Here is a 68192-nt window from a genome sequence, read left to right as displayed (position 1 = left end):
ATACTAAAGCAACGCTACTGGCCATTTTGCGGACCAAATGATCAGGGCTTTCCAGCCTACCTGTCACCAATCATTGAGAGATAAGAGCCAGCGAACAAGATAATTTCAATAACTAGCAAAAGGAGGAAAGATTACAGCTAACTCCTTGAAGAATTGAGTGGATAGCATCCTTTGTTGCATCTAAATCTTCCTTTGACATCTTCTCCAGGCAGAGGCCCAAAGCTGCAGTTACATCTGAAAACATTAAGGAGTCACAGGATGAAAAAAATTAAAAATAATAGCCCAAAAGATTGGAATAAAAGAACGTCAACTAATTACAACCGAAGAAAGAATAGAATAGCAAAAGTCCATGCTGAACAAGATTTTTTTTTCCATCCTTCTTAACGGCAGGAACATACTGATCCCCCCAGAGGCAAAAGCATTCCATAACCACATATATTAATGACAAGCAAGCAATTTTGACTGGCAAGTACAGATACTAAGACCAAGTATTTCATTGGACCTCTTCCCCACATAATGGATATCAAAAGAAGATATTGCACCCCGTTTCAAATGAGAAAACAATAAGAAAGGATACAAGCTTGTTGCTCAAGCCTAGATGATTGCACAAACTCTCGTTTGGACCACACTGAAACAAGACGCTGCATTGTCTCCACTAGGCGATGAGCATGATAAGCTTTTGTCAGCAAAGTATTATCAGGGGAACATTCAAGAATAGCAAAGTGAAGAATCCATCTCAGGCAACAGATAGGAAATACTTTCCAGAGCAAAAATTTGTCAACAAACATAGACCTGAAAAAGGAGGGAATTTAGTAAATTGTCACTGTTACCAGAGATGCTTCCACATTTATGTAATTTGTAAAGATACAGAATTGCCCTAAAGAATATACATTGTATCCTTGATATATATATATATATATATTTCATGTGACATGTCTTAAAGGAAGAATCAGAAAATAAATTCACAAAAACTTTTCCATGAAAGCATCTCACATTTTTGTTCCCACTAAGTTTACTAATACTGATTTAGCCATTTGAAACATCCCAATTCATTCTCATTGCAAACAAATTGACTATCACTATCTAGAAAAATCTTTAAAGGCTGGAGAAAAGGAGATGGATAAACCTAATCAAAGGTTGGTTCTCATAACTACGATGAAACAGGATCCACAAAATCCAGTAAGCTTCAATATCATTTGTATTTTGAGCTGCTAGTTGATGCAAGAGCTGCTCAGACAATCTTTCCACAGCATAAGAATCTTTAATCTCCTCTATCACTCTTGACCAAAATCTTAGACCAGGTTTTAACTCAAATGTCTTGTTAACAGACACATTAGCAGTTCCAGACAAAAAATTGCGAGCTTGACAGAGGACTCGGGGGATCAGTTCACTTAGCAGCACATCTGTGAAAAGTAAAGATTCACACCTGAGGCTTATTTTGGTGTAGCAGAGTATTATAAAGTCAGGAGGGGGAAATATCTAGCACTCCATATTTTGAAAAAATTTTACCAGCTGATCCTCTCCGACAAATTCGAGCAACTATTTCTCCAATAAAGACAATTGTATCATGTGTATAAATTTTATTGCAGCTGTCCACTCCATCAGGTAGATTCTTGTCCCATTCTTCTGCTCCAGAGAGGAGTTGGGTAGTAATACTCTTGAAAAACAAACTAAGATATCCAGGTAAGGAATACAGACAAGCAGAGGGACAAAGAGAATGAAAAGTAGCCACAGCTCATAATGATGCATGACCACAACTGATAGATCGAGAACATGAACAAAATCCAAGTTTAGTGGAGGAAAGCAAAACTACAGCAAAAAGATTCCTCTATGACCCATTTAGTTCTTAAGGCAAGAAGAGAAGAACTTGAGAACCAATTCAGTAAGCCAAATGGTAACCAACTACCAATAATAGACACCGTAAGCAACAATATGTGGTCAACTACTTATCTTTGGATCTATGGTGAGTAATCAGAGTAACTTGGCATACTGAACAGGCACTGAAGTTTTACTCACGGATGAAATTGTTTACTATTCCTCTAGTTACAAGGGCACAAATTAGATAAACTCATGAAAAACAGACAGTACCAATACTTAAAGTAATAAGGATACTGTGATGAAAGAGCACTACAGATTCCTGGTCGAGCCTTGTCAGGAATAGAAGTAACAAGTTGTGCCAACATGGAAATAGCCTGCTTGAGCTTGTCACCAGTAAGCTCCTCACTTTCGCATTGAAAATTAAATTCTTTAATCATTTGAAAAGCACCATCATTTTCAACCAAGCAAAGTACAAGTAATCTGCCATAAATGTCAAGGAGCAATAGGTTCAGCTACTATCTCCTCATACTGGCACATCCAGGAAAAACAAGAATTATAGCATGACAGAGATCTTTGTAACTCTCGTAGCATATGGTAGAGACACTCAGAGACAAGCAGCATAGCTACTTGAGTACATATACATGAATGTTTACATGTGAGTGAGTCGGCCTATGAATATATGCACGGGTCAAAACTACAAAATAATTAATGGTCTTCACATGAAATGTTCAAAAAGACTTTAGTAAAATTCCATAATTGGCACATGAACAATAACTTGAGTACATCTCTTGACTTTGTCCGCTTTTACTTTGAGTTAGGCAGTTATTGATTCTCCTAGTCTTCATACCTTTTCTCCCATGCCTTTCCATCTATTGGAAAGCTGTAGGAAGTTATCCTTTTCCCAAAGAGAGCAAATCAAACTACTTTCTTCCTAAATCAGATCTCATTAAAACTAGTCTAATAAATAGTAATATTTGTAACATCAATCTACTAATAGTTGGGGATGCATCTTTCTCACCAATTTTACTCATTATTATTTTTGTAAAGTGCTTCTAGACTTGTGTTTGTTTTTCTTCATTCTCTTCACTCATTTCTCTTGCTGATTTGGTGTATGAAGGAAACCAAAATTTGAACACAGGACATAATTGCAACAAAAGATGTCAACTTTTATTGGGAGAATGAAACAGCTAAAATTAGATAAGAAACAACATCTCAACATGTAGACAGAAAGCAACTCAAATGGCAACAACTGTGTACACTTATAGACTACAGGAATGGCCCATGTATCCATATATACCCAGAGTATTATTTTAAAACATTTGATAGGCCTTGTGGCCCCTTTATTCATGAAACATAAACAGTCTAATAATAAATGCCTTCTTAATTATGTCCAACAGCACCACTAAGAATGGAAAAAGGAAATCAGCTAATCCTTCACGAAGTGACATAGTCAACAAATTGCATAAGAATCATAAGAATAACCAAACAGACCACACAGAAGGAAAATTGAATTCCCACAAACCATTACCTTTCAGCATTTGAATAGACAGCACTAGTGTCATAACTAGTGCTTCCTCTGTTCTGCAGACAAGGAACTATAGCTTGAACAACCTCAGTCATACGGCCCTTGACAAAAAACACATCGTATACATTTTTCCTTGCGGAAATGGGAAAACAAACCAGCCAATCAGAAGCAACATCTACACATAAACACCAATTGTCATCAGAAGTCATGCACAACAGTCACCTGTTAAACAGAAAGTAAAGAAATATAACCCAAAAGCGGATATATTCTCCTTCTTTTCTGCTTGGTTCGCAAAAGCAAAACAAGTATCCAAGGTACCTTAGAAGCTTAAGTTCACACATATACACGTAACATAGCACTATATTCTTTCTTTTTACTTTCTTAGTTTCCATTTTCACTAGGGAACATTTACTGGTACTTCTGTTAGCACCGGCAACCTTTTCTCTTTTCTCCTTTTTTTTTTTTGTTTGGTTATATAGAAATCAACATTAATATTGTCTCGAACAATAAGAATGCACAATCATTGAGGCTCTTCATCCATTTGTTCTCTTAATTATAGTAAAAAAACTGGATTCCGGTAGAAACTCACAACGAAAAACAAAAAAACAAAAATCCACACTTAAGCACGCATTAGTAAACTAAACCCAAAAAAAAAAAAATCAAACTTTCATTGTTTTGTTTGTACCATATAGTAAAACTCGAGCAAGAGCTGGAAATGCAGCTCCTTTGTAAAAAACCTTCCACCATTCTTTTCTCTGATTTTCACTTAGTGCCTCCACGCTGCGCACCTATAGTTCGAAATTAAAAAGAACCATTAAGATCCACAATTCTGTTCTACAATTATTTTGCATGCATAATAACAGATAAATAACTAAATTTTTGAAGTACCTCATCCCTGTATTTTTCACTGATGCTACCTAATAAACAGTTTCAAAAAAAATAAATCAGCCAAAAAAAAAGTAGTAGCAGGTATTAGTGAAATGGATTAAGAAACACTAAATTCACCTATGAAAGACAGAGTCTCGAGGGGGAAGAGAAGGGCGGCGAGAGAATAGACGGCGGAGATGACTTGGTCGACGTGTTTGGAGCCGTTGATTGAGGCGACGACGTTTCCCACCTTCTCCAATACGGCTTTCTCCTCCACTTCTCCCATTATTATTCTTCTTCTTCTTCTTCTTCTTCGAGCTCTTCTGTTTCTGTTTCTCCAATACAAATGAACGGTTTACACTGGAGGGTCGGGTTTATCCAGATTCATCAACCCGCCCAGTTACTAGTTTCTGTAATTTATTATGAATACTTGTAAACCCCCTAATATTAGCCTCGGTAACACTTTTTACCCCAAAATATTTCTGGACAGAAATACCTTAAAATATTTCAACGAGTCAAACTCCAGTAGTACCATACCCGAGCCGGAACTCGATCACTATTAGTGCTACTTGACCTTGAGCTCAAGTATAAATTTCAGCTCGAACTTGACTCGACATAATGGAAATTAAGTTCGAATTCAACTCGTTTGAGCTTGAATAAACTGCAAGCCTTATTTAGCTCGAGATTGAGTAAGTTTTTATTTTCTTGTTTTAATTTTTTACATTTTAGATTTATCAAATTACCATTTTGTCATCCGTCACTTTTTTTCACTGAACATTACTTCATGTGAATTTATTAAAATACGAACCAATAATAGTCATTCCATAATTAAAATATATAATACATAAATAAAATAAATACACGATTATTCTTGTCAATTACCCAAGTATTTACTACTAATGCTCAAACTCTACTCGTTCACTCATTACATAAAACAAGTAGCTCGAGTTCGAGGTTGAACTCAATCAAATCGAATTCGAGCCAAACTTTTGACCAAGCCGTTCATAAGCTACTCGCAAGCAACTTGGCTCGCCAACGCTCCTATTTTAGACATTATTTTGATGTTTCCCTCCCCTTTTAGAGTAGATTTTGGACATATTTTATATGGATAAAACTTTTCTACACTACCACTAATAGTGTATTTAGCGTATATTAACTTTGGTTAGAACATGTTGCACTGGGATTGACATGTCTAGTTAGAACATTTTGCAAGAGTTTTTTTGGTAGCAGGGAGTAATGGGATTTAAGGATCAGAAAGGGAGTAATGGGATTTAAGAATCAGAAAGGCGAGAGAGAGATTTGAATTTATGATAACTTCAAAAGAATTCTTTGACACTATATAGGCTTGCCCTTTTTGTGGATAATGGATGGTATGGTGCTGGAAAATGGAGCTTGAACTGATAAATAAAAGGACGGAGATAAAACCATTTCTGAAGTTGCCCAACAATTTGATTCTTTAAAAACAAATGTTGGTTGAATTCTGTAACTCGCTCAGCTATAGTTTTCACTATAGCGAACCGAATGACTGATTCTTAGCAGTTGATGATGGCAAATTCATTTCCATACTGATTCATCATCCCAAAATTGATTGCATACAAGCCACCATTTCATAACTGAGAACTCTATGGGCATCACCACACAAACATTCTATAAATGAATCTACCAAATCAAAAAAAAAATGTTGCGATTCTGTCTCACTGAAACAGGAGGTTCTACACTCTTCAGTATTTGTTGCTATCCCTGATGAACAAAAAAGAGTTTCGAAGACTAATAGAGCTGACACAGATTCATGAGATGGAAGAAAATAACAAGGAAGAATTTGTTCCCCCAAAGCCAAAAGAATTTGACATGGCCGCTTTGATAATCATCTCCTTTGAAGCAGTAAGAGGCATGAAGTCATTACTGAAAACTGGATCTGGTTCTGTTAGATTAAGTGTCAATGGAGCAATCCCCTGCCATGATATTTCCACACGAGAAAAGGAACACAAATATCAGTTCACAATAACCAAAGGACCTCAATCTGTGCCCAAGAAAGTTTTTCCAGTAGACCAGACTTGACTCAAATGAAGGGAATTTCCCATGAAAGGCATCCCAAATTTTGCGAAATAACAAAAGTAACTAGGTTGAGAGATGCTATTAATTTGCAGCATTAGCCTGCCCCATATGAGAAGCTTTCACCTATAGAAAGAAATTCCAGCAATTTAATTATATGCGGTAGCACCAGACTTGCATCCGCATAATCACATTCTATTACTGATATTGTGAAAAAGTTCACCAATATGTGTCCCAGGATTTGGTGAGCTCGTGCTAAATGCTTTTTGTGATTAAAGGTAAGAGGGTAATTAAGGAACTGTTGATTATGGTTTGAAGGACATTGGAAATCTTGACTGAACTTCCCTTACATGGTGTATAGCCAAAACAGTGAATATTGCTTCCACAGCTCCAGCTGCCCCAAGAAGATGGCCCATAGCTCCCTGATTCATGTTATTCGAACATTACACATTTAGGATTTTGCAGGCACGGAAGATAAAACATTGTAACACATTAATCATAATACAAATTTTCTACGCAGTGATGGGCAAAAGGGTTGTTGGATCATACAAGCTACTACAAGATCAATTACGAACCATTTCAATTGCTTTATTTTCCAAGACAAAGTCAAGCCAGTGAGTTTTATTTCCCTTTTTGGGACAACTGAAAATAAAACAAATTTAACAGACTCTATCCCTTTTCTGATCGAAGTACCATACTTTTCTTTTTTTGTGCCAGAAGTACCTTCCCACCTTTCAACTCTCCCCAAATTTCTATCCCAGTCCCAATGAGGTGAGAGATTTAAGATAACCTATAACTAACCCCACCCTTACCAGGCTTTGCAATTTCTCCCTCCCTCTCTTTCTAAAATTTGATAAAAGAGAATTCTTATCAGTTTCAAAATGTGACAAGTGGCATCAAAACAAGCAGAAAATATAAGTTGCAGTTGCCACAAACCCCAACCACAAAGGATAGTCCAATATCAACAATTTGGTAGATTAAGGGCTGGAAAAGTGGTTCCTGGTGCTGGAAATGAAGTTAACAGTGGATTTAAGTTCCCTATTCTTAGTTTTGAGCTTGTGAATTTGAGAACGGATTCCTTGGTGTCAATGGAGGGGTAGAGTTATTGGTGCTGTTTGGTGTTCGCAAGACCTTGGCTGAGGTTGATAAGGGCTTTGGAAATCTCTATTTACGGTGCTTAATAATGATTGTTGTCACAACTTTACAGAATGGAACAAACGTCTGAGTGTGAGAAGTACGGGAAGATGAAACATAATGCGGGAAAAGGGTGATGCATCTGGCTCTACTCTATGGACACATCACACGAGATATCATATAAAAGTAGGTTTAACTTGTTATTCATGAATTTCAAAAGGTGAGTTTCATCACCCAAACAGTAATTCCTAGTTAATCGGAGAAAACAAAAAAACTAAATGCTTTTTGCTCCCCACCCTCCTTTCTGAGCTCTAACAATTTGAACAAGAAAACAAAAGCAAGGTAGTGAAATGGGTGCTAAAATGTCAGTCAAAAAAAAATGTAAGATCAACAAATATAATTACAGAAATAGTTGTTCAACAGGATGACAATCTCTAAATCCTGTAATTCAACGTGAAGAAGAAGATCCACATAAAGTTCCTGAAAATTTTGGAACTCTTATCATTTTGACAATGCAATCTCCAAATGACGCTGATATACTAAATGTCCGAGAAAACCCAATAGTATGATATGCATATTACCTTTGTAGAAGACAAGGCCAAAGAACCAGATGTTGCATGTGTTGAAAATACAGACTTTATCGCATTCGCTTCGACAGCGTCACCTAAGTATTAAAGTAACATATGAGTGGAAATATTCAAAAAAAAAATAGTGCAGAAAATACTCAATACTTTCATGACAATTAGTAAGTTCTTAGTGAATGGTTCTGCAATTGGACAATTTACCCAAAGGTGTAGATGTAGCATGGGCATTAATGTAATCCACTTGGTTAGGATGGAGACCAGACTGCCAGTGTCAGAAAAGCAAACTGTTAGAAACCTTTTCAACAATACAGCAACACAAAAATTGTTTAAAGTTTCCCAAGATTCTTAACATCTGAATGCATAAGAACCAAAAGAGTAGGACTTAAAAGGGAGGTCAAGTCCATGCACACAAGTTCTAGGGAGTTCTTCTTATCCTTCAACAAGCAGCTTATATAATTACCTCCCACATCTTCCCCACACTCTCTTACAACCCCAAAAAGAAATCTTACAAAAACCAAATGCTTTTCACTCCCCACCTAAACCCTGGCAGAAGAAAGAACAGAATTTTAGAAACTTGCTTGTGCACCACTAAAATAGTATAGATACGTGAGAGGATAACCCAAAAAGTAACAGGTGGCAAAGCTCCAAAGAGGAATCACCTGAAATCTCGTTATGTTATCTTGTTATGTTGTCAGACAAGATTATGTTTTGTTATGCTTCTTGAAAGTGACCAACTATATGAACAAAGAGTGTTAAAGTAATTGGAAAAATCTATAGATATTTGTCCACTAGTCATGCTTATAAAACCTACAAGAAAACACGAAATGGACAATGATGACCTGCTCTAAAGCACGTGTCATGGCTAAAATGGCACCCCTTCCATCAGCATGTGGTTGTGTAATGTGATATGCATCACCTGAAGAAAGAAATATGTGCAGTTACAAGCTGAACAGAAGAATGAATAGAAGGATCAAGGGATAAGAAAATGTATGATTGCAGTACTATCGTAACAGCCAATCCAAAGCCCAAACCTGACATCCCATAACCACGGAGTTCTGCATAGATTTTAGCTCCTCGCCTCTGTGCATGTTCTAGTTCCTTAAGAAATTAAAAGAAGTCACTGCAATCAATGAAAGATTTCAAGAAAAGCATATTTAAGAAGCACAAAAAGTTGTTTAACAACTGAATCATACTTAATACTCTCTACCCTACTTCTATTCCTCTTACACAAACAAAGCCAGACCTCTCTGCTGAGAAGCACTAAGGTTTTGAGTGGATCTTGTCAGACTAAAAGATTAAATTTATCGAATTTAATTAATGATAGAAATTCAGATTCTATAAGCTTACTGCATGTGCAGTTGTCTTTCAAAGAATCCATAAAAAGGACTTTTCCTGAGATTTGTACATACTTATGCGAAGTTATCCGTTAAAAATTCATAATAGCGCTTTTCATGAGCTTTGTACATCCAAAAGTTACCTTTCTTTTATCTATTAATTTCCTCCCATTCTCTCACCTACCAATCAAAAGTAAAAAAAGGAATTACTAACAGACACACGCAATCATTTTGCATCTAATGCATGTGCTGCCATTTTCTCGATTGACATTTATCCTCAGAGTCCACTAGTATGTGTGAACTAGTGAAAAATGTGACTCAATATACATATTGTCATCAAATAAGCCACTAATTGCATGTAAAACATTACATAGACCAACCAAGAAAACCTCAAGACCAAGTAGAAATTGGATGCTACAACTTATTTTCTTAATTGGGATAATGATCTTCACATCTTATATTTCTGCAAAGGGAAGTTTGATTACTATATCTGTGACTAAACTCACCTCCAACACCATGATACCAGAACCTTCAGCTATCCTGTATTTTAATAATTGAAAAAGTTAAGAGAAGCTGAAAGAACTTGTGTTATGCAATCCAATATACTCAGGATAACAGACAAGTAACTTACACAAATCCATCACGGCCACAATCAAATGGTCTTGAAGCTTCTTCAGGGACAGAATTGTACTTTGTGGTCAATGCCCTCGATCTGCAAACAAAAAAGTAAGTAGCATTAATGCTAGTATTTTCCATGGCTTCATGCAGACTTTTCTTTCCGGGAAGGTGATACTTTTGCATTCTGAAAAAATTGGAAAAGTATCTTTTGATAAGATTCTTCTCCAGATGTTTAGTAAATGACAGGGTATTGCCTTGTGAAATGGAAAAAAACCAATTACTGTTTATTTTCCTATGTTTCAGCAGACAAGTTATGCAATATAGAAGAAAGAAAAGAAAGGATCTAATAGATAAGCCAGCAATAAAAAGTTATAATTTTTCAAAGCTTAAGGAGCAATGAGTTTCAATGATTATGACTGCAAAAATGAAATAGATAAATAATACAAGTGCTTAACATCAATCGTTAGCACATTGGCCATGAAAATCAAGCTCAAAATGTTTAGACACCTCTACACATTTTATTTCTCGCTCACTTACCTAATGTCAAAAGACATACAATTCCACCCATAAGACATTAAAAAACACTCCCTGCCAAAAGCCAACATATTCTGCTCCTCTTCGTGAATTTGCGACAAATATCTAGGATGTCAATCATATGTTTACCAGACAACAGTACAAACTGTCTATTAAAAAGCAATACAAGCCGACAAAGCTGAAGCATCACTAGAAACAGCTTAGATGCGGGTGCTTTAACTATCGTTAATAGTGAAACAATTCAAGTCTAATCCAAATAGAACAGAAAATTAATGATAGATGCATCTGAGTGAAATAGGTTAGCTAATTTTTCACTTATTTATGATGAGCAAGCAAGAGCTCATTGCTATCTTGCCCCACATTTTTATGCATTCAGATATCCCTCAGCAAAATAAAGCAAAAGATGTAAGCCAGGACAATTATCCAAAATCAACAATTGCATTACCTACAAAATCCTGCTATTGACAATGCATCTATACTGGCTTCAGTACCCCCAGCAACCATGACATCAGCATCTCCAAATTGAATCATCCTAGCAGCGTCGCCTATAGAATGCGCTCCGGTAGCACAGGCTGTCACTGCAGCATGATTTGGCCCCTAAATTCAAAGTCAAGACTAGAATATACAACTATATCCATATTATTACAACTCTCTCTCTCTCTCTCTCTCTCTCTCTCTCTCTCTCTCTCTCTCTCTCTCTCTCTCTCTCTCTGCCTTCATTACATCCTCTTTATGTAAGAGTTAGGAATTGATCACATACCTGGAACCCATAAGTCATGCTCACATGCCCAGAAGCCATATTGATCAGTATCCGTGGGATGAAAAATGGACTGAGCCGGCGTAGGCGCTTCATTCAAAGGAGGAGATGTCATTTTAATGAAAAAATGTCACATTATGTGAGCAATGTCAGAGGTTATTTTCAAGTCTCTAGCTGAGACCAACAGAAATAGACTGAGTAATGACAAAATTCATTTCAGACTGCAGACAAATCAACCAACCTTCTCACAAATTATTCTCGATGCATCCAATATATCACAGATGCTCCCAGTTCCTGCCCCGATGGAGACGCCCTGATAATTTGCATCTTATATACTAAGTATACCTAATAAAAAGTTGAGAGCATAAACCTTTCTATCACAAAAAGAAGTCATTACAGTTTTTTCCTTCTCATTTTGTTCACTAGGCAACCAATTCGCAGCTTTAAGAGCCTCATCAGCAGCACATAGAGCATAGCCTATAAACCTTGCAATTGATCTATGGTCCTGAAAACAATGCCAGCTAAAACATTACCATATACATATTGTGGCTTAAGAAATACTCTTTATGTACATACTGCAAAAGCCGTGCCCTCCAACCAGAAACAATTGAGAGGGATGAAGTCTAATCCCAAAAATGGTCAAATTTCACCAAATTGACATCACAAATCTGGTAGCTATCATTTATCATAATAGTTTGTTTATTTTTAGATTTTCTTTTAACAAGGTTTATGTTCAGCTTTTTGGACTTCTAAGTAACTTAATTTACAGTTAAACTAAAAGGCCTTAAGATTTTATATGTTATCACAATTATGATAAAGTCAATCAATCAGTTCTCTTAACAGTAAACATGTACAATTTTGGCCATTTACTTACCTGGTAGGGGAACATTAACCAGCAAACACTATGATTATTTGCCAAAAAGTGGTCTTACGAGTCCATCATTGCTATGACATACTAAAAGCATTTCTATTTCCAGCATTGAAATCACACTCAAATTAGAATATGAGAAGAAACAAGTTACTCATCTGAAAAACAGATAAAGATATAAATAATTGAATTTGGCATTCCTTCACTTAGACAAACTATGTCCAGGATCCAAAGCCTGCAATAGATCAAATTTTGGTCTAAGCTAGTTCATATCCCCTTTCTCAAATTCATTTTAGTTGCCACTCAGACAAAAGCATTATAACCTAGAAAAGACCTAGTACCTTAGAATTTAGCCACAACGCCTCATTGAATTCACCCGCGTTGCTCCCACAAGGCACAATTGCAGCAACTTTGGATGCCAACTGATCAAATGTAAGCAACTGGATATCTTTATCAAATCCATCCATCTTCAAATCTTCAGGGGTTATTGCTCTCACTCCACACTGCCCTGCTGTTAGGCGCTTCCAAGTCGTCTCTACCCCACACCCCAAAGGTGTCACCAACCCTAGCCCTGCCACAATCCCACCATAAGAAGCAAAAATGCACTTCCTGGTTCCTCATGCATACACGATATATCAACTTCACAGCAAAATATAAGTCCTTTCTTCAAAATTCTAATCATATTAACCATACAAAATAAGGGCTCGAGTTCAATTCATCCCATACTTTGATCATTAACATCATTGAATTACCTCCCTCCACCTCACAGTTTTCATCAAAATTCAGATTTTTTCCTTCTTATTTTTTATTTTTTCTAATGAATTTGTATGCTTCATTTATGAAGTAATCTAGTAATTCACAAAACATAAACGATACTCTTGCTACTACTTTAAATAAACCACTCTAGGGAGAATGAATTTCACTACATTTCTAACCTCTTTTTCATTTCACATCTTTTTTTTTTAAATCAATTTTAGACACAAAAAAATGACAACTCCAATAATAACCCTTTAACATCTTCTTCTTCCTTCTCATTTCTTTTTGAAAAAAGAATGGAATTTTACATGAAAAACAACAAAGAAATTCAACTTTTTCTAGACCCTCAATTCTATCTTATCACCATATTCAAGAAAATAAGAACAAAATGAGTACCCGTGACTACAACTCTCCGAAGGGGCCTAGACGTGGGAGGCCCAAAGGCTGCAGAAGAGGAAAACAGTCTGCCGAGCAGCTGATTGTGATGTTGCCGTCTTATTTTACTGAAATAGTGGTGAATTCCATTGCCAAACCCCCACATTTTCATCCCAGAATTCGCTGTTTATCTCTTCCTCGTAAACCCATTCAGTAGCTGTCCTGGGTTTAACCTCTTTGGTCGAGATTAGTTTGCTGGACATAAGTACCCTTATGAATCGGACTTACTTTTTGCTTGTAAATTTCTGTTTTCTTTTCTTCCTCCATTCTCCCCATTTTGACTTATTAAATCTCATATTTGAGTTTGAATTTATTATTATTTGAGTTCAATTCAGTCAAATTTTGTTAAATTAAACTCATACAAATTTATGTGTATAAGTATGTATTCAAAATTTATGTTCAATTACTCGGATTTAAAATAAATTTAAAAAGATAATAAATATTGAAACTCAATTCAATTATTTGATTTAAGTATATATTTTTTTTGTCAAAAATTTGATCTAAGTACATAATTAATCGATTATCTATCAATTCAATTGGAATCAAATTTAACGTAATAAATTTTCTTTTATGACTTTTCGTACTTTTTGTTTATTATACTTAAATAATATTATATACATATATAATAGGATAAAAAATAATTGAATACATAAAATATAATTCGTCGAATATATACCACACAACAAGAAAAATCTTAATAAATTATTGTATGTGAAAAATTAGATGTGCATGATTAAAAGAGAAAATTTTACTTTTCAAAATTCTAATATTCAGCATAATAATGAATAAATTCCGGGATTTTACCTTCTTAGGCCACTTGGGTACTTTAGTAATTTCATCTTACGGAAAACTCCTTAATCCTCCTCCAATTCCCCCGGGAATCCCACTTTCTCCGGCCACCTTCTCTATCCTCTTTCTCTAATGGCGACGGCGGCAGTGGCAGAGCCCCGAAAAGTCCCGCGACCCGGTCGCGGCGGCGTAATCTCACACAACTTAACAGAAGAAGAAGCTCGGGTAAAAGCCATAGCCGAAATAGTATCCAACATGGTAGACCTTTCACGCAAGGGCGAAAATGTAGACTTAAACGCATTAAAATCCGCCGCTTGCCGGAAATACGGGCTTTCTAGGGCTCCGAAGCTCGTAGAAATGATCGCTGCTCTTCCGGAATCTGAGCGCGACTCTCTTCTCCCTAAACTCCGCGCTAAACCAGTTCGTACGGCGTCCGGAATTGCTGTCGTGGCGGTTATGTCGAAACCTCATCGGTGTCCTCATATTGCTACAACGGGGAATATATGTGTTTATTGTCCCGGTGGACCGGATTCTGATTTTGAATATAGTACTCAGTCTTATACTGGATATGAGCCTACTAGCATGCGTGCAATTCGAGCTAGGTGAGGTTTATTTTCTTCAACTTAATTAATGAGCATTTTATCATGATTTTTAGCATCGATTAGGAAATTGTTAGAAAATTTGGTCTTGGTTATCCTTTCCTAATGGGTTGTCAGGATGAATTTAAGTAAAAATAATGGAATTGTGAATATCAGAAGGAGGAAAAAGGTAGTCGGATGTTGAGGAATGGGACGAACATATTAGAAGAAGAGGGAAAGAGTGATTCTGCTAAAGCGATGTAATTTTGCTTGAATTTTTAGTTTTACCTGTGCATTGGAGTCTTAGCTTTGACTACATTCAAATTACACTAAAAGAAAAGTCTTGATGAAAACTTGCTAATGGGATGTTGGGCAATGGGATCAATTTAATGAAGAAATAATGAAATGGGTAAAAAGATATAGAGTTGTTATGTTAAGCTTGATAAATAGTTAAAATTGATGTTGTATACCTTCTAATTACCTGTTGTGTAGATTAATCCATGTTTACTTGGTATGGGAGGAGAGACAGAAGAATTGTCCTTCACTGACACTTGAAATGGATGGTAACAGGACAGGTCTATGGTTGGTATGGAGAGAAGTTGAATAATGGTTTTGGCAAAATTGATGCCAGCCATTGAGAAGTACTTTTGTGCGTCCGACAACTTAAGTTAGTTATTCTTTGCATTTCTTTATAGACCTTAAAGAAGTGAAGAGAAATATGATTTTTGCTGCTTCACGTTCCTATGGGTTGCATGGCTGCAGTAAACTCATGTGACTTTGTAATGTGAAGCCAAAATGATGTTCTCACTAATACCCGAGCAACTATTTTGTTGCACTCGGATGCCAAGGGAACAGCATTCTTCTGTTAAGATGGTTATCAACTATATTGGCAAGAGATTAAGACTTGTTGACTTTGTTGGTATTTTCAATTGAGTTCTGGATTTTCGGGGGAAGTCTCTGATCTGATTGCATGATAGTGGCAGCATCGCTTCTTTTTGTCGGGATGTGTTCCATTTCCACATCATGTTTCAAACTCTTTAAGCCTTTTATGGGCATCTTGAGTGCCATTTTAAGCGAGATTCCATGAAATTCTTAACTGAACTAGTTAAAGAAGGACCATACTAGTGCAAGTAATAGAAGAAAGCATGAGAGCCCACTCAAGGTGTCTTTCTCAATGTAGTTTTCTTAGAAATACGTGTTTATGTTTAGATAATCTGATAAGCAAATAGAGGCCGTTCAGGTTGGGCAGAACAGCAAATTGTCTTGTAGATTATCATATGGGAAGGAATGGCAATTAGTTTTTAAGCCTTTAGGAATATAAATGTTCTGTTTTGACTTCGTTGGGGCCAGTTTATCAGACTCCTAACATTTTATTTATTCATTTATTTATAAATCAGACTCTCAGCACAGTAATTTTATTTATTTATTTATTTTTGTAATGCCTTCTTGGTAATTTTGTGAAATGAATCATCTTTTGAGCCTATGTTTTGTCGTGCTTTCAATAAATTGAGCAATGGTGAGAGAAATTCCAAATCCTTGTTTAGAGATAAGGAATTCTTATAGTTTATAATGTTTTGATTGCTGTTCTCATGCTACTTTCAGGTATAACCCCTATGTGCAAGCTAGAAGTAGGATAGATCAACTGAAGAGGTTAGGTCATAGTGTTGATAAGGTATGGCGTCATCTGTCCAGCTTTCTTTTCAGTTGTTCCTCCCTTCCCTCTGTACGGAGTTTGTAATTACTGCTTTCTGATGTCTTTCTCTCTCTCTCATATGCAGGTTGAGTTTATCTTGATGGGAGGAACTTTTATGTCCTTGCCATCTGATTATCGTGATTATTTTATCCGGAATCTTCATGATGCTCTATCAGGACATACTTCTGCAAATGTTGAAGAAGCAGTTGCTTATTCTGAACACAGTGCTGTAAAATGCATTGGAATGACTATCGAAACGTAAGTGATAATATCATAGATGTTTTAACTTTTTGTGGACATCCTGAGATACTTTGTGTTTTTTTGTTTAGCATTTAAACCAAGTATAACTTATGTTTATTATTTCTAAAGCATTTTTTTGTGCATTGTTTGCAAGAATTGGGTTGAGACAACTTATGATCCAATGAAAGCAATTTTGTGGCTGTGAAATCATGTTCTGTGTGACTAATGACTCTCTTTACAACCAACCAGGCGGCCAGACTATTGCCTTGGGCCTCATCTTAGGCAAATGCTTTCATATGGCTGCACACGGTTGGAGATTGGAGTTCAGAGCACATATGAAGATGTAGCACGTGATACAAATAGAGGTCACACAGTGGCAGCTGTTGCTGATTGCTTTTCCTTAGCAAAAGATGCTGGATTTAAGGTTCTCGTTTGTCTATTCTCATGATTTTAACCATTATTGTCTATTAAATTTGAGAGAGAGAGAGAGAGTGTGTGTGTGTGTGTGTCACACAATTTTCTTGTGGTAAATCCTGTTTTTATTTCTTCCTGTTTTGAGTTATTGGTTATGGTAGTCACCAATACTTGAATGGCTTGTCTAAAGTACATGGGAAGAATGAATTTTGTAATTGAAACCTTTCATTGAGGAAAGGGGCCAAAATCTGTAGTAAGATATCGATTTTGACAGGAGAAAGTTAGTTTATGATATAAAAAGCAGAGCAGCCAAGATGGCAAATGGTTAGTGCAAAAGAATATGTCTCCAAACCACATTCTTCTTCAATGGAAAATCTAAAAGCTGGGGAAGAATGTGCATGATTTTGATCTGCAGTCTCTGTCAATTTGAAGGATTTGGGGAGCCAGGTGCCAGCATATGTGGGAAGACATGCAGGATATAAATAGAAAGTTAGAAGTAAAGAATAAAAAGGAGCAACTGCATCTCTTTCTGAATTCTAGTTCTTTTGATCCTAAGAGGAAGTTAAGTTTGTTTTGTGTAGCACAGTTGCATGGCCTTTTTTATTGATTTGTGCTTCTATGATTTCAGTGTTGGTGGGGGCATTGTGTCATGATTCTTCCTATCCTTTCTGTGTTTTGTGATTTGACTTTGAGTTGTTGAATCACTTCATCTTTTATTTTAGGTAGTTGCTCATATGATGCCTGATCTCCCAAATGTTGGGGTTGAAAGAGACATGGAGAGTTTTAAGGAGTTTTTTGAGAGCCCATTGTTTAGGGCTGATGGTCTCAAAATATACCCTACACTTGTTATTCGTGGTACTGGACTTTATGAACTCTGGAAAACTGGCAGGTACATGATCACAGTTATTTGAAAGTAAATATCTATTTAGCCTGCCTTCTTGAGATTTCCAATCATTACTTTATCTACCAGTACAACTTGGTCAGCACTAGTGTACTAGTTGACTATTTCGTTGTCTTCTCCTTTCTACCATGCTTTTGAACTGTTGAGAATTTCCTTTTTGTATTAAGAGTCTGCTAGTGTCCTAACTTTCATCTTCATTCCAAGCAAATTGTGTTTGTGAAAGCAATATGAAGAAGGAAAAGGAAAAGGAAAATCTCTTGCTTACTGTATGAGCAGTATTCTAAGCACGGGTATTCAAGCTCTACAGTTTTTTGATACCTTTGGTTTAAAACTGCCTTTTGAAGGGTTACACTACTTGCAGGTATAGGAATTATCCACCTGAGCAGCTTGTTGACATTGTAGCTAGGATCTTGGCAATGGTTCCCCCATGGACACGTGTCTATAGAGTACAGCGTGATATCCCTATGCCTCTGGTGACTTCTGGGGTTGAGAAAGGGAATCTGCGGGAGCTAGCATTGGCTCGGATGGAAGATTTGGGCTTGAAATGTCGAGATGTTCGAACACGTGAAGCTGGAATCCAAGTAAGTGGATTTCATTAGTAATGCTTGAAACATGCCCTGTGCTAGAATTAGAATGTATCAAAACTAATTATTCACCTTCCCTTCCTGATTATACTTCAGGACATTCACAACAAAATAAAGCCGGAAGAAGTTGAGCTTGTTCGCCGTGATTATACTGCAAATGAGGGCTGGGAAACTTTCCTTTCATATGAGGATACACGCCAGGTAATTTGAACTTTTCCCTGCACCTTGCATCCTAACTTCAAAGAAAGGGGGAAAAAGGTGGAAAGAGCAATATTTGCAAATTTGCCACTTGTCAACATGGTATATATTGTCCTCTGCTTTACTGATGAGCTGAAACATGGTTAGTGTGTTATACAAACAGTTCAATGGTCAGTGCAAAAGATTTCTTATTTCTTTTTTAAAGTAAGCATATGCTGATTTTCAGCTGAATGTTATCTGGCACTTGATGATGCGAGAGCATACTTTACATCTTTGAAGTTAAGTCTTAATGAAGGTATTAAAAACTCCTTAAGTCCTATGTCTGATGCCATAACAGATAATGCATAAAGAGCTGCTTTTTTTATTGATGACAAAATCGGAAACTTATGTACATGTTATCTTGGAAATTTTCAACTGCAAGAGATTTTTAAAGCATAAAAACTCAGTAGTGTCTTCAAGCCACTTTTTTTGTCTGTTTGTAGATTTCTATAAACATAGGAAAATTGATGCAAATACTTAGGCAATGCATTTTGTCTGATCAAAAGATGCAATGTACTAATCCTTCCACCCTACTTTCATTTTTCTTTATTTGCTGGGCATATAAACCTCATTGAACATTAACTGCCTTTTTTTATGGTGTGTTCTGTTGGTGTGTATCTATAATTACTTTGGATTCAAATAATTTCTTTTTTTTACTTTAGTTGCTACATTACCCAGTGATGCTATGCCTGATAATGATCTTAATTACCTTTTGGTTGTGGATAAAGAAACCTATGCTTCCTTCAGACTCTTTAATTTGCTGATTAATGCAGGATATTCTTGTTGGGCTATTGCGCCTGAGGAAATGTGGGCGCAACGTCACTTGCCCTGAACTCACAGGAAAATGTTCTATCGTTCGGGAACTCCATGTCTATGGAACAGCAGTTCCTGTCCATGGGCGCGATGCTGATAAATTGCAACATCAAGGTTATGGTACACTGCTAATGGAGGAAGCGGAACGAATTGCTCTTAGAGAGCATAGGTCAAAAAAGATAGCTGTCATTTCAGGGGTAGGGACCCGTCATTACTACAGAAAGTTGGGCTACGAGCTAGAAGGTCCTTACATGGTGAAGTACCTCGCATAAGAAGGCTTGCAAGCAACCGCCCATGGAATTGCCTGGTTTACTGTCCAGTGCTACTTGCATTTTTTATCAAGTACCAGTGTCGGAAGACGAGCATGGCATGGAACCACACGGATCTTTTTCTAGTTGTTGTAGTTGGGGCTTACTAACCTTACATAAATTATCGTGCGTACAGTGTATGTTGGTGTTGAGTTTGCTTAAACCTTTCTTAGTTTTCAGTTTTAGCATGTACATCTGTATTGACAATTCAGTTTAACACGCATATGGCTAGCATGAGCCATGAGGTTTTGCGAGGACACGAAATTTGCATTTTTTTTTTTTGGAGCTGGAAATTTCTGCCTTTCTTCCTTAGCCATAAGGAAAAAAAAATTCAGCAAAAAATCAGTCATTACACAAGGTTTTTTTCCACAAAAAACTCTCTTTTCCCTACACTCACGGCTGGAAGAAGGAAAGAGGAAGGACTCCCTCACTCACGGTTTAAACTTGAAGAAATAGGGAATTTTTGTGGAGTTTTATGATTGAATCAGCCTTGGTTTGCAACTGATGATAAGAAGAAGAGGATGAAGGAAATTTTCTTGCTCTCAATTCTCTCTCTCTCTCTCTCTCTCTCTCTCTCTCCAATAAGAAAAAAAGAAAGTGCCCGGTCTTGCAAGAAGATGAAAGACTAGTAAATTTGGAGACTTGGTCAAGATGTGTTTGATCAAAGTATTTGGTTGGTCTAAAGAGTTCTTGCAAGAAAAATAAATAATATGCAATAAATTGAAACGGACAATAAAATACAACAATTATTTATTATTTACCAAATAAAAGCATGTAATTCAAAGGGAAAAAAAATATACAAATTTCGTGAGTATCCTTCTACACCCATATCACAAAATTTGCATATATTTTTCCCTTTGGATTACATACTTTAATTTGGTAAATGATAAAGAATTATTGTACTTTATTGTCCGTTCCAATTTATTGCATATGATTCGTTTTTCTTGGGGAGATATACTAATTAGTCCAACTAGTGAGATGAGACATGAAATAAAGAGGGATATGGGTGTAGAAAGATATTTTGTGATACTAAGATATTGGGGTGAAAGCGATATTTGGCAAAAGATATTTTGAGAATTAGATATATATAATTTGTAATTGTGCCAATTGTCAATTTATCAAACAAAGCTTTGACCAAACCTCTTGTGACCCAAAACTATCTTGACCAAGACTCCAAATTTCCTAGTCTTTCTTCTTCTTGCAAGACCAAGCCAATTTCACTTTCTTCTCTCCTTGTTGGAGCCGAGAAAGAGAGAGAAAGAGTTGGGTCATAGCTTGACCAAGAACTCTTTAGACCAACCAAATACTTTGACCAAACACATCTTGACCAAATCTCCAAATTTACTAGTCTTTTCTCTTCTTGCAAGACCGAGCACTTTCTTTTCTTCTTGTTGGATCCGAGAGAGAGAGAGAGAGAGAGTTGAGAGCAAGAAAATTTCCTACATCCTCTTCTTCCTATCATCAGTTGAGAATCAAGGCTGATTCAATCATAAAACTCCACAAAAGTTCCCTATTTCTTCAACTTAAACCGTGAGTGAGGGAGCCTTTCCTCTTTCCTTCTTCCAGCCATGAGTGTAGGGAAAAGAGAGCTTTTGTGGCCCCAAAAGTCGTGTAAAAACTGAAAATTTTCCTCTCTTCCTCACTCAGCCAATCAAGTGGATTTTCAGCAGTTTCTTCAAGTTGCTCTCCAACCAAGTTATCAAGTTTCCATTAGATTCAATGGTGAACATACAATAGGTATCATACAAGCAGAAATAAAACATGTCTCAACCAAAATTTGCAAACAAGAGCTACACTTACACAGTTTACTCTCTCGACCAAAGCTGGAGGAATTCCAACAAGAATCACAACCTTAAAACTCAAGTTTCTCCTTAGAACCTACATACATGTCAATATTATTGTATTAGAAAGGGAGATTAAAAGCACACCTGCAGTTTTACAGCCAAAAGTTATGAAAAAGTTGAAAAATCTCATCATCTTTCTCTCTTGGTCCAAGCTGGAAAATTCCAACACATTAGTTGCTTGAAGAAACGAAATTTTCCCCATCAAAATGCTTTACTTTTACTCTAACTCAGCAGGCATATGATGACTATGGTGTTATGAAATATATTGAATCTCAATGTGAAATTTGCAGCTAAGATTTGAGGAGGAAAACCGTAAAGAAACGAAAAACTCTATCCTACCCTAGACTATAACACAATTTCCAGCAACTTTCTTAAACAATTTTCAGCAAAATCAATGAACATACAACTATGATTCAACCATATAAACATACTAGCTTGTATATACTCTGTTGTCATGATATAAATCATGAAATCTTAGCAAAACTTCACTCCAAATTCAAAGTAAAAACTGACATATCCAGCTTTATGCAATCGATCAGTCCACATTCATTAACTTAACAGAATTTTCAGCAAAATTTCTTCACAAATCAAGTCTTATTCCTCATGAAGGTAAACAATACAATACGTGCAGGTCCTAGAAAGAGAAATAGGAGATATATACGATACATTTAAATAAATTCCAGCAAGATTTCTTGGGAGAAAGGAACCAAACTTGCAGCTTCACTCCATCAGTTTCATAGGAGTTATTTCAACTTTGTTGCTACCAATTTTCTCACATCTAAGCCAACAATTTGCTATCAAAATCAAAGACAACGTGCTATATATCATACTAAACAAGAAATATAACACTTATAGCATAACTTCCTATGAAAACTCCTCAAAGGTCAAAATAAGAGACTGTAAATTAAGCTCATGTCCCCCTCGGTCAAGTCTGAAAATTTTCAGCATACAAATCAACTTCTAATGACATTACTTTCCCACTAAATTTCCATTTTCGTGGCTAGAACTAATATATATCAATCATCTTGGTGTGTCTTGAAAAAAATGGAAAGTTTGGCTAGTAAGTTTACCTCTGATCTTGCAAGAATGAAACTTATAGCTTCACCTTCTTCCCTCTCAGTTCCCACGGTTTTTTGAGCTGGAAATTTCTGCCTTTCTTCCTCAGCCATAACAGAATTTTTTTCCAGCAAAAGATCAGTCATTGCACAAGGTTTCTTCCACAAAAACTCTCTTTTCTCTACACTCACGGCTGGAAGAAGGAAAGAGAAGGGCTCCTCACTCACGGTTTAAGTTCGAAGAAATAGGGAACTTTTGTGGACTTTTATGTTGAATCAGCCTTGGTTCTCAACTGATGATAGGAAGAAGAGGATGAAAGAAATTTTCTTGCTCTCAACTCTCTCTCTCTCTCTCTCAGCTCCAACAAGAAGAAAAGAAAGTGCTCGGTCTTGCAAGAAGAGAAAAGACTAGTAAATTTGGAAACTTGGTCAAGACGTGTTTGGTCAAAGTATTTAGTTGGTCTAAAGAGTTCTTGATCAAGTTATGACCCAATTCTCTCTCTCTCTCTCTCTCTACTCCAACAAAAAGAAAAGAAAGTGAAATTGGCTTAGTCTTGCAAGAAGAAGAAAGACTAGAAAATTTGGAGTTTTGGTCAAGATATTTTTGGGTCACAAGAGGTTTGGTCAAAGCTTTGTTTAACAAATTGACAATTGGCACAATTACAAATTATATATATCTTATTCTCAAAATATCTTTTGCCAAATATCGCTTTCACTCCAATATCTTAGTATCACAAAATATCCTTCTACACCCATATCCCTCTTTATTTCCTGCCACACCTTACTAGTTAGACTAATTAATATATCTCCCCAAGAAAAACAAATAGTATGCAATAAATTGAAACGGACAATAAAGTATAACAATTTTTTTATTATTTATCAAATAAAAGCATGTAATCCAAGGGGAATATGCAAATTTCGTGTCCTCACAGGCCTTGTATTAGCAGGAATATGAGGAGCCTTTACTGGTCAAGTCACAAAGTGAATGACTTTGGACCTCATAATATGTTCCGCTTTCAGAACTCTCTTATTATTTGTGAAACAGAGTAATGTTTGTCCTCTATTCATAGTGGTACAATTTATGCATGAATTCTGAGAAACAAGTTATACCAACTAAAGCTTGTTGCTTTAGGGATTTGGAAAATGGCAAAGTCACGGAAACTACAAAATGGAACATAGAGCTCAACAGTAGCAAAACAGTGTCCTCTTTACCTGTCTTCCAACTTAAATGTTTTCATTTTATTCTGTATAAATGAGAACAGGCAGCATATGCGTTTGAATTGAACTTTCTGTTTCAGATTTCTGACTCTAAAATATACTCAGACTGAACTTGAGATTAATTTGAGAGGCCTCGTTTTCTCCTCTTCCTAATAGCAATATAGGATAGAAAGGTTCCCCCAGATAAAGAAAATATAGGATAGAAGGGTAGTTTTGTTAGCACTCAAGTCCGACGGCTACCATGTTAAAATTATCCTTCTCTCCCTTGTCAACAACCATTCCCACCAAAATCATACCTCCAAGACTCTTAAAATCTATCACAAACTCATTGTCTCAAGCCCCACAAACTGTTCGACAAAATGACACAACTACGTCCACCAACACACCGCTGCACAAGCTGCCCCCTAAGTCAGCCTACATTCACCTCCCGTTCTGTAGAAAACGATGCCACTACTGTGACTTCCCAATTATCGCTCTAGGATCCTCCTCTGCACCAGAGGAGGACCCGCGAATTTTAAACTACATTCAAACTCTTTGCAGAGAAATTAAAGCCACCTCATTGAATTCAAACCCCAACCCATCTCTTGAAACGGTATTTTTTGGTGGTGGGACACCTTCTTTAGTTCCGCCAAAGTTGGTTTCTTTGGTGCTTGAAACTTTGAGTTCCAAATTCGGGGTGTCTTTGGAAGCTGAGATGTCAATGGAAATGGACCCTGGCACGTTTGATAGGGGGAAATTGAAGGAGTTGATGGAGTTGAGGGTAAATAGAGTGTCCTTGGGAGTGCAGGCTTTTCAAGATGGTCTGTTGAAAGCTTGTGGGAGAGCTCATGGTGTGAAAGAGATTTATGAGGCTATTGATATTGTGAAGGCCTGTGGGGTTGAGAATTGGAGTTTGGACCTCATATCTTCTCTTCCTCATCAGACACCAGAAATGTGGGAGGAGAGTTTGAAGCTGACAATCCAGGCGCATCCTACCCATGTCTCAGTTTATGATTTGCAAGTTGAGAAAGACACCAAATTTGGAGTATTGTAAGTCAAGAAACTCTGTCTCTGTTGGTTTGAGATAGGGGGGACACTTGAATTCCTTTCTCTCTCTTTGAAGGGGAAAACTTGAAGAGTTTTCTTTGTTCCATTCTATGATCTAAATTATGAAGTTTAGTGAGATGTAGATAAACGATCATTAAAAACAGAATCTGCAAATGTTTCATGCTGGTGAGGGGGCTGAACTATAGAATTTTCTGGCATGAAGTTTTCTCAGATCCTTTGGATGGATTGTTAATTCGTTAAAAGGCGTCGAGATTTACATGGATCAAGCTACTTAAATTTGACTGAAAAAAAAATATTTAGCTGAAAAAGCGTATTGGATAAATTCAATTTCCAAAACCAAGCTAGAGCTGACAGTGATACAACTAAAATTAGAAAGTGGAAAAGGAAATAAAAGAGTAGGCGCCTGAATAATGCTTTTGGAAGATGAAATTGACAATTTAACAAGTGCTTCTTTTGTTTCAAGTTTGTTTATTGTTACTGGTTTGTGTGCAGGTATACTCCAGGTGAGTTTCCATTGCCTTCTGAGGATCTTTCCGCTGAGTTTTACAGAATGGCGTCGAGGATGCTTACAGATGCTGGATATAACCATTATGAGATTAGTAGTTACTGCAGGAGTGGTTATATGTGCAAACACAACTACACGTACTGGAAGAATGAGCCATTTTATGGCTTTGGGCTTGGGTCAGCGAGTTATGTCAACGGGATACGATTTTCTAGGCCAAGGAAGCTGAAAGAGTTCATGCACTATGTGGAACTTTTGGAGGATGGAGGGGTAAATTGTGAGGATGATAGTACTGACGCTAAAGACCTGGCAATGGATGTCATCATGCTCTCTCTTAGAACTGCTAGAGGGTTGGATTTGAAATCCTTTGCTAAAGCTTTTGGTTGCGAGCTCGTACTCTCTCTTTGCAAGGTTTATCAGCCTTATGTGGAAAGCGGGCACATTGTATTCTTAGATGATAAGCTGAAAACTATTACTGTAGATGAATATAGTTCTTTACTCTCTGATGATCGCAAGATGAGTGAGGTACCTGCCTTTCTTAGGCTTAGTGATCCTGATGGCTTCCTTCTATCCAATGAGTTGATATCCCATGCATTTGGTGTTGTAGGTTCATAAACCTTGTTCAGTGTTGATATTTAAAGCAGATTCTGAAGTAACTAGATAGACTTGAGCTCTACTAGCAGTTTTGGCCATAACCCATAAGGGTGGGATTCAGATTCCAGAAATGTAAGAAAACATTTCATGGTTATCACACTTTCCCAAAGGGAATCAGCATCAAACTTCAGATTAGAATCTATAATGCAGTTCATGCACCTTTTGGAACCAGATGATTGGAGTTGGTCTGAAATGAAGAATTTGAAGTCAAAGAGCAACTTGTATTGTAGTACCATATTGGAATTGCAGGTTGCCTCTAAAGGCCAGAATTGCATAAGCTGTTCAGACTAGTACAGGTACAGGGGTACTATCTCCTCACCTGGAGGAGAAAGAGGACTTGAAGATGGTCTCTAAGGAACCAAGTTTAGTATTTCCTCATGTAATATCATTACCATCATATTTGAGATGCCGAATGTTAGGCTTCTTGGTGCTGAACTAAGTTATCAAACAGGGCTTTAGTCTTGGTTTTCGACAGTAAACTAATTATCCAACAATTACCGTTTACGTTTCTTGATTCTGCTAATGCTCATTTGCGAACGACTTCAAAGAAAGAGAGCATGACAGTATGGGGGAAAGGGTGGCAATAAATAACCACATTGAAACGGAAGGAAGCCATCTGGAAGAAAGGCAGTAGAATTGGTACATTATGCCACCTAAATAACAGTTGGGATCCTCTATGCCACTGTTCGGTGCCAAATTCAGTGTCAATTCCACTTATCACGTGATGGTAGAAAAAATTTAAATAAATAACACATGAAAAATTAAATAAACAGGACACTTGGCATAAATATAGAAGTGGCATTGAATTGTCGCTGGAAAAGTGACACTGAGGATCCCGTGTGCCTAAATAATACTACTCAGAAATTTTCTGCGACTGATTTCCACGTTTCATCAAGCCGTATGCGAGACAAGTGACCATATCATACAAATTTCTTTTTCCTCAAAAAATACAAGCAAAAGTTCACAAAAACAAGATTTGAAGTAAAATAATTTACTTCACAAATTTCAATCACCTTTTTATCTTCCCAATCACCTTTTTATCTCACATACATTACATCACAAAAAGTACTACAGTAATTATCTCAAATAAATCATCCAAATAAACTCTTGTCCAAACAAAATGTTTGGATGGAAGATTATTAATTTTTTTTGTATTATTTATTATAATACTTTTGGATAATGTGAGGTATGTAAGATAAAAAGTTGAGTGAAAAAATGTGTATAAATAATAATAAAAAATATTTTTTAAATAATTAACCGTTCAATTCTATGGGTGTACAATAAAAGTGCAATTGCATGTTTGGAAATTAAGAACTCTCGGTTTGACCTATTATGATATCCAGACATGATTCTAGACTTATAGCAATTCTATTTTTTTTTTTCCTTTTGTTTATGAGATACCAAATAAAATTAATACAGTATTAAGATTTCACCACATTATTGCCTTTACACGAATAAATATGGAAAAAAATTGATATTCTTCTTTGTCGCATGCTATATGTAACTCTTCTTTAATAATATTCTTCGATAAATAGAGAGTATATCAAATAAATTTGTTTAATTTTTTACTACTATATGACTTTTTCTATATTGATTAAAAATTTAATGTCCAGTTAAAAATTTCAAAAGGGTATTCTCATTAGGGTAAGATTCTATAAATAATTAAATATGCCATTTGTAATGAACACAAATTGCTAAAAAGTTAGTTCTAATTCTTTAATAAATACTTTTCTAGAAATATTTTTGTCACAAGTGAAATATTCCACAAAACAAATTATTGTCCAAAATTCAAGTCACAAGTACAAAGTGAGAGCGTGAAAAGCACGTGATGCTTAATGGGTGTAAACCTCCTTTTAAAGATTCTTCCTTTGTTTCTCTCATTTTCTCCTTGATCGCTACTCAAGTTTCCCTCGCCGCCGGTCAGGACCCCGGTACCGATATTCTCCCCTCCTTTTTCTTTCTCCTATATCTCTCTTTTGATGATCTCCCGCCGCCATTGATTATCTGAAATTATTCGTTCGTTGTTGAGAAAGAAACATATAAGCTGTTAAATAAAGTAATAAAACAATGCAATCCTGCATAAAATTCTGCATAATCTTCTTGTGCTTTCCTTCATAAAGGCGTCAACTTTCTTTTGCTTCATTGACTAAAACTAAAAGGCCTCATTCAATCTGAGTTTGTTGGTAATTTTCTTGCCTGCCGCAGTAAATGACATTGAAATTTGCTTTGATAATAATTACAAAAGGAAAAAAAAAGAAAAAAAAAAGAAAATTAACCTGTTGATTGGTTGTCTAAAGAAACTTATGGATTTTTTTTTTATTTTCTGTGCATTGGTTTTGATTTTAGACATGGGTTTTGGTTGAAAAGTTTATTTTAGTTGAGGTTTTAAGTAAAAAGTCTGAAAATCTGAGGGTTGTTATTCTAATGTAAACTATTTTCCTGTTTCAGGTGATGTTGTTGCCATGATTATGTTTGTGGTGGTATAATGCATGCTTATGGGTCACTCTGATTTACTGCACATAGTGTTTGCTGCTGTTGTTTGGTTTGCTACATATGCTTTGGTTGCAATCCTCGGGATCTTTTGCGTTTGTAATTTCGTCCGTACTTCCATATTTTAATTGAGAAAGGTGTATTCCAAGAAACAAATTAAGAGGAAAAGAAAAGAGAGAAAGCTATCATGGGCTATGCTCAGCTCGTTATTGGCCCTGCTGGCAGTGGAAAGGTAATTGAGCAAATTTTTTTACCCTTTAATAGCAGCTAAAATAGATTTGCTTTATGATGTATTATCTTTGTTCATCTAGTATGCATTTTTGTATCTAAGTATTCCATTAACTGTTAAAAGAGTTGTATATAAAATTTTAGCTTGCTTTTGCCATGTACAGGATGTATACGATACTATGATAGTTTTGTGAGGGCTGTTACTAATGTTTTGTTTTCTCAAGACAGTCCACTTATTGCTCAAGTTTATACCAACATTGTGAAACTGTGGGACGACAAATTCACATTGTGAACTTGGATCCTGCTGCAGAAAGTTTTGACTATCCAGTTGCCATGGGTGAGTAGTGCCAGTAGCTAGATTTTTACCTGATCAATTAGTCATCCTGGGTTCTCATTGATTCCTAAAAGATTAACTCATGAATCTTTGCAGACATTCGAGAACTCATATCTTTGGAGGATGTTATGGAGGAACTCGGTCTTGGTCCAAATGGTGGTCTTGTTTATTGCATGGAGTATCCTTCCTTACAATATTTACTAATTTTTGTTCCTTTTCTCACAGTTGGCATTTGTTTTGTTTTCTGTCATGAAAAAGAACTTTTAATTCTTAGACAATAAAGTAATGGAGTCCGTTTGTTTCATCATGTGAGGATAAGATCTATCTTGTATGGCCTTAAATCTTGACGCACAGACACCTTGAAGACAATTTGGATGATTGGCTGACAGAAGAGCTGGATAACTACTTAGATGATGATTATTTGGTTTTTGACTGTCCAGGTTCTTATTTTCTGATACTTGGTTTCTTCTTTTGCATTCATTAAGTATAATGGATGAAAACTTGAACAACATCTTTTTCCAAAAAAAGTACAAATGGTATACACAGGACTCTGCAAACCATAAACTTTCTATTGAGTGAGATGAAAAATTGTGATTCATGAGGAAACCCACTGCTTTCTTCCTTTTGCTGGATAAATTGTTGAAGCTATTGTAAAATGCAACTCCAATTTGTTTATCTGAAAATTAAAATGCACAGATGTATGGTTCTCTGGACATGGCTTGATTTATTGCTTTCCTGTTTATAGTCAGTGTTCATGTGGTATCTTAGTAGTTTTAGCATGAAGAAATTTTTTAGCTTAATAAGTACCTATTCTGTTTTCTGTTTAATCAGGGATATGTCAGCTTTATGTTGGTTAACTCTTAATTCTTGAGAACTGAGATATTATTGAAACACTGGAATGAAATCTTTCATAAAGTTCCCAAAATATTAATAACTTGTTGACTAATTGGAATGTTTTAAAACAAAGGCTTATAGTTGCAGGATAGTGTTTCTTCATGTTCATCTTTTGCTGTAGATGCGTCCAATTCAAATTGGTAAACTTGTCAATGGCTGAACTGAGAAACCCAAAATTTCTAATTTTGATTTTCCTTGTTCTCCTTGGTACAGGACAAATAGAACTTTTTTCACATGTTCCCGTGTTGAAAAACTTTGTGGAGCATCTGAAGCGTAAGAATTTCAATGTCTGTGCTGTGTACTTGCTTGATTCCCAGGTATATATATTTTTTAATGCTGTATGCTTGGCAGATAAATTGTTCACACTTGCATGAGCTGGAACTTGATACATCATATATTTGTGTATAGTTCATCACAGATGTGACCAAGTTTATAAGTGGTTGTATGGCGTCACTTTCAGCGATGGTTCAACTTGAACTTCCCCATGTTAATATTCTGTCCAAGATGGATCTTGTGACAAACAAAAGGGACATTGAAAAGTTAGTGCTTCTAATCTTTTGTCACTTTTCTACTTACAAATGCATACTTGTCAGAATTTGAATCAATTTTGTTTTTGACCTTCCTTTGCTTTCCTTCTTCTGACTGTATTCTGTAGTTACCTGAATCCCGAGCCTCAAAATTTGCTGCCTGAGTTGAATCAACGGATGGCTCCACGGTTTCAAAAGCTTAACAAGTCTTTAATTGAATTGGTGAGTTCTTGGTTTGACAAATACTTTTGTGTATAGTAGGTTATCATGTTGTCTGGGGCTATCAGGATCTCGTTCCATTTGCATGAAATGTTGTCTGGGGCTATCATGTAGTGGGTTTGTTATGGCTCTGTCACATAGAACGACTTCTCTTTCATTTGTTGCTAAGTTTGGAATAATTTAGTTATTATGGTTAGTTCATCCTTTCACCTTTGTGGACATTGTACAAAAGCTTTTGGTATTAACTGGCGCCCTTAACTGTTGTTTGATGGACAACCAATAGCTTAAAGTCCTCTACAGTATTAGATATTCACTTGTTGTTCACTTCAATTTATGTAATGCTGCATTTAATCATTTCTAATGTCTTAGTGTTGTGAATGTTCATTGGAAATAAAATCAGTTGGAGGTATTTATTTGAAATATTGTTTTTCATGTGTTCCATGTAGGTTATTGTTTCGCCTTCATTTTGGGCTTAGTGTATACACAAATTAGTAGTTTGACTTGTATACCATGTCCATGTCAGAGTACCTCATGTATTATGCGGAGGATGTGACTGCTTGACTATTTTTTCTTGCAACAGGTGGATCAGTATAGCATGGTCAGCTTTTTGCCTCTTGACTTGAGCAAAGAAAGCAGGTGCGTACCTTTTTTATTTTTGTGATAAAGATTTATAGATGTATGGAAGTCTTAGAAGTTTAGGACTTTACAATAACATTTTCATGCTATGAAACTTTTTGCTTTCTTTAGTATCTTTTTACCTTGACTGGATTTTATGAGGAGTGTGGGAGGAGAGTCATTGGTCTCACGGTGAGCTTTCATTGATTTTAAAGGAAAAGATTGTACCCTTGTTATTATAACTTGGAAGACATCACATTTATTCGAATTAGGGTAGATGGATCGTTGTCTTTTCAGTCACATCTGCCTCTGCCCCCCCACTAGCCGAGAAATAAAAAGTGAAAAAGAAAAAAGGGCATCTAGTAGACGTAGTGCTCTTTGTTGGTATGAGCATAGGCCATTTATGCCTTCTGATGTTCAGATATATGCATATGTTTCCTTTTTCTAGAAAGGATGTTTGTATTCGATAGCCAAGTACCAAAGTTAAACTAGCTTGCCAGTGGCATAAGCAACCTGTGCCTCAGCAATAAGCCACAGTGAAATGTGATTTTGGTTCTAAACCTGTAGTGTATATAATTGTCAAATGCTTTATTCTATTGCCAGATCTTTTAGCATTAAACTTTTGCATGTACTTAGGAGCTACTTTGGAAATATTTATATTATCTAAAACTGTGGAAACTCCCCATCATGGAAATATTCTTCCTTTGGAGGTTCAGCAACACCCTTTGCATTGTATATTGTCCTACTCTTTGCCAATCTAGTTTGTGCATGGATTGAAACGGTTCTTATCGCATTTGCTTTAGCTGAATTAGTTTAGCAAATTTTTGAGTTTTCCAAACTTAAGTAGGTTATCGCTGCTAAGGTATAACTTTAATTTCTCTGCTCTTACTTGCAGTATACAGTACATCTTGTCACAAATTGATAACTGCATTCAGTATGGAGAAGATGCTGATGTGAAGATTAAAGATTTTGACCCGGAAGATGATGATTGAAATTATATAGCTATCTGTCAATTTTCTTTAGGCTATTTCCAAGTTCTGGCAAGGTTGGCCAGTGGCAGCTCGAATTACACAAGATCATTAGTAAAGTTACATTTTGTAAATGTTTAATTTCAGTGTAGTAGCAAGTATTTGAAATGCTTTTCATCTCATCTATGAGTTGCATTCGGTTACTAACTGGAAAGAATGAGAATGGGAGCCTAAACCATGTGTGGGAAGTCTCTTTTTTCTGTTTGCGGATAGATCTGTGAAGTTCTGCACAATCACAGGTTTCTACGTTTGGAGCAATCAGCATGCGTCAATTAAATTGCTAGATACAAGAAGGGATTCCGGTTTGTGTTGCTGGCAACTAATTTCTGGCTTTTGGGAACAGTACTTTTCTGTAAAAGTTAAACTTTGCTTTAGGTAAGCTGCTTCGTAATAGGTGAAAGAAAAAGTTCAAAATGGGAAAGGAGAGGAAGACATAAAAGGAGGAGGAAAATAGGAAGCAAGAAATCTATATCAATTTGATTCAAAATCATTCAGGGTGTTTTATGGTTTAAAAGTTCCTTTGGTTTGGCCCAGCAACAATGACGCAGTAGAGAGTCTCAAATTGAGAAATTTTCATATAATTCAAGCAAACCGTGCTTCAGGGTAAGAGGGATAACGGGTTTTCTTCCTTCTCATTCTTTTTCTTTTCCTTAATAATGACGATGTAAGAAGTTGAAGTCAGAGGTTTACTGTATCCAGAACATTCGGGAAATAATCCCCAAAAAAAAAAAAAGATAACAAACTTTGCAATACCCACTTGTGTATACAAATCTAGTTTTTCACTACTTTGAAGCTGATAATAAAGCTCTGTACAATAAACCACACAACATGACAGCACTGTCATTGCACTAAATGACCTAAACTAGATATTTGTTTTCTTTACTAATGCTTATGACTCTCGAGCATCAAGCCATGATAGGTTGTATGATGTTCATAGAGCTTCAGCCTGAGAGCAGCATTCCTTCCATGAATGAAGAAAAGCAACGCAGCAAAGATACACCTGTGAATCAAAAAACCAAAAAAACTTGTCAAAGCTAGCATTTTGCTTAGAACTGAAGACTTTAAAGCAACAGACGCAGTCATCAAGGTTAATCAAGAGTGGCATGCTCTTCCATGGAATATGACATGAAATGGCAAGGGGAAAACAGGAGATGCAAGGCATTTGTACCACCCGGAGGGCACAGGATTCAAACAATGCTTTTAAATGATATCCGGAGTTATCAGTATAATTTGATTAGGCAGTGTAGATGAGGGATTGCCACTTAATATGTTAGGTTCTAGTGCCATCTGTTATGACAAGTGGAAAATGAAGGCAAGCCTAGAAAGAGGTATGGAAAAGAGGGAAAAAGGGAGGTAGAAATGAGGGGCGGGAGACTGGGAGTTGAGGGTGAGGAGGCAGGGGCTAGGCATTTTAATCATTGTAAGGACTTGTGTCGAAGAATTTTACCCAGTTAGTCATTTAACACAACACTAATCAGTTCAGGATGTCAAATTCTTGAGCCCCGAATCAGACCACAAAGCATAACTAAGAAATGACTCCAGAACAAAAATTAAGAGAACAAGGAAGCATACTGTTTGATGCATGAAAGCCCAAGGATCGCAAAGTGGCATTCAGAGAGGATGACCAAGAATGTAGAGCTATCTTCTGATCCACTTGAATTCCTTCACGTTGCAACAATACCTCAATCGTTAGATCAGAATAACTATGACTTGAAAAAAATTACAGCTGACAGAAAGGGAAGAATCATGACGTTTCGTTTTAACAAACCTTTACACCTTATTTCTCCAACTTGAATAAGATAGTGAATAGTGCATGTCCCCCATCAGAACTCTGAATAATCTAACACAGCATGCAGAGAGAATCCACGTCTCCAAATTTAGGTAATAACAAATTTTATCCATGTATAGAAGCAATGCTTCGATATATGTTCTGGCAGGTCTACCTGCACCCAAAAAAAAAAGTCATTATATATACACAGAGAGATAGAGAGAGAGAGAGAGAGAGAGAACTAAAACAATTTAACACCAATCATGAAATGTGGAAATGGACCATTTTCTTTTTGGCGGAAGGGGGTTTACAACAGTATAGAACATGCATTGAGAGAAGGGAGAAGGGAGAAGGGACAGATAGCACTGTACAAATAAACAGCTCACCAGGCAAAAAAAAAAATAAACCAATAACCATAAATTAAGCAATAGAAGATTAAGGTAGTCTTCTTAGCTACATCTAAGTGATGAACTAATTGGCAGATTATCTGACTGCCCCTAGTCTAACAAATGGATGACAAAATGCATTCACTAACTTGCAGAACATGTGACTATATTGACCTATTTGAAAAGAGATTAAAAAGAGAATTCGAGGCAATCCTATTGCAAAATCAAGAGAGATTAGAGCAAGATTGAAGTTAACTTACACTGCTCCATGTAGTAGAATACTGATCAGTAGACAGCAACCAGTCACCTGCCTTAAATTGCAAATCCAGGCCGTTATCTGACACATCCAGATCTATCAATCGTTCACCATAGCTTTCTTCTAATTTATGCTTTCTTCTCCTTTTCTTAATATGCCTTCCTTTCTTCTTATGCTTAACTTTACCTGAAGGCCCGTCATCCCAATCAGATTCACTTTCTTCTGAATATTCGTCATCTTCTAGCAATCTATACTTGTCAGACTTTCGAAAACCTATGCCGTTGCTAGAAAATAAGGACTCCCAGGACTCAGAAGTCCGAAATTCCTCCGACAACCTAAAAAAGATTGCCCAAGACTGCAATCCTAACCATCTTATTGACTCTAAATTTTTCTTCTTGGACCATTCATCCATAATTGGAGCCAAACTATCAGCACGACTTGAAGAAGAACAAACCTGAGAAACTATATTCTTAACTTTTTCTTTTTCATCCAGATTACCTTCTTCACGAACAAGTCGCAGAAGCTGGCGTGCTTGACTAGTGATGGCATTTAACAGTAGTAATTGATCAATAGAAGTAATACTGCACTTTGATAGTATAACTTCAAGCCAAAAAGACGGGCTGTCATACTCAACAACTTCAGACCTTGATTTAAGAAATTTACTGATCAAGTCCATAAAGTATGATAACTCCTGCTCTTCAAGAATGATAAGAAGGTGATGGCACAGAGAGGAGAAGGGTTCCTTAATTAGAAATTCATCTATGATCCCCCATAGTTCTTTCATGTCCTCCTTATACATCAAATTTACGAACATATTAACAAAAAACTTTTTATCTATTTTCAATATCTCTCCATCCTTCAATGACTCAGCAAATTCGCTGGATGACCAAAACTCTGGCACATATTCAAGAAAATTCTCTACTGTGCGTTGGACGTCCAAATCAAGAAAGTAATGAGGTTTCGTAGCAACCACTGCAGGTGACTGGCCATGCTTTCCCTTCCACTCCAGTTCCTCCCAACAAACATCTCGATGCACAAAAGCATAATGGGATAAAGCCTTAGCCCCCTTTCTGTGCCCCAAGCCAGTGCCCCCACTAAAATTAGAGAACCACTGCAAGATCCGCCTCGGATTTCCTGCATTTAACAATAATTAGCAGAGGAACCTAAATACAAACCAAAGTTTGCTTGGCACAGTAACTTGCCTCTGAAGAAATTCTCCAACATGGAGCTTTTCTTTGCAATAATACGCCCTGCTTTTTTGGGCTCCTTTTCAAAAAGCAACTGAAGAAATTGGGCTGCTAGGCGTTGCTTTGCCGTATGAGCTGTTAATAACCTCACAAAGAGTTCCCGCTGATGGTGGGGACTGATTGAACTTATGCCCGCAATAGTGTTGCAGAGCCAAAGTCGAACCTCAGAACGGCCCCCTGAAGTCATTAACAACCACAAAACTGATTCTAGCTCCCTAAGAAGTGCTTTCCTCTTTTCAAACAATTCATCATTCCCATCATTGCTCCAATTAGAAGCCGAAAGAAACAACTGAATCATCATGAAGAGAACTATCAATCGTTCCACGAGACACCTGAGTCCAAACTAAGTCCCTTACAACAAGGCAACTTGGCACAATCTAACCAATACCATCAAAACAAATTACTTCCATTAGAAAAATTAAATAACCAAGATATTCAATAACACACGAAATCGAAATCATTAGCTGCTTCTTTCGATCAGCAATCACTGTTATACACTCTAATCATGAGATGAGATGACAGTATATGAATTTTTATTGCTCCAAAAATCGAAACCAGAATTCAGAAACCTGAACATTATTAATCTCAAATTTTTTTCAATTACTAGGAAAGCCCAAAATCACAATTGAGCGAGCCAAGGAACAAGCTTGGAATCTAACTAACAAACTGCTGTATTTGCTACGACTTAGCACAATAATAATATCCTAAATATCTCAAATTTAATCCAGAAATACTGCTAATTATCAATACCAAGCCCAAAAACAATGCTAATTATCTGGTAATTAATTTACCATAACCTAGATTAGCACAAAGACTATAATGTTGCGGTGATTTACTTTTTTGATATAAATGGTAGAATTGAAATTTCACCTGGAATGGGAATCGAGGGAAATAGAAAGGGTGGTGCAGAATAGCTTCCCCAGCAGCTGCCGTGCCCTAATTTTATTGGGAATTAATTGGGGATAATGGGCTTCGAATGATAAAGAGATAGGTGTAAAAGCAAGACGAGAAAGGGAAAAATTGTATTCTAGGTCCCTTATGTTTGTGATAGTTACAATTTAGTCCCTCATGTTTTACCTTACCATGCAAAACAAATTTAGTGTAAAGGTCTTCTCATTTGATTATTTCGCATGATTTTATATTTTAATTCTGAAGAGTAAGTTGCTCTCATGTACTTGTTTGTTTTTTAGATTTTACAACAAACAAAAAATTTAAAATCTACCAATGGTGATTTCTTATGATTCTGATTAATTGATCAAATTTTATAACAAAATATCGTTGATAAGAAAGTCACTAATGTCTGATTTAAGCACGGTTGTAAAACTAGAACTTTGTTCTTTAGAATTATACCTACGAATGAATAGTATATTAGTTCTTCGTGTTTTTTGATGATGATCCTAGAGTATATTAATTCTTCATGATTAATTTTCTAAATTATATGCATCATGCATACCTTAAAGATGAACTTGACCTTTCTTTTAGCCTTTTTTACGTTCAAACTGTATATGCTAAGTAATTTCATTAACTCATTCGCTTTAAAATTTTGTAATTTTGGGTAGTGAAACGTTTTGATCATGTTTGGTTCTGGCTCGAACTGGTCATTTTTTATCATGTCAGAGGTCAAAAAGTACTACTGCATTCAGCATTACCTAATGATAGAAAGTTAGAAACCTCTTCAATCATTCAAAAGTGAAATTAATTGAGTTTAGTGATGCAGGTGATTGTCTCGATTATCCCATGTCCAAGTTATAAATGCTTGTACCAATAAATAATAATATGTTTAGTTCTTTCTCAGTAATCTTGTTCAGAACAGACCAAGTTGAAAATGTTTTTCATGAAGTATGGCCTGATGGTCATATAAGAAGCACTAAATCATATTGTTTCACCTAGAATTAACAATGCAAAATTGTCATCTGGATCATCTTTGCATCAAGTTCTGACAATAATTCAAAAGCTTGGATCTTGCATCGTCAAATTAGTCCTAGTGATCTTTATCTGGTGTCTAAACCTATCCGTTGTTGCTGCTGCTTAATTCTAAGTGTGACAGCACAATTGTGATGTCTGTTTATTTCAAGCATTCTTTTGTTTGCAGTCAGGTGAAATTCTTTTTCTTCATACTCCAGGTTCAGTCTTGAAATTCTTTTGTTTGAATGGCATCAGTGGACTTCTTTGGCAGTGTTCAGTCTGATTTTCTCCACACAGGCACCGTAATTTTGCCTTCGACTTTAGTGGAACGAACACTTTTCTCCCAGAAATAACTTGGAGTCTACAACATTTTGAACCTTCGACGGTTGGCTCATGAGCATTCTGGTCTTGAACTTCGCTGTCTGTCAAGATAAGTGCTTTGCAAACCAAAGTAATAGCTCAAAATTGCATTACAAGATTGCATATCACTTGATCACTCAAAATGGCACCCGTGGGAGACCGGTCACTACCGAAACCTTCCATAATCTCTGCTCTCTCGAGCCATCACTTACTGGCACGTGAGTGACTGACGCACGCATCTGTCATTTGGTATGACAGAAGCTATGCACCTAGGGGACAAGGGGCACGGACGGTTGCAGGTGCAACCGTCCCCAATGTTTTTGCCCAATGTTTTTGACCATATTCAACGGCGCGTAACTTTGGTTATACACGGCGTAACTTTGTTTGCACAACGTGTAACTTTAGTACAAAATGTTGCGGGTTCCACACACGGTATGAAAATCGATGCACAACTTGTTATCTGGACCGCACAAAATTTTTTGGCCAAATCATGACCATTAACTGCTCAGGGACGGTGTCATTCTGATGACCGTCCCTGCCCCATTTCCGCACCTAGGAGTTGACCTACAGTATCCCTGTAGCCGTCACATTACCCTCGTTTTTTGAGATCTGTACTACGGTTTGTGAATATAAATACCTCTCTTCCCTACACACAAAGGTAACACCTTCTTGTCGACTCACTTACTCGTCTTCCAACTCCTGAAATCCTTGTTGTCTAACTTAGACATCGGAGTCATCCCGGGAATTCAGCCCTGACTCCATCCCTCTTTCATTGCGTTGTGTTTGCTGGTAGGAAGCTCGGCTCAACCAGCACGGACCCGATCTCTTCCTGCCCGCACAGCACCTTCTCAAGAATTTTCTTGGGATCCATTGGCATGAAAAAGATCATGGTTTGGACGCTTGGCACACAAAATGGATTCATTGAGGAGCGGGATAGGACTGATGGAACTGTTCTTTATAGTTTTGCAAAGTTGCAGCTAGCACTTCCTGAATATAACCTTGAATATAGCTACTAAAGATGATTTCCCCAACCTTGTGCCATATATACTGATAGAATAGCACACTAGTCACCTGTTTTGTACAATAAGGAGACTTACTGCAAAATTTACAAGCAAAAAAGGAACAAGCCATTTGCTGAGTATAATAGGAAATGTTGTATTACTGTCCATTGTTTACAGAAAAAGCAAAAACTACTTGCCCTTAGCTTTAACGGATGCTCTAGCCTCAAACTTCACAAACATAACTACAACAAACGGACAGTCGGACTCCAATTTCTGGAACTCAAAGTTATGAGCTAGTAATACACATATTGAGTTGTTTCCTATGCTTCTATGACCTCCTAAAGAAATGCAGTTAAGAACAGAAACAATCACCTAAACCTGACAGTCATACTATACATAAGTTTTGCTATAATTTGTTCTGTGGACTTTGCTAATATGAACTAGAAGCCTAATGAAATCTGTAGGCATAAATACTAAGATGGACGAAGGAGATGCCTACAAGATTCATCAATTGTGATTTGAGGATCTAGTAGTGAGAGAAGATCTCATGTCCACAATGGCAGATTCAGCTGCTCCTAACTTGATTGCCTCTTTGCTTGCTCTTATGAATCTTGATACTGCACCTTTAGTGTATTCATGAGCTTCTCTAACATTCATTTTCTTGCCCATGTCATCTGGGAAGCTACTCAAGAAATGGTCACCATTCAGAACAGCAGCCAATTGCACTACTTCTCCCTGGAACTGAGAGAGTCTTTTATTTTCATCTGCTTTTATGCTTCTCAATGGAAAAACATCAGGAAGGACCTCTGTCATTTGATAAGAGGAAACCTCTTTAGTAATTCCTAGCATGCTTAATTCTAATAGAAAAATGGTAGAAAGGGTGTAAAACTGGGAGTAATTATAAAGTTTACAACTCAAAAGGCATATCAATCTCTCATAGAAGACCACCTTGTTGATCAAAATCTTATCTCCTAATAGCGCTTTATGTATGTTTTTCTAAGCAGTCCCTTTGATTGATCGATAAGCTATCACTTGAAATATAACTTGATTAATATCTTCAGCAGGCATAACTTACCAGGGCAATCAGTTCTTGGGGAGGTCAATTCCCCAACAACCTGTTCAAAAGTGCCTGCCCATGCATCTCTATGCGTCAAGAAGTTGGATGAGAGATTGAAAATCTTCTTCATGGTAGCAGGGACCGAGGAATGCTCGAACTCAGAGTTTGGAGTAGGTCCATTTGGCCTGCTTATTACTGCAAACAGGACAAGCCAATCATCAGCAACTTGCTGAAACAAAAGAGACAATATAAAGAGCAGACCTTTTCTAGTATATTCCTTTTCTGGGATTATGCAAACCAGGTTTGATGCCCAGCTTATATATGCTCAATTGGAAGAAAACTATGACCCGGTAGCTTCATGAAACTGTAGAATATTATAATAGTTCTTACGAATTATATTGGTTAAAAACTTAACATGAGAATAGCAGTCTCTAAAACATTATAGAAATTAAAAAAAAAAACCCCCATTTGAATATGATTGTATGAAGAAATCAATGGAATTTCAATTTTCAGATAGCCATGTGCTCATGTGCCAATGCCACTGCTGCTTACCTACTACAACTGAGATGGGGGAATTAACAAAATTTTGGTAATACAACAAACAACATCTTGCTGTATCCTGACACATAAATATCATAAAGTTCATAACCATTTTAGAAACAGAACTACTCTTTATTCTTTTTCTTCTTCTTTTTTTCCTTCTTCTGATCCATATGTAGACAAAGAATGAAAAAATATTCTCCATATCCATTTCCTTCTATTCCATCAAGCTAAAGAATCAATAAGCCCTGTATGATGGTTGAGTTAAATGTCAGTAATTGTCTGCGAACTCTAAATTTTGTTACCACTGGACTTTACCCTTCTCTACTTCTCTCTTTGTAAATTTGAGATAAAACAACATCATACAGTTCTTTGCGCCAGAAGAGTAAAGAAGCCTTAGAAAATGAAGTGAGTTTTACCAGTTCCTTTCTTGATCCAAGGAGACACCATAATTGTTGGAACACGAACACCAAGTCTGTCAAAGTTGAAGAAATAAGGAGCTGGTCCTGTATTTCCATCAGGATTGGGAACATTAGCATAAGGAGTCTGAACATGATCATAAAAACCACCATGTTCATCATAAGTGATGATGAAAAGAGTTTCATTCCACTGAGGACTTGCTCTCAATGTCTCATAAATCTCTTTCACTAGCTTCTGCCCATTAGCAACATCATGCGATGGATGATCATCATTTCCTGGAAAACCGATTAGATCAAAGTACCTAGGTTCAATCACAGTCAGGCTTGGCAATTTTCCATTTCTTGCATCCCTCTTAAACCTCAGATCATACTGATGCAACTTAAAAATATACTTCAGTTTCCTCAAATTCCTGAAGAATAAAGTAGTTGGAAAACTTTGAAAATATATACCAAAATCCAATCCATTGTCATGAAGCGAATCAAATATAGTCTGTTGAGGGTATCCAGTAGCCAACTGCTTTATCACATGGCTAGTTGAGCCATGAGAAGTAGCAGAGTAAACAAACAGCCTGTTTGGTTGAGTAGGACCAGGAATTGAAGAAAACCATCTATCAAAAACCGCGAATTCCCGAACTAGTGCAGCATAAACTGGCAAATTCTCAGGCTTAAAACCTTTCATAACTGTTGCAGACAGATTCTCCGACATCGTTAGTGCTTGTTCAACAAAGCCAGTCATTGAAGGAATTGAACCAGAACCGAATACCTGTTGCAGCACCTCTTCAAACGAGTGACCAGGGTCCGGATCCACAAATTCAGCATCATCAGAAAAGCAGATCCTTTGAGTATGTTGAGCCTTAGTTGAAACAGGATTACACTCATCCCCTGTTACACCATTGATCAATGGATTGATGTAATCCTTCATCCATCCAATCATATGATCAAAAGATCTGTTCTCCAAGACTAGAACAACAACTGTCTTAATGGGCTGCTGCTGTGCTTGATGAGTGATACGAAAACTTGACAACAGTGCAAGACAAAGCAGCAACAGAGAGGAAAATGCAGGTGCTTTAGGCCCGAATTTTCCCATTCTTGATCTTGAACTTTCAATAACAATGTAAACTAACTCCAACCCAGATTTTTGCCTCCCTCTTAGGATGAGAAATGATGAATTTCTGGATGGAAGAAGTGACTATAGTAATGGAAGAAAATGTGCAAAAAGGAAGCTGAAAAAAAGCAATTAGCAAGGCTGCTCTTTTGTTGTGGGGGAAAAAGAAAAAGTGCAGTAGGAATCTAGCAACGTGTAGAAAAATGTTCCTATACTTAAAACATTGTCATAAATGCAGCTAAATCTAGTGAAAGAAAAGCATCTTGATCGAAGAATGAAGGGAAAAAAGAGCTGAGAAAATAGGAGAGTTCTGTTCTTCCAGTTCTTATCAGTCAAGAGTCACAAGGGTGCAGTTGTGGTGGGAAACTGTAGTGTAGGAAAATGATATCTGAATGTCTGACTCACATCGCTTTCGATGAGAGGAGGTTAAATGCGGGGCGACGTGTGCAATCCAGCCGCAGTTTTGGCGGAATCTGCTTTCATTCATCAGATTTTGGGTCTTTTTGTTTATCTTTTGGGTTAATCACAACTAATCCCCTTAAAGTATACCTCATTTCTCACTTTACCCCCTACCATTTTTTTGTCTCACTTTATCTCCCATTAGACAAAATTATCCCTCTATTATTCTAAACTCTTATTTTTCTTTTTTCTTTTTTTTCCTTTCCCCTTTTGTGCTCTTTTATTTTCTTTGTCTCTTTCTTCTTTCTTTAATTCTTCATCTTTCCCATAAAAATCTTCATTTTAATGATTGAAATTAAAAAAAAAAGAAATTACAGAGATCTATCTTCTCCTTAAATGATTAAAAAATATTCAAATCACTTTCCCAAAATACAATTTTTTTAGCCTTTCAATTCTTTTAATTTTGGTCTTTCCTCTTTCCTTTCTACTTTCTCATTTTATTCTCAAGAAAATATTATAAGATGAAATTGTGACCTGATTAATAATCATCAATTGAAATTTATGACACGTGGCATCATACAAAAAATCAAAAATTAGTTTTTGATACCTTTTAAATTTTCACTCAGAAATGCAATTACAAACTCAAAATAAAAATTTTCATTGACATGGAGTTTTCTATTGGAAATGATGAAAGAGCGAAGAAAGAGAAAAAGAAATAAAAAAGAGGAAAAAAGATAAATGAAAAATCAAAATAATAAAAGGGTAATTTTATCCTATAGGGGGTTAAATGAGCAAAATTAAAGGTTAAAGGGTAAAGTGTTAAATGAGATATACCTTAAGGAGATTAATTGTAATTAACCCTTATCTTTTTCACGGGATAGTTAAGTATTTACGCTAATGTTTTTCAAGAAAAATGTCGGTGGAAAATTGCAAAACTCCCAAACAGTCCTTCGAAATTGGAAAATGGACCGATTTGTCTCAATTTTACAGTTTTGCTCCAATAATTTTGTTGGGAAATATTTGTCTTCAATTTCAGTACCACAGTTTTGTATGCCTTAGCAAGTTTCACAAACTGTGCAAGAAATTATTAGCTCACATATACTGTTTGCTACTTGGTTGTGAGGAAAAATGTTATTTTACTTATGTTATAAACACGTTTTTTAATCAATATTTTATCTTTCTAACGACTGATTTATTTCACATAAATCACATTATAAAAGTGTTATTGCAATTATTGCAAATAATAAATCAAATAATCTCCTGTCCAAACACATTCATTAGTTCTTTACCTGTAGGGAAAAATATGAAAGTGATGAAGAGTTAATTTCTTTTATTTTTGATATTCTTGGATATTGCTGCATTTTGTGTCTTGCAAATACACACAAGAATTTTAATAACTATCATTAAATTCACTAATTACTTACTTTCTTTTAAAATTTTATAGGTAATCAAATATACATGGAAAAGTAGCTTTCACTTCAAAATTAAATATACGTATCACATGATTTATTAGCATTTTCCAAATGTTCCCTTAGTATTTTCATGACAATCTTTACAATACAAAACCAAGAAGCCAGCTCTTTCTAATTTAGGCTTAGTTTGGGAGTTTAGGATAGAAAAGAAAAAAGGGAAAACTTAAATTATGAGAGAAGTGAAGAGAAGAGATTGTTATGTTGTTTGAGAGTTTTGAGAATTAGTGGAATGATTTTGGATATAGGAGTCATTAAATATTTTTTCAAGACCTTTTTAAGGACAAAATAAGCATTTAAAAAAAAAACTTGACAAACTTTCTCAAACTTTCTTCCCATTTCCTTTCAATTTGGGAGGAAAAATTTTAGCTACTATTCATCCTCTTAAATCTTTCCATTTCTTTTCTTTTCTTTCCTACTAAAAACTAACAAATGAAAGAAAACTAGACGAAATCTTAAGCAAGAAACTAGACGTTAAATTGGCCATTGAAAAATGTGTTAGCACAAAAAGAATGTAAGAAATTATTTAACTTATTTGTTTTTTTGTTGTTTGTTTTCGTCTATAAACAAATGTATGGTTTTGTTCCCCCTTTAGCTCAACCGTTGTTTAGTTCATTTAGAAAAGAAACAAAAGAAAAGTTCTATATAACTCGCAATAATAGTAAGAAATTTAATTATTAACAGGTGGTTTGAATCATTTGTTTTCTCCCTCTCTTATTTCTCTTGCCCTCTTGATTCTTCATTTTTCTTTATGAGCTTTGTCATTCTGAAATCTAAAAGAGTTTATTATGGTAAGTTAAATTCGAATTTCTACCTTTAAAAACCATACGAAGTTTTCAGGTTTCTTTGAATAGTTTATTATTTACACAAATTTAGTTGCTTACATCATAAATATATTTTTTAATCATTTTTTTATTTTGCATGCATCATATCCAAAAATTACTATAGTTTTTCTCAAAAAAATTATCTCAAATAATCTCTTATCTAAATGCACTTATTTCTACTTTCTTTCTTACACATTTTCCTTGTCTCCTCGAATGCATCTTTTTTTTTTTTCCTTTCTTTCAAAAGATTTCAACTTTCTTTCTTATGCATTCTTCTTGTCTCCTTGAATGCATCTTTTTTTCCTTTTTAAAATGATTAACAGTTACTTCTCACTTACCTCCTTTATGACTCGGACCTGTATTTATCAATTAAACTGTATTTCATTGTCAATAACAAGTCAATAGTAATATTTCCATGTTAAATGCCAATGGAAAATGTGTTATGACGACTTGTCAAAATGAATTTCAACAAAAGCAATATAAGCTAAAGAAGCAAACAACTACTCTCTAAAGTAGTTGGCCATCAAAAAAGTCTTTAAACTCTATTTGAGTGTAGATCAAGAGATTAAATCTCTTGATTACATTTTAAAAATCCAGACTTTCTTGAAATATCGTACAAGAAAAAAAAAAGTAAGCTAAAGAAACCTTCTTTAGTGTTTCTTTGCGTTGTTATGGGATACTTTCGCCCATGTGGTGAAATAATTGTGTCCCCTGCGGTCTCCGGGGAAATAATAACAACAACAACAAAGAATCAATAATTTTGTTTTTTACGGCTTTCCACGTATAAAAAACAAGGATTTGGCTTAATTGCAGTCACTCCTCTTAACTTTTCAAACTTTTCCAATAGTGAGATTCTCAAAATTTCTCACATGTAAAATTACCATTCACTCAACAATCTCTAAAGTACACTCAACAATCTCTAAAGTACAAAATCTATCAATGTACTTTCTACAACGGAATTTACACTTGAAAGTTGAGAAACTCAAATCATACAAAATCTGTGGACCTTATGTCTTGAAATTTACACTTGAAAGTTGAGAAACTTGAATCGCTTAACTCCGTATGCCCCAGTGTAACACACATTTATCGACGTAAAGTCTCCCAGCGCACATTATAAAAAATATCAACTATGATCTTTTGTCAACTTTAATTTAAAGAATTACACAAATCCTCATCTCTTTAGAACCCAATTCAGCACTTAAATTTAATGAATTCATATCTTAATATATTCAAATCATTTGATAACAAAAAATTGAACATATGAATTAATTAAGTGCAATGAATTTTCTAGGCAAAATTTGCTTTCAAAATTAAGTGATAAGGTTCCGTTTGATAAAACTGAATCTGAATTCTGAAATCTGAATATTGAAACAATTAATTTACTAAATTTTATGAAAAAAATATATAAATGTCTGAATTTTAATGTTAAATCTAATTTATATTGTTTGATATACATTTATAACTGAATGCTTAATAAGTTAAATTTGACAATTTTGCCCTTATATCTTTTCATCAAAAAAGAAATAGAACCTATGATTTAATTAGGTTAAAATTTTTAGGTATGAAAATGACAATATTTATTTTTAAATCAAATTAATATAAAAGATGAAATATATTATATAAGGAGTATGGAGAAAATATAAAAGTCATTAAAAAGGGAGAAAAAAGAAATAAAAAATCATTAGATAGAAAATATAAAGTTGTTTTATTATATAAGAATTTTGAATATAATTAACAAATAAAGGTAGATTTGGTAGATAAGATAAGACAGTTGAAGTAATTCTATTAATTCTTATCAGAATTAAGCATTAAGTTAGGATTCTTGTGCTGAAAAAAATACACATAACTTCAGCACTGCTTAACAAGTTCAGCAGATAGATTTTCATTTATCAAATACTCAAAACATCTGAAGGTCTGAAAAAGTTAAATTTCAGCACTTTTTAATGTTATCAAACAGATTTTAAGTCATTCATTTATCATTGAATGTGATTTGCACTCAAATGTATTAGATTTAATACTTAACAATTTAATAACTTAATGGATTCACATTTCAAACTTTAGTTTTATCAAACGCACCCTAAGCCCAATCATTTAAACTTGAACAAAATAATGTGACATAAATATAGAAAAATTAAAAGTTAATAAGAGGGTAGAGACAATGAGAAAGGAAAAACAGTTTACATAATAAATCTCAACTTTAAAGTGTGAAGACAAAAAGAAAAAACAGTTTACGACAACAAAGAAAGGGGAAAAAAAAAGAGAAAAGATAAAAGAAGAAATGTGACAGTTAAGTCTATTGGTCCAGCACACTCTAAACACTTCATGCCAAAAACCCACTATGTATCAGCATTCTAATCCCAATTTAGGCTGACAAAACCCTAAATAATGTACGTTCACATTCTCCCCAGTCGTCCGCCATTTCCAGCTCCGGCTCCGGCGTGATCCTCCCCTTCTCCGCCGGCCTCACCGTCTGCCCCGCCCTCATCCCCAATCAGCTCTTTCTTTCTTTCTTTGTCAGGTACATCTTTCATATACACGGACTCCTCTGCCTCGTGTTCTTCTTCATTTTTAGTACTTGTGTTTTATTTCCATTTTTGAGTTGCGTACTTTTGTGGCTTTTTTCAAGTGGTTGTCTGCAGAAATTTCAGCGTTGGAAAGGGTGGATTATAATGGAAATGTGCCTGATGATGGGATGAATAAAGGAAGGACCGGTTTAGATTTCTTTGTGTACTTTTATTAATGGGCTTAATTTATTATTACGCCGGTGTGTGTCAAGTGTTGTGTGTTTTTGGCTTTAGTCGGATACTGTGATAAATTTGTGATGGAAATGTAGGTTGTTAAATTCGATAATTTAATGAAACAGCATTTTAATTGTATCAATTCCCAAATTGGCAATCGTGTTCCCCTTTTGTGTCCTTTTTCTCAATCACAAGAAGGTAGCGAAGTAAACAATCTAGAAAAACAGACAGAGCCTTTTGGCTTTTAGTATATTGAACTTCTTTATGACCAGGGATAGCAAACTCTGTAACAAGGCATCAGTTTACAGTTTGCAAATTTTGTGCTTGATTATCAGCGGTATTATGTATTTAATAAAAAATCCACTGTTTTTCCAGCCCTAGATTTACATTGTGGCTCGCTGCCTTTCTTTTTCTCACCAAATATATATGGTGCATTTCTATTTAGGTCCTGGATGCACTTGGTTGTCCCTTGCAATCTTATTAGAACCTTCCAGCAATGAAACCAATAGCAAATGGGGTTCCTAGAGCCCAGAGGCAGAAAGGCTTTCAGAGTGAGGGGCCTAATTGGGTCCTTATTGCAGGCGGTGCTTTGCTAAGTACATTATCAATTAGGTTGGGTTACAAGCTGAAACAGGTGCTTGACATGAAGCCACCGGACAATACCAGCAACAGCTTGAAAGGTTATATGACATATGAATAAGCTTCACTTTTCCTTTTCATATTTCTTCATGGTGTTGTCTTGAAGAGTTGTTTGACAATTCAGGGAGTGGAAAATTTACAGGGAGAAAGAAATCAGGGAGCTGCGGTTTGCATTCAAATGCATATTCTTTTCATCAAGATGGGAATGCTTGCTGCAATTGCCTTTCTGGTCTGGCATTTCTCTAGCCTTAATTCCCCTTCAGCTGGAAGTTATTTTCCTTTTTTAGAACAAATATCCATTCAGATTTTTGGTATATAGGTTATTGCTCCAGCTGAACATGGTTGTTGCTTGATGCACACTTTGGTAGGGCATGCAATCGGTGCTGTTTCATACTTGTGGGGGTATCCTTATAACTATGTCCGAGAAATAAGATGCATTTGCTTGTTTTGCACAATTTTCATAGAATTGACACTTCAAAGATGAAAAACGGTTTTTTTTGGGTCTTTTTGTCTTTTAAATTTCTCCTGAATATTGATTGTCCGGTATATGTTTACCTCCACCTTCTTTTAAGTTTATATTGGTCTTGCTGCTGTTCTTCGTGGAGTGGTTGCTTCACATCTTAGATTCTCGTCTTTCTGGTATTATAAGGAATATCTCCTCAAAATTTTTTTTATGTAGTTCCACGAAAACTTAAAGACCTTTTTGCTGATTCTGGATGTATTCAGGATTTTATTTATGTCCCTATATAATTCCATGGTTCATTTCTTGTAATTTCTGGTAATTGATTAATGAACAGGATCTGTGAATGTGATGGAGATCAAACAGCAGCGCAATGGCCAAGTTCTGTCAGAACCTGAAATGGCATTACCTCTTGTTAAAGTTTCTTCTTCTGAGTTCAGCAAAGAGAATGGGGTAATCTGGGCATCATCTCCTGACCGCCTTGAGCTTCCTCAGAAACCATTCCACCATTCTAACAGTTCTGATTCACCTTGCGTCTCTGAAGCTGGTTCTGACATTTTCAGTAATCGAGAAGTGATTCAGAAGCTGAGGCAACAGCTGAAGAGACGGGATGACATGATAATAGAGATGCAAGATCAGATTGTAGAACTGCAGAATTCCCTCAGCACTCAGCTAACACACTCTACCCAGCTGCAAGCACTGCTAGATGCTGCAAACAGAGATCTGTTTGACTCAGAGAGAGAAATACAGAGGTTGAGGAAAGTAATTGCAGATCATTGTGTGGGACAAGACAATTGTGGTGATAAGCCTACCTCTGCACCTGTTTGGCCTGCTGAACTAAGGAATGGCCATTTGAATGAGTATTCCGAAGTTGAGGGACATTTGGATTCGTTGGAGAAAGACAGAAACAGTGACAAAATTGAAATGCTGCGAAGGGAAGTTAATGAGTTGAGGGAAGTTATAGATGGAAAAGACTACCTTTTGCAGAACTATAAGGAGCAGAAGTCTGAGCTCTCCATGAAAATCAAGGAATTGCAGCAAAGATTGGATTCTCACCTCCCAAATATTTTGTAGTGTGGCTGCTCTCTGTGTATTCTTCTTTGGCTTCTTACTTATGTTTTCTTGGTCTAAATCGCTTGAAAATCCCAAGTTTTGGTAAAGCATCATTTCTTTTTTCGTTTTTCGGTCGATAAGCAGCAGTTCTTGTGTGGTTCGTGTGTATATGATCTCAAGTTGAGAGTAGAGAGTTTTAGTTGAAGTTGGGAAACCGTTAGCGTAGTTGTTTTCAATTGAAGCTTCACTTTGTATTTGGCAGTATCAAAATGTCCATTCTGCATTCTGAATTCTCAAGGCATGAAAGTGATCCAATTCCACTTTAGTAGCTGATGGATTTCCATTTCAAGCTTGAGATCTCACAATATATTATGGTATTTTGTTACAATTCCATATGCAAATGCTGTTTTAACTGACAAGTTGATGTTCATAAATTTATAGGAATTTCTTGTATCGCTTTCTTTCAAGTTACATGGATAATGGGTAATTTCCTAGCCAAGTAACTTACTGAATCTATTTACTCGTGCAGATTATTGCTAGTGGACACTTGAATCATCCTAAGATTGCAACTCACATAATATGTAGCTAATAACAGGTGGTCGACGTTTCTTGCATGCGTGCTAAAATAATGGGTGATTGATATTCTCAATCTCTAAATGATTCAATTGAATGGATATTTTCTTGCGCAAACCATCAAGAAGTCCTCCCACAATGTTGTAAAAACTCTTTAGCATAGAAGGCAATTTTTGACAATTCAAAGAAGTTTTAACAAAGTAAATAATTATATACTCCTTGTAACTTAAATGTTTCTAATATGTCAATATCCAATTAACTTGTGAGACATAAATGTTATAGTAATTAGATCCTTTGCCTATATATTTTTTTTTATCTAGGATCTATAACGTTGGGGATCTCAATTTAACTATTAGCCATTAGACCAAAATCTCTTTGAACTTTGCCCATATTACTTCTTTTTATAATATACAAGTCCTAATAGGCTGTAATAAATATTTTTTACTAAAATTTTATGTCCTGGGAAGAAACTTATTTTATATTTAAGGACCAATTGAACGCATAAAAAACATACATTTTCAAACAAAAGTGTAAAAGAAGACCTTATTCAACCATATATTAAGTGCAATATTTGTTTTTTTATACTTATTTGCTCTTAAAGTTAAATCTGATGTAAACTATAAATATGAAAAAATAGGGGAGGTAAGTGTAATTCAAGCCTTTTCTTTCTCTTCCCCTTCAAATTTTAGTCCTACTAGGCACTAGCCAGCATCTTTCGGTTGCCCTCTCCACAAGCATACAGGCTCTGAACTCCAACATCAAAAAGAAGAATAAGAACCCAAAAGAAACCCCAAAAATAAAAAAAAGGAAGAAGAAGAAGATGGAAAATCAAGAGGGCAAGCAGCAACCCCACCTGATTCTCGCCAACAAACTCTTCTTGCTTACTCACCCAGATGTCGACGACATCGAGAAAGTTCGCCTCCGGGATGAAGTTTACAACGCCGTCGTTTCAGATGGTAAATTTGGCTTCTGAGTAATTTAGATATATACACTTTTTTTGATTGGTTTATATTTTTCAGTTAAATTAGGTGTTTTGTGTTTATATGTCTTGGGTTTTGTTTGTTAAGGAGTATTAATTTGATTTATGGTGGGATTGTATTCAGATATGGCGCCGTTGTACGAAACCCTAGTTGCAAATGGGGTTTTGAATTTGGATCAAAAGGTGCTGGATTCGATGCGTGCTAAGATTGACGAGGAACTCAAGCAGCTTGATGAAAAGTAAATTTCAGATTCTCATTAGACTAATTTATTTTTTCAATTTTACTAGCTTTCCGAATTTTTTTGGCATTGTTAGTGTAGGTTTTATTGAATAATTGGACCGTTTAGTATCAGAGGTCTGCGGTCTGTTTATTAGTTTAGTGGATTTGGGGAACGGAGAATAGCTTATGATTTCCAAGTCCTGAAAGATTACGTTTTGTAACGTCATTTCTGTATGTTTCTGTAGACTAGCTGCTTGAGTTCGGCAATTTTTTAAGCTGATGTCTTAGTTTTGCTGTAAGGCTCGGTAAAATGCTGCCTTAGTGCACGTATATTTGTATTGCTTAACCTGCTTTTTGAATGTAGTTGTTATGCAACTTCCGGTTTAACTTTTTAGTGTTTGCCTTAAATGTTTTGTAGGTGTCAGGCATTCCGACTAGATACAATAGGATGAATATTATTGATAATTAGTTTCATTCTGGCGAAGAGTAGGTTTAATTGGTTTTAGACGTTAATTCTGAAACATTGCAGTGCCGGTTCTTATGCTGTCACATGTAAGGTTCAACTCAAATGAGAGGTGAAGGTGCTTCTTTTGTTGATTTGTTTATTGATTCTTAGTACGTTAAAAAGGTGTGTGAAAAGAAGACAGTCCTGGTTTGCTTGCTCTCCATCAAATGAGTATTGAAAACTGTCTTTTGATGATATGGTATGGAAAGATGGCTTTTGAACTGGTGGCCTCTAGTGTTATGATATTAAATGCACATGAAACTCCAAACATGTAGGAATGTCAAAAGAAGCTACGTCTTCTTATGTTGATCCTCCCTCAATATAGATGATACAAGTTTGTGCACACAATTACAAACAAATTAGAGTGAACTGTGTGATTTGTTATCTCAATTTCTAGTTGCATATAATTTTTTTTTTTAAAAAAATTGGGTTAGCTTATGCAGATGAAAATGTAAAACTGGCAATTAGATATCAGTCATACATTTGAATGATGAACCATAGGATTTTGGCATCTCTTATTTGTCAAAATGGACTAGAGAGTCTGCCCCGTTTTATGCACTATTCCTGTCACCCCTTTTTGGCAATTCTTTATACCTTTTAATTTTTTCCCTTGTTCCTACTCTTTTGTGTTAGAATTTTCCTTAAAAAAGTAGAAATTAAGAACTACTACTCATAAGGCTTAAATATCGACCTGACTTGTGAAGTATTAGATGTCGCTATGTAATCCTTGTTAGATATTACATGCTATGTAGCCCTCATGTCCTTCAATTGCTGTTTTTAGTGGTAATTGTGTATAAAAAATCTCCCTTCAGGCAGTCAATCTGATACTTATGCGCTGGTTCTTGTTACTAGGACTAAAATTTGTAGCTGATGGTTATTCCAATATGTCATTGTGACAAGAGTGTGCCTAGTGATATATATTTTGCTGTTTGTCCTTTTTCCTCATTTCCTTAGCTTTTGGTGTATAGGTGCACAAATTCTTCATTATGAGGTCTTTCCGTGAAGTGGCATGAGTAGATTTTATTCCTGCTTATATAGCTCCATATGCTATTTTTGTGTGGCACTTCTTTAGTCTTTATTCATCTACTTTCTAGGATTGCTGATGCAGAGGAGAACTTGGGAGAAAGTGAAGTTAGAGAAGCTCATTTGGCTAAATCTTTGTTTTACATCCGAATTAGTGATAAGGTAGACGAGTGAACTTTTTTCCATCATTGCACCTCCATATCCCTCCTCATGATTTAACCATTTTTTTGGATATTTGCTTCACAATGAATCCAGGAGAAGGCACTTGAGCAGCTCAAAGTCACAGAAAGTAAAACAGTTGCAGTTGGCCAAAAGATGGACCTAGTTTTTCACACACTGCAGATTGGTTTCTTCTATATGGACTTTGATCTCATATCAAAGAGTATTGATAAAGCAAAGAAGTAAAGGATATTTATATATTGATCTTCAATAATATATACACACTTATATTATAGCTATGTGTGCTCCAGTTTTCCTTAATATTTGCTCTTGACTTGTGGCTTGCAGCTTGTTTGAAGAAGGAGGTGACTGGGAAAGAAAGAACAGGTTGAAGGTGTATGAGGGCTTGTTCTGCATGTCAACACGTAACTTCAAGAAAGCAGCAAATCTTTTTCTCGATTCCATTTCAACTTTTACGACTTACGAACTTTTTACCTATGACACCTTCATATTTTACACTGTCCTTACAAGCATCATATCACTAGACAGAGTTTCCCTGAAACAGAAGGTATTCATTTTTTTTAAGATGATTCTGGTTCAATTGTAGATCAAATAAGCAAATCATATTTTCATTCCTGTCTAACCACATCCCCTTGATGACATTCTAATACTTTTCATCTTTTTCTGGAAGATGATAAAAGGGATGAAGTAGAACTTATGGTGCCTGTGCTGTTTGTGGCAGGTTGTTGATGCCCCAGAGATCTTGGCAGTTATTGGGAAAATCCCATTTTTGTCAGAGTTTTTGAACTCACTTTATGATTGTCAATATAAATCATTTTTCTCTGCTTTTGGTAAGTATAAATGCTGTTTAATTTATGTCACTATCTTACAAACATATTTATGAAATACCTCATTCTCGATAGAAAAGAGGACCTTTAAGGGCATAGGCTCTTGAACATATAATGTCAAATCCAGCCTTCCCTCCTTCCCCAGACTGACGTGTGCTGCAGATTGGACTTGGGTTGTTCTTAGGGACTGGCTCCACGCTGCTTAAATATGTGACAAATTAATATGCTATATGTTTGTTCAGATTTGAGCTAGCTACTACTTTTCTAGATTAAGGATTTTTTAAAATTCTTCTCTTTTTCTTTAATTTTCTATGAAGTAGTAATTGTTAAATAATCTGATATAGTTATCTGCTTCAGTGTTTCTGCTATTCACACAAACCACCGTCTCCTCTGTTGAACTATCACAGTTTGGACCAATGTTTTGTCACTTATTTACAGTTTGTCTTATTCAATGTATTCAAATGACTTTCAGCTGGCTTAACTGAGTATATTAAATTGGACCGGTACTTGTACCCACACTTCCGGTATTACATGAGGGAGGTTAGAAGTGTGGTTTATTCACAATTCCTCGAGTCCTACAAGAGTGTTACCATTGAAGCTATGGCAAAAGCATTTGGGGTGACTGTGGATTTCATTGACTTGTAAGTTTGTCATGTATCTTGATCCTATGAGCTCTTACCTGTAACTTCAAATTACTGCCATTATACAAATAAATTGATGTTTGGGTATTTAATTCTTCTGCAGGGAGCTGTCCCGCTTTATTGCCGCTGGAAAGCTACACTGCAAGATCGATAAAGTAGCAGGTGTGCTAGAAACTAATCGTCCGGATGCAAAGAATGCCCTCTACCAGGCAACCATCAAGCAGGGAGATTTCTTGTTGAATCGTATTCAGAAGCTCTCTCGTGTCATTGATCTATGAGTTATGTAACTGTTGTTTTGCTTTGGGTGATGACATGGCAATTCGAGGAATTATGCCTTGAAGTTCTTGACTAGTCATCTGATGTATTTCTAGCGGGATGTCCTCAGTTCTTTCCCTGGAACTTGGTGGACTATTTCAGATCATTACTGAGTCTTAAAAAAATTATAACCTTTATGCAATCTTTGGACGGATCTGCTTGTGCCTTCTTTTACTATTGTGTTAAAATCGAGTAGACAACGGAGAATGTTCGCGTCATTTGAAATTTCAGATCGATGGTTAATTCGTGCCTCAGTGATTTTAATTCTTAGCAAATGTGTAACTGGATGTAACGATCTTCTTTCTTTGTAACCTCTGAGGCAGAACCCCTCGATCATTTATTGTTCAATTTTTAGCTACTTGTTCCTTCCTGTGGTTGTCTAAGTTGAAAAGAATACACTTCCGGGTGGGTATCAACCACCCCCCAACACCCCCCCTCCCCCCCAAAAAAAAACTGTTTCTCCCTCTCTATGTAGAGATGGGGAAGAGAATCCAGAACTGCAAGGCAAGATAACCAATGGATCGGTTCGGTATTTGTCACTAGTTATGCAAAATCGTTAAGCAGCATTCATAGCAGGAGCAGGTATCCTGCTATTTTCATTGCTGTACGGCCTTCAGTAAATGTGCTTTGAGGCGTGGATAGACAGTTTGTTTTCCTTTTCCAGGTTAAAGCAGTTGCTGCACAGTTTAATATCAGCTGAAATTAGGTTTGGTCCTGATTTTATATATAATTAATTGTTCGGAGGCTGGAGAGACTCTCATAATAATAATAATAATGCGCAAGTAATTTGTATTATGACGACATCAAAATTATGTCCAATCCAAGTCAATTATGTCGAACCCAAAGATTAAACCCCGAAAGTGATTAAAATCATTCCGAAAGGACAATGGCATTATGATCAACTCTCTTTTTTGGACCCAACATCCTGTCAAATGCAGCATCTAAATTATGTTAAAGCGCTCGCTACCTTCCAGTAATCATTTGTAAAGTTGCTTTTTCCTCTTTTTTTTTTTCTTTTTTTTTCCGACAAGGTGATTTCCAAACTAATGAACTGAGTCTACGACACATGCATACCTGTCAAGATAGAGACATAATCGGAGCTTTGTTTCCCGATCTAGCTTCTATGCTAAAGTCAGTTATGCAAGGGATTAGGAGTAAAAGCGGTACTAGTTGGACAAGTTATAAGCACGAGAGAAACTAAGCCAAAATCCTCTCTCCCCTCTCAAATGGAGGGGAGTATTTATAGTGAGGAAATCGACAAGAGGAATGATGGAACCTACTCCTCGTTATCTACAAGGAGTGAGCCTAGGGCAGTGGTATCAGAGATAGGTCTGGGTATGACAGTGGTAGCAGTCATATCAACTTGTCTGACACTTGTTAACTTTTGCCTGTAAGTACCAGATACCGAATAACCAAATGGATCCAACTGACCGAGGTGAAATCACCTTAGGAGGACGAAGACATGGGGAATGACCTCGATCAAACACATGTTGGGTTGTGTCACCTCGGCTGGAGCATCCACACCCAGCTTGCCATATTCAGTGGGATTGGAGTAGGCCTGTGTTTTAAAACTCGGACAGGACCGACCGGTTCGATCGAACTGGGAACCGGCCAAGTGTCCGGTTCGAGTTATGCTAAAAAATCGGGTAAGCAAAAATCCGGTTTTGACCGGGAAAACCGGATTTTTCGGTTCAATCAGCATTTAAAAAAAAAACTCAAACTTTTTAAATATTATGTTTTGACCCCTAGATTGTTAAAAACTATTAATATACCTCAAATATTTCATACTTTATCAATATTTTCTTAAAGTTTGGTGTTATTTTTCAATTAAATCCATAATTTTAATTCTAAACTTGTTAATGCTCATTAAATAATATAAATTGCTATTTGATTGTTCTAATTTCTTTGTATTTTCTTGTTAAATATATTTGAAACATCAAATATATATGAATATACATTTATTAATATTAACATGTTATTAGGTATTTTACATATAATATTTTAATTTTTAAATAATTTTTATTTATAACGTCATCCGGTTCAACCCCTATCGAACTCGGTTGAACCTATTGACCCCTGACCCCTGAGTTTGACCAAGTCGATACCCTGTCTGGTTCTGAAAACATAGGAGTAGGCACTGGGCTAGTTTTGCAAAAGGGCAGTTTGTACATTTACTGGTACTATTTTGTTTTGCTTTTTGGTTTTTTTTTTAAAAATTTTTTTTATAGCAAAGAAAGGGATGGAATTGAAGAAGCGGAAACAGGGTAGAGGGATTAAAATTCAAAACTTCTAATTCTATCTTGACGGGGGAATGGGGTGTTTATTTTGGTTTATGTCCATTTCATTTTCATGCAAGAAAAAGTTACGTTTACAGAGTGACAGTTGGTGCCAGTTGACAAGAAAATTGATTAATAATCATAATGCCATCAATTGAAGTTGGTGGCTCTTTTTTCACTACTTTAGGACATTGAAGACGTGCGACTGAGCTAACTTCTTAGGCCATCCATCACATGCATTTCGAGTGTTTGGATACCAAAATTATTCCAAATAATATTTCGCTTGCATCACAAACACATTTTTCAACCTATCTTTTTATATTTCCAATCACCTTTTATCTCACACACATCACATCACAAAAAATGCTACAGTAATTATTCCAAATAATATTTCAAATAATACACTATCCAAACAAAAATGTTACACAATCAATCTAACCTTGCACTAGCATTTTACTGTACTGGGATGATTAATCATTAATGTTAATTTCTGCATTAATCGGATGGTGAAAAAGTATTTGAGAGTGAAAAGCCAAACCATCCATTTACTTTTTGCCATTTTGACACTTGAAATTGGAATTAATGCCGATTTGATGCTTTCCAAGGTGCCAACTCATGCGCATTGATTTTCCTTTGGGAAAATACCGGTTTTCATCCCCAAACTTTGGGCACAAGACACATTTCGTCCCTCATCTTTTGGGCATGACACATTTGGTGTCTGAATTAACAATTTTTGACCAAATGTCATCCTCAGACGGCAATTTAACCAACCTTTAACGGACCGTTAAGTAAATGTGGCTAACCGAAGCAAAATCAGGTGGAAAATGACGTTGTTTTCACTTCCTTTGCAAATTTCCAAGACTAAGCTCCTACTGCAAATTTCTCCAGAGTAAACCCCCTCTTCCAATTATAAATATATAATTATAATTATATAATACATATAAATATTACTTAAACTAATATTTTATATAATTATAATGTATATTAGATATTAAATTTAATCATTATATAACCTTATATTCATAATAATAAATATAATTATAATTATATAATTTATTGATATTATATACACATATATATTATAAGGGATAATTTCATAAACCTCCCCTAAATTAGCTTATGGAAAAATGGAAAAATGGATAATTTATGGAGAAAAGCCATAAAGTGTTGGTGTTTTATTGGCGAACTGGTTTATTTTTATTTTATCCGATAAATAAATTTGTTTATGAAAAAATGGGTACTCTGTTCTTATAATAGAGGAAAGCCATAAAGAGCTGAAGTTTTATTGGAAAACGAGTTTATTTTTATTTTATTCAATAAATAAATTTATTTATGAAAAAATGGGTACTCTGTTCTTATAATGGAGAAAAGCCCTAAAGAGCTAGTTTTTTATGGGAAAGCGATACTTTACAGAAAGTGACCGCGATTTGGTTTATGAAATTATCCAAAAAAATAATTTAGAATGAATTTGTTTATTTAATTAAATAATTATTATATATATTTATATAATGCATTATATAATTATACTAATATATTTTATGAGTATAAAGTATATTATACATTAATTATAATTTTTAGTATATATTAGTATATTTATCATAATAAATATAAATATAATTATATAATATATTATTACTATATAGACATATATATTAAAATATATGCACATATAATATATATTTATAAATATATATAAATATATTATTAGGGTATATACCCTAATAACTATAATATATTTAGGGTAATAACTATAATAACTATAATAACTATACCCTAATAACTCTAATATATTTAGGGTAATAACTATAATATATTTATATATATATTTATAAATGTATATTATATGTGCATATATTTATAATATATATGTGCATATATTTATAATATATATGTGTATATAGTAATAATATATTATATAATTATAATTATATTTATTATTATAAATATACTAATATATACTAAAAATTATAATTAATATATGATATACTTTATAATCATATAATATATTAGTATAATTAATATTTATATATAATATAGTTATAATTATATATTTTATAATAATATTAGTTAAATTATATAATGCATTATATAAATATATATATAATAATTATTTAATTAAATAAACAAATTCATTCTAATTTTTTTTTTGGATAATTTCATAAACCAAATCGCGGTCACTTTCTATAAAGTATCACTTTTCTATAAAAGACTAGCTCTTTAGAATTTTCCTCCATTATAAGAACAGAGTACCCATTTTTCCATAAATATATTTATTTATCGAATAAAATAAAAATAAACTCGTTTTCTAATAAAACTTCAGCTCTTTATGGCTTTCCTCTATTATAAGAACAGAGTATCTATTTTTTCATAAACAAATTTATTTATCGGATAAAATAAAAATAAACCAATTCTCCAATAAAACACCAGCTCTTTATGGCTTTTCTCCATAAATTATCCATTTTCCCATTTTTCCATAAGCTAATTTAGGGGAGGTTTCTGAAATTACCCCTTATAATATATATGTGTATATAATATTAATAAATTAGATAATTATAATTGTATTTATTATTATGAATATAAGTTTATATAATGATTAGATTTAATATCTAATATACATTATAATTATATAAAATATTAGTTTAAGTAATATTTATATGTATTATATATTTATAATTGGAAGAGGGGGTTTACTCTCAGAGAAATTTGCAGTAGAAGCTTAGTCTTGGAAATTTGCAGAGGAAGTTGTTGAAGTGAAAGAAAAAGGGAAAGTGAAGACAACGTCATTTTTCATCTGATTTTGCTTCAGATAGCCACATTTACTTAACGGTCCGTTAAAGGTTGGCTAAATTGCCGTCTGAGGATGACATTTGGTCAAAAATTGTTAATTCAGACACCAAATGTGTCATGCCCGAAAGATGAGGGACGAAATGTGTCTTGTGCCCAAAGTTTGGGGATGAAAACCGGTATTTTTCCATTTTCCTTTTATCAACTGGCAATAGATTGTCTTATACTATACGTTAAGTGATGGGTTAACTGAGTTTAGATCCCTTAACATTAAATTATATGCCGTAGAATGGAAAGGCACTAAGTCAAATCCCATTGTATTGGACCACATAAAATCCCCTTCTTAAAAAAAAAAAAATATATATATCCCCTTATATTGGACCACATAAAATTGGATGGCCCCTTGAACTAATTCATTAGTTGGCTTCAATATCTTAATACCAGCCATGGGATGTTACATACTTCATATTTTCTTCGCTAAATTGACCCCAAAAAAATGTATAAAGGTTTAATCATAATTTTGCTAGGGTTTTGGGAAATTTAATTAGTTTTTGTCACTTTTTTTTTTTTGGGCTGAAGATTTAGCCTCGAGGATTCCCGAAGGCGGATGGTGCATTTGTAAAGTGGAGTGGTCCTAGAATGAAGCGTCGCAAAAAGCAATATATTACCCCAAAAAAGAATAGAATTGCTTCTTTATTTGATTTATTAAAAAGTTGGCAATTGGAGGTATCAAAATCAACTAACAAAAGATGTAAGGAAAAACTACACCAATCATCCCTCGCATATTGTGTATATAAAATTTTAGTGTCTCAGAATTAAAATGATCAATTTTAGCCTCTAACGTTCAGAAAACGTTCAAATTTTATCTCTTGTCACCTTATAAATTTGACCGGAATAAGTCACCAATCAATCAATTTTGAAAGTACAAATATGACAATTCACTTATTATGTTCATGCCAAATGCACTGGGCTAACGATTTACTCACTTTTTTATCACTCACCCTCGACCAAGCGGGCCAAACCAAGTACGTACCTACAGGTGCCATGATTCCCACAAACACAAGAAAGTGGCTAAATTCTTTTGCTTTGCTCAGCCACAATTTTCCATCCCACGGACAAACTACTATATAATGCTATCACCTTCTCAATCATCTTCAATTCTTGACCATGCAACCCAAATGAGTTTCTTCAGTTTCAGTGCTCATGTTTCTTTTGTAACATCCTGTATGTGTTCATAACAGAAATCCAGCTGCCCCAGAGTTTAACTTGAATTTGTGGAAAACATTAGGAAATTAGTAGGAACCCATTTTTAGTGAAGCTGAAGATTATCAGAGACCACCATGATTTTGCCGCTTGATTTGAAAGATTTCCAGGAAAAGCTCTCCATAAAGTTGAGACCTTGGCAGCGTTCTTTTGAATTCTGGGCTCGAACTATTGATATCTACACTGGCTATAAGGTCTCTCTATCCGTGAATTAATATTGGGATTAGCTTAGAATTTTGTTTTTTTTTTTTCACTTTTCATTTTTGTTTAATGGGGGAAAATTCCTTTCAGGTGTTTCAACTTAAAGTGTGCTTTGAGAAGGATGTGAAAAAGCAGGAGGCAATGTGGGAGAGGCAGCATGAGCTTGCCGCTGACAAGATTTATAATATGTGTGCTGATCTTGGTGGGTTTTTTCTAAAGGTACTCCTGTTGATTGCACCTTTAAAATTTTTAATCTTCTATACTTCTTAAAAGCCATCAATTGTTAAGTTTTGACTATTGTTTGCCTTAAAAGGTTACTCTTTTACTGTGTAATTGGGCTCTTATGGCACTGTTCTGAGTTAAAGATTTTGGTTTAAATAGGTACTACGTGTTTGTGACTTATGGAGGCTGTCATTTTGGGTTTTTTTTTTTTTGTTTCCTTCATGGTTTTGGTGGATTATGTTTTGTATAGGTTGCACAAATAGTTGGGAAACCTGACTTGGCACCAGCTGCATGGGTGAGAAGACTGGTCACACTGTGTGATCAAGCTCCAGCTACGCCGTACAATGTGATCAAAGCTGAGCTGGAGAGGGAGCTTAGTCAAAGTGTTGACGAGTTGTTTGACACATTTGATGCCAATCCTCTTGGTTCAGCTTCAATTGCTCAGGTTTATATAGCAACTTCACTATTTTGGCTAGCTAAAGACTCACAAAGTTTAAGGTTAAAGTTCTGAATGCAAAATAAAGTATCTTTAAGGTTTAATCCATGATCTCTCAACTCGGTTGGTATGCATTAAATTTATAATTTTCATGATTTCTTATTTGTTTCGTGGTTCTTTTGTGAGTACTCAACATAAATAATTTGGAATGCTAATCATCATGGAACAACTGGGAAGAACCTCGAGAGATGCATGTCAGTAAAGTTGATTCATCTTGTGATTAAGTTGGCAGTTGAGTAAAAGGATGCATTAGGTCTGTTCTGAAATAATAGCAAATGGTAACAGCCTGTGTGGGACCTTAAAGTTGTATAAATCGTTTATGTTAACATTGTTTTTACTTATAATTTAGAATTCAAGTGCTCATGATATCTATTCCAGTAAGCAAGGTTGAAATCAGGTTTCCCTATTATACTATTACCCAGGTCGTGCAAATGGGGTTGCTAAGTACATGTCAAATGGAGCATCCAACATTCTACAGTATGATGGATTGATTGGCTTATAAATGTGACAGCGTGATCTAATTGCGTGTTTACAACTTAGGATAGCCTTTCCGAGAAGTGGGATGAAACTCAAATTTTTGACAGGAGGCTGTGTTGGTAGGACTACTGCTTTTGAGGCCCGATTTTTTTCTTTCTTTTGTAACTGTTACTGCAGTATTTTAAGCAACATAATTCCTGAATGATAAATGGGCCTTATCAGTCTATAGATGCACTTTGTTAAAAGTTTCAGAATAAAAAATATGATGGATCCTGCAGCCTGCGGGGAATAATTAGTATCTGAAAGTGCTTGAAGTCTTTGTTCATGTTTTCTGATGGTGCAGTTGGTTTCTTCTTGATTAACAATATCTGATTGTACCGTTACATGTAAACTTGACAGAGTTTTTGGTCTAACCTTTACTCGCTATCCTTTTATTTTAAGACTATACTGATATAATGCGTGCATGTTGATGTCATGTATAACCTAGGTTCATCGAGCACGGCTAAGGGGTGACAAGAATGATGTTGTTGTCAAGGTAAGAAGAACTGAAAATCTGCCTGCATCTTTAATATGATTGAGGTCTTAGTCAATATGTTGCTGCAGGTGCAACACCCTGGGGTTCAGCATTTGATGATGACAGACATCCACAACTTGCAAGCTTTTGCTTTGTTTATACAGAAGACAGATATCAAATTTGATTTATATTCTATAACCAAGGAGATGGAGAAACAGGTATGCAGCTCCTTTTCTTTCACAATCATCTGTAGACATTCTGCTGTCCTTGTCTGCCACCACTTTTTTCTTTACTTTATTGGGGAGAGAGGGGGAGGGGTGTTGTTTTTTTTGGGGGGGTGGGGTGGGGGAAGAGGGGGTGTTGTCTTAAAGTTGTTTTAGTTTCCTACTTTTTATTTATATTTTTCATCCAAGTTCTCCATTATGCCATTCTTTTCCTATAAGGTGCACTAATTAGTGAGCACTCTCTTAGTTTGAAGTTCTACTTCAACTTCCTTTGATAAAAAAATTACTTTTAATTACTGTGAAGTACACCTGAATTTGCTATTCTGTCTTACTCTAGAGAAGTTTGGTCACCTTTCATGTCATGTGTTCCAATTTCAATTCATATGTTACACTGTCTTTTATTTTGTTGTTTCATTTCCCTCTGATCATATCATATCACATGTTGACACATCTCTTGTTCAGTTGATATTTCTTTACATTTATGTCTTATTGCCTTTCTATATATTGTTAAGTGCATAACTATGATCTTTCTCTTTGATCAATTGTTTGATGCTAATTGATTTCATCTTTTCCACAACAGATTGGATATGAGTTCAACTTCTTGAGAGAGGCTGATGCTATGGAAAGAATTCGCAATTTCTTATATGCAAACAACAAAAAGAGCCCTGTTTCGGTGCCTCGCGTGGTGCGGAATTTGGTCACTAGGTACATTTAATTCCATTAGATTTTTTTTTTGGGATCAAAATTTGAAAACTCAACTTAGTTTGATTGAATTGTCATTGTAGGAAGGTTTTGGTAATGGAATGTATTAATGGAATCCCCATTATGAAACTTGGAGATGAGATAGCGAAAAGAGGCATTAATCCTGCTGGTAAGGTAGCAGCAGCAGCAAAGCAGTAAGCCCTTAGATTACCTAGAGAGTATGGTTCTTTTATTTTTGTTCTGCCTGATTTTTTTGTGATTGTGCGCATTGGTGTTGTGATTGTAGCTTTTTACTTCCATTATTTCTGTAACTTTCTGATATCTGCACCATTCTTGTGTAACGTTTGGTGGACACATCAGGAAGTCTTTGATCTGTCTCGCCCCCTCCCAACTTTTTTAAAACTCCACAGAGTTTTTAAGCCTTCTTCGTAAATGAGTAGAGTGCTGGTCTGTGATAGTTCTGGACTAATCTGTAAGAGGTAGCATAGGATGCATCTTGTAGTGGTCTTTTCTCCAATCTGAACCAAATTATTTCACACATAATTGATTGTTTTAAAAGGAAATCTGCTTTACTTTAGCTGAGTGAAGTATAAGAAACCTGAAATATGGATGGTTCCTGACTATTATTCTGCTTATTTTAGAGTGGAGTGGTACTTTCTCTTTTTGAGCTGATACTAATATCTATAGTTTTCTTAGAAGAGATGTTTATGGAAATCGTTGTCAAAAACCATTCCTGGGAACAAATTTTACTTGTATTGAGTCTGTGTTTGTTACTCAGCTCCATCTTGAGTTCAAAGTTATGAAATTATGAAACAAGTAGCCTTTGGGAATAACTGCAATTTTATGAAACTATCTTGGTTGAATAAAATGCTTAGAAAATTTAGGCCTCAATCTACTAATTTCAGTAAATAGGTGAATTATCTAATGCCGTGCAAAAACATGGAAAATGTTTTTTGGACTGAACCTAGGTTTCTTAGTTTCATAAGAAGATAGTTTTTAAGGTACCTTCTGCTATTAGAGAACTTGTTAAGAAGTTTCCTCACTTCCTAAAAGCACATAATTCTCCTTGAAAAGACAAATCTACTTTCGCAATTGGAATGATACTAAAACTTAAGACATTTTGCAATCAGACAACTGTAGAGTTTGGTCCTGAGAGTTGGAGAGAAGTGACCCTTATATGTGGTAACATGCTACTGTTGGGAAAATTGATGAAGAAGGAAAAGAAGATAGGGAAGATGAGATAATTTGGTAACCTGTTGAAGAGAGAATAGCCATTTAAATACATCTCCATTTTGAATCTTATGTCAAAAGAAGTATATGAACTTATTTTTGTGGGGAACAAGAGATGTGGCAAGCAATTAAGTTTGGAGCTTATCTTGATGAAAGATCTCTAGGAATCATCTCACGGACTTTGTCCTAATTGACAGGGGTAAGATATCCCAGGACCTAAATTATAATGGAATGCAGAAATAATCAATATATGGCTGTGTTATTGTTTTGGAAGAGTTCATAAAACAATAATTAAACCTCTATCTACAGCGTAGCTCAAATTGGTAAGGGGTGCAAAATTAACAGGGATAAGATATGTCAGGACCTTAATTTTGATGGATGGTGGAAACCATCAACATAAGCCAGTGTTATTAATTTGCAAGAGTTCTTAAAACAACGGTTAAACCTCTATCTACAGGGTAGCTCAAATTAGTAAGGGATGCTAAACTTCTGAATTTGTCATCTACGCTTTTAAAATATAGCTTGCTACCATGCATATTTTCATAGATGGCTTTTGGAAGAAATTTCTGCATATTGCTAACAAAACTGTTCAACAATTCAACTGGAGTTTGTTATTTTTGTCAGTGACTGACATCCATAACTTATATTAACTGGATGTGATGGGGATAAACTTCATAATCCTTTTATTTCATGTTTCATGATATACATACGTACTTTCACTAGCACTGTTATGTATATGATGGATAACCTACAAAAGTAATTTCATTTTACCTACAAAAGTAATTTCATTTTATCCTTAATCCTTGCTTGTAGCTACTTTGACAGTGGAATAAACAATAATAAAGACGTAACATCTGCTGCCAAATGCAGGAATATCCTGAAAAGTTTGACACTTGCATATGGACAGATGATTCTGAAGAGTGGTTTCTTTCATGCTGATCCTCATCCAGGAAATATTCTGATATGTCGAGGTTCAGAGGCAAGTTGAACATTTCTACTCTCTTTTATTCTGTTTTGACAGTGTTTCCAGATCATCCATTCTGTCTATTAACGGGAAATGGATCTTTTTTGGATGCTCTTTTAGGTTGCTTTACTTGATTATGGGCAAGTGAAGGATCTCCCTAATCAGCTGAGGCTTGGATATGCTAATCTAATTCTTGCAATTGCGGATAAGGATCCTTTAAGGGCAATAGAGAGCTTCAGGTGCTATTACCCTCTCTAAACCTTGGTGTTGTGTGTTCAGTTTAAGTGATAATTAATAGTCATAACATTAGCAGATGTTGAAATTCACTGGAAAAAGAAAAAACGAAAATTGAAAACAGAGGCAGATATGAAAAGGAACAGTTATATATTGAACAATCAAAACTATCTTGGAAGTTATTCCTGGCCTGAAGAAATGAACTGGTAATTCTTCTGTCTAGTATGTTGTGAAATACAACCTTAAATCTCTTACACTGCCTCATCTTCTGTGTCTGTACTAGGGAGCTTGGAATAATTACCTTGACGAAGTGTGAGGATGAGCAGAATGAAATGCTTAAATTGGCAACGACAATGTTTGATACAAAACTACCTCCTGGAGTCATGATGTTGCAGCCTTTTTCAGAAGATTCTTCAATAAAAAGAATTTCTGTGGAGGTTTGTACTGTTTTTAGTAGAGCGATACATGCCAGTTTCTTGATGCTAATTGCTTGTTGAGACTATTGTGTTTACTGGAATATTAAGTCACTTTAGATCTTCCTAAGAACAATTGTAAAAATTTCCCTTTCTCCTTTATAAGCTAATTCAGCAGCAAGTTTGAAACTCACATTAGGTTTAACTCAGTCTGTAAGGTGGCGTTCAGCAATGGTGCAAGAAGTCTTGTAACCTAACCACCAGCCTTAGTTTTTATTATATGCTCATGCAGTCATATATACCATTCATACGTTCTCAACTAAGGCTTAATGTACACAGGACAAATGCTGTATCACGATCAGCATTTATCACAGGTCAAGCATCCTAATCACAATAGGTGATGTAGAATCCTGGACATGGCTTGTACAGGTTTTTATATGGCCTCATGATCTAGGGTATACCGCTTGGTTCTCGAAAGAGTTTGGTTCTCACTCTTCTGGCAGGTAGCCAGCACTTGTATAAATTAAATCTGGCTGATTGCAGGCCTAACAACTTGAAGTCCAAAGCATTAGCCTGAAATGCTCAAGTCAGGTAAGTAGTAGTACTATAACTGAGGTCTTATGAGCATTCATAAAATCTCCGCGCATGATGCAGAAAAGTCTAGAGCATTAGCCTGAAATGCTTAAGTCAGGTTAGTAATGGTACCGTAATTAAGGTCTTATAAGCATCCATAGAATCTCCATGCCTTATGTGGCAAGACGGGCTTTAATCCACATTTTGCACATCTTGAGCTCCAAAATTGTGGAGTT

At 35.5% G+C, this 68192-nt stretch overlaps 10 protein-coding genes across 16 annotated transcripts in view; 6 read left to right on the top strand and 4 right to left on the bottom strand.

Annotated features, from left to right (window-relative positions):
* The window catches only part of LOC113769472 (telomere length regulation protein TEL2 homolog), an 8162-nt gene extending 3645 nt beyond the window's left edge, over positions 1–4517 (bottom strand). The window contains exons 1-10 of the mRNA XM_027313925.1: positions 4349–4517; positions 4232–4260; positions 4029–4131; positions 3347–3518; positions 2113–2298; positions 1510–1670; positions 1127–1403; positions 578–792; positions 136–234; positions 1–60 (exon numbers count right to left, since the gene is read on the bottom strand). The exon at positions 1–60 is cut by the window's left edge and continues 461 nt beyond it. Of these exons, the coding sequence (XP_027169726.1) occupies positions 1–60; positions 136–234; positions 578–792; positions 1127–1403; positions 1510–1670; positions 2113–2298; positions 3347–3518; positions 4029–4131; positions 4232–4260; positions 4349–4496 (1450 nt within the window). The 5' untranslated portion in view covers positions 4497–4517. The remainder of the gene's footprint in view (positions 61–135; positions 235–577; positions 793–1126; positions 1404–1509; positions 1671–2112; positions 2299–3346; positions 3519–4028; positions 4132–4231; positions 4261–4348) is intronic.
* A 1206-nt stretch (positions 4518–5723) lies between these two features.
* LOC113767664 (3-oxoacyl-[acyl-carrier-protein] synthase, mitochondrial) lies at positions 5724–13482 on the bottom strand. The gene is made up of 14 exons (XM_027311831.1): positions 13244–13482; positions 12433–12662; positions 11621–11728; positions 11465–11536; positions 11227–11313; positions 10912–11063; positions 9946–10026; positions 9821–9854; positions 9012–9078; positions 8820–8896; positions 8182–8242; positions 7978–8060; positions 6613–6684; positions 5724–6162 (listed from the first exon to the last, which is right to left on the bottom strand). Exons 1-14 carry the CDS (start codon positions 13392–13394, stop codon positions 5998–6000), a joined length of 1440 nt encoding a protein of 479 aa, XP_027167632.1. The 5' UTR covers positions 13395–13482; the 3' UTR covers positions 5724–5997.
* A 694-nt stretch (positions 13483–14176) lies between these two features.
* LOC113767663 (elongator complex protein 3) lies at positions 14177–20114 on the top strand. Its single transcript, XM_027311829.1, has 8 exons — positions 14177–14673; positions 16252–16321; positions 16428–16600; positions 16832–17006; positions 17719–17885; positions 18259–18478; positions 18578–18682; positions 19492–20114. The coding sequence occupies exons 1-8, from the start codon at positions 14204–14206 to the stop codon at positions 19801–19803; spliced, it is 1692 nt and encodes a 563-aa protein (XP_027167630.1). The 5' UTR covers positions 14177–14203; the 3' UTR covers positions 19804–20114.
* Positions 20115–23975: 3861 nt separating this feature from the next.
* Positions 23976–26647, top strand: LOC113768482 (oxygen-independent coproporphyrinogen-III oxidase-like protein sll1917). The gene is made up of 2 exons (XM_027312863.1): positions 23976–24985; positions 25496–26647. Exons 1-2 carry the CDS (start codon positions 24198–24200, stop codon positions 26118–26120), a joined length of 1413 nt encoding a protein of 470 aa, XP_027168664.1. The 5' UTR covers positions 23976–24197; the 3' UTR covers positions 26121–26647.
* Positions 26648–28007: 1360 nt separating this feature from the next.
* On the top strand, positions 28008–32777 carry LOC113768079 (GPN-loop GTPase 3). The gene is made up of 10 exons (XM_027312313.1): positions 28008–28090; positions 28608–28881; positions 29106–29214; positions 29308–29389; positions 29566–29651; positions 30319–30422; positions 30514–30644; positions 30761–30854; positions 31432–31487; positions 32362–32777. The coding sequence occupies exons 2-10, from the start codon at positions 28837–28839 to the stop codon at positions 32456–32458; spliced, it is 804 nt and encodes a 267-aa protein (XP_027168114.1). The 5' UTR covers positions 28008–28090; positions 28608–28836; the 3' UTR covers positions 32459–32777.
* Positions 32778–33091: 314 nt separating this feature from the next.
* LOC113767503 lies at positions 33092–37104 on the bottom strand. 2 transcript variants are annotated; one of them, XM_027311619.1, is made up of 6 exons: positions 37022–37104; positions 36107–36528; positions 34909–36038; positions 34263–34437; positions 34067–34156; positions 33092–33494 (listed from the first exon to the last, which is right to left on the bottom strand). In XM_027311619.1, the coding sequence occupies exons 2-4, from the start codon at positions 36450–36452 to the stop codon at positions 34372–34374; spliced, it is 1542 nt and encodes a 513-aa protein (XP_027167420.1). In that variant the 5' UTR covers positions 36453–36528; positions 37022–37104; the 3' UTR covers positions 33092–33494; positions 34067–34156; positions 34263–34371. The 2 variants fall into 2 exon arrangements, with proteins under 2 accessions (XP_027167420.1, XP_027167421.1); XM_027311620.1 differs by having other exon boundaries at positions 34271–34437.
* Positions 37105–39520: 2416 nt separating this feature from the next.
* On the bottom strand, positions 39521–42908 carry LOC113768867 (non-specific phospholipase C6-like). The gene is made up of 3 exons (XM_027313374.1): positions 41434–42908; positions 40493–40669; positions 39521–40223 (listed from the first exon to the last, which is right to left on the bottom strand). Exons 1-3 carry the CDS (start codon positions 42518–42520, stop codon positions 39925–39927), a joined length of 1563 nt encoding a protein of 520 aa, XP_027169175.1. The 5' UTR covers positions 42521–42908; the 3' UTR covers positions 39521–39924.
* Positions 42909–47545: 4637 nt separating this feature from the next.
* LOC113768794 lies at positions 47546–50591 on the top strand. Of its 4 annotated transcripts, XM_027313281.1 has the most exons (5): positions 47546–47748; positions 47857–47941; positions 48414–48648; positions 48732–48836; positions 49405–50591. In XM_027313281.1, the coding sequence occupies exons 3-5, from the start codon at positions 48465–48467 to the stop codon at positions 50139–50141; spliced, it is 1026 nt and encodes a 341-aa protein (XP_027169082.1). In that variant the 5' UTR covers positions 47546–47748; positions 47857–47941; positions 48414–48464; the 3' UTR covers positions 50142–50591. The 4 variants fall into 4 exon arrangements, with proteins under 4 accessions (XP_027169082.1, XP_027169083.1, XP_027169080.1 ...); XM_027313282.1 differs by lacking the exon at positions 47857–47941 and having other exon boundaries at positions 48750–48836; XM_027313279.1 differs by lacking the exon at positions 47857–47941.
* An 820-nt stretch (positions 50592–51411) lies between these two features.
* Positions 51412–55753, top strand: LOC113768007 (26S proteasome non-ATPase regulatory subunit 6 homolog). Its single transcript, XM_027312219.1, has 8 exons — positions 51412–51649; positions 51797–51911; positions 53492–53582; positions 53676–53821; positions 53928–54147; positions 54322–54430; positions 54900–55068; positions 55172–55753. Exons 1-8 carry the CDS (start codon positions 51514–51516, stop codon positions 55344–55346), a joined length of 1161 nt encoding a protein of 386 aa, XP_027168020.1. The 5' UTR covers positions 51412–51513; the 3' UTR covers positions 55347–55753.
* A 5777-nt stretch (positions 55754–61530) lies between these two features.
* Positions 61531–68192, top strand: part of LOC113769484 (uncharacterized protein slr0889-like) — an 8811-nt gene continuing 2149 nt past the window's right edge. Inside the window, exons 1-11 of one of the 3 annotated variants that reach the window (XR_003468156.1) lie at positions 61531–61900; positions 61998–62126; positions 62380–62574; positions 63590–63637; positions 63706–63834; positions 64421–64545; positions 64626–64736; positions 66643–66751; positions 66857–66975; positions 67254–67407; positions 67723–67974. Coding sequence is in view for 2 of the 3 variants with exons in the window: in XM_027313940.1 (XP_027169741.1) it covers positions 61784–61900; positions 61998–62126; positions 62380–62574; positions 63590–63637; positions 63706–63834; positions 64421–64545; positions 64626–64736; positions 66643–66751; positions 66857–66975; positions 67254–67407 (1236 nt within the window). In the remaining variant the exon portion in view is untranslated. The remainder of the gene's footprint in view (positions 61901–61997; positions 62127–62379; positions 62575–63589; positions 63638–63705; positions 63835–64420; positions 64546–64625; positions 64737–66642; positions 66752–66856; positions 66976–67253; positions 67408–67722; positions 67975–68192) is intronic. The other 2 variants (XM_027313940.1, XM_027313941.1) reach the window with 2 other exon arrangements.

This window comes from Coffea eugenioides, chromosome 4, assembly GCF_003713205.1.
Source record: "Coffea eugenioides isolate CCC68of chromosome 4, Ceug_1.0, whole genome shotgun sequence".
Classification (NCBI taxonomy): domain Eukaryota; kingdom Viridiplantae; phylum Streptophyta; class Magnoliopsida; order Gentianales; family Rubiaceae; genus Coffea; species Coffea eugenioides.
Note: the sequence above shows the minus strand (reverse complement) of the source record. Positions and strands in the feature narration are given on the sequence as shown.

Coding starts and splice junctions, on each gene's coding strand:
- LOC113768079 (XM_027312313.1), top strand. CDS start 28,837: ATGGGCTATGCTCAGCTCGTTATTGGCCCTGCTGGCAGTGGAAAG. Junction 28,882..29,105: donor GCCCTGCTGGCAGTGGAAAG/GTAATTGAGCAA, acceptor TTCTCAAGACAG/TCCACTTATTGCTCAAGTTT. Junction 30,423..30,513: donor TGTACTTGCTTGATTCCCAG/GTATATATATTT, acceptor ATTTGTGTATAG/TTCATCACAGATGTGACCAA.
- LOC113767663 (XM_027311829.1), top strand. CDS start 14,204: ATGGCGACGGCGGCAGTGGCAGAGCCCCGAAAAGTCCCGCGACCCGGT. Junction 14,674..16,251: donor ATGCGTGCAATTCGAGCTAG/GTGAGGTTTATT, acceptor TGCTACTTTCAG/GTATAACCCCTATGTGCAAG. Junction 18,479..18,577: donor CACGTGAAGCTGGAATCCAA/GTAAGTGGATTT, acceptor ATTATACTTCAG/GACATTCACAACAAAATAAA.
- LOC113768867 (XM_027313374.1), bottom strand. CDS start 42,520: ATGGGAAAATTCGGGCCTAAAGCACCTGCATTTTCCTCTCTGTTGCTG. Junction 40,670..41,433: donor TTGGATCAAGAAAGGAACTG/GTAAAACTCACT, acceptor TCCTGTTTGCAG/TAATAAGCAGGCCAAATGGA. Junction 40,224..40,492: donor CCCAAGAACTGATTGCCCTG/GTAAGTTATGCC, acceptor ATCAAATGACAG/AGGTCCTTCCTGATGTTTTT.
- LOC113768482 (XM_027312863.1), top strand. CDS start 24,198: ATGTTAAAATTATCCTTCTCTCCCTTGTCAACAACCATTCCCACCAAA. Junction 24,986..25,495: donor GACACCAAATTTGGAGTATT/GTAAGTCAAGAA, acceptor GTTTGTGTGCAG/GTATACTCCAGGTGAGTTTC.
- LOC113767664 (XM_027311831.1), bottom strand. CDS start 13,394: ATGAAAATGTGGGGGTTTGGCAATGGAATTCACCACTATTTCAGTAAA. Junction 11,314..11,464: donor CGAGAATAATTTGTGAGAAG/GTTGGTTGATTT, acceptor CTTTGAATGAAG/CGCCTACGCCGGCTCAGTCC. Junction 10,027..10,911: donor TCAATAGCAGGATTTTGTAG/GTAATGCAATTG, acceptor TTTTGTTTGCAG/ATCGAGGGCATTGACCACAA.
- LOC113768794 (XM_027313279.1), top strand. CDS start 48,465: ATGAAACCAATAGCAAATGGGGTTCCTAGAGCCCAGAGGCAGAAAGGC. Junction 48,649..48,731: donor TACCAGCAACAGCTTGAAAG/GTTATATGACAT, acceptor TTGACAATTCAG/GGAGTGGAAAATTTACAGGG. Junction 48,837..49,404: donor TTGCTGCAATTGCCTTTCTG/GTCTGGCATTTC, acceptor ATTAATGAACAG/GATCTGTGAATGTGATGGAG.
- LOC113767503 (XM_027311619.1), bottom strand. CDS start 36,452: ATGATGATTCAGTTGTTTCTTTCGGCTTCTAATTGGAGCAATGATGGG. Junction 36,039..36,106: donor GTTGGAGAATTTCTTCAGAG/GCAAGTTACTGT, acceptor TGTTAAATGCAG/GAAATCCGAGGCGGATCTTG. Junction 34,438..34,908: donor ATTCTACTACATGGAGCAGT/GTAAGTTAACTT, acceptor TTTTGGGTGCAG/GTAGACCTGCCAGAACATAT.
- LOC113768007 (XM_027312219.1), top strand. CDS start 51,514: ATGGAAAATCAAGAGGGCAAGCAGCAACCCCACCTGATTCTCGCCAAC. Junction 54,148..54,321: donor GAGTTTCCCTGAAACAGAAG/GTATTCATTTTT, acceptor TGTTTGTGGCAG/GTTGTTGATGCCCCAGAGAT. Junction 54,431..54,899: donor ATCATTTTTCTCTGCTTTTG/GTAAGTATAAAT, acceptor AATGACTTTCAG/CTGGCTTAACTGAGTATATT.